Source organism: Dryas octopetala, chromosome 2 (genome assembly GCF_963921425.1).
Source record: "Dryas octopetala chromosome 2, drDryOcto1.1, whole genome shotgun sequence".
Classification (NCBI taxonomy): domain Eukaryota; kingdom Viridiplantae; phylum Streptophyta; class Magnoliopsida; order Rosales; family Rosaceae; genus Dryas; species Dryas octopetala.
Window position 1 is genome coordinate 27,094,119 of NC_141367.1, and position 68,420 is coordinate 27,162,538.

The 68,420-nt window shown below is 37.4% G+C and overlaps 10 protein-coding genes and 1 pseudogene across 17 annotated transcripts in view; 4 read left to right on the forward strand and 7 right to left on the reverse strand.

Annotated features, from left to right (window-relative positions):
• Nucleotides 1-488: 488 nt before the first annotated feature.
• Nucleotides 489-3,097, reverse strand: LOC147294967 (putative nucleoredoxin 1). The gene is made up of 4 exons (XM_086231521.1): nt 2,882-3,097; nt 2,103-2,588; nt 1,540-2,004; nt 489-1,382 (listed from the first exon to the last, which is right to left on the reverse strand). Exons 1-4 carry the CDS (start codon nt 2,975-2,977, stop codon nt 732-734), a joined length of 1,698 nt encoding a protein of 565 aa, XP_086087647.1. The 5' UTR covers nt 2,978-3,097; the 3' UTR covers nt 489-731.
• Nucleotides 3,098-7,367: 4,270 nt separating this feature from the next.
• On the reverse strand, nt 7,368-14,159 carry LOC147294968 (uncharacterized). Its single transcript, XM_086231227.1, has 7 exons — nt 13,370-14,159; nt 13,002-13,109; nt 12,353-12,817; nt 11,766-12,245; nt 11,063-11,641; nt 8,133-8,795; nt 7,368-7,798 (listed from the first exon to the last, which is right to left on the reverse strand). The coding sequence occupies exons 1-7, from the start codon at nt 14,036-14,038 to the stop codon at nt 7,646-7,648; spliced, it is 3,117 nt and encodes a 1,038-aa protein (XP_086087353.1). The 5' UTR covers nt 14,039-14,159; the 3' UTR covers nt 7,368-7,645.
• An 8,480-nt stretch (nt 14,160-22,639) lies between these two features.
• Nucleotides 22,640-25,683, reverse strand: LOC147294969 (DC1 domain-containing protein). Its single transcript, XM_086233925.1, has 4 exons — nt 25,433-25,683; nt 24,376-24,855; nt 23,795-24,274; nt 22,640-23,607 (listed from the first exon to the last, which is right to left on the reverse strand). Exons 1-4 carry the CDS (start codon nt 25,523-25,525, stop codon nt 22,945-22,947), a joined length of 1,716 nt encoding a protein of 571 aa, XP_086090051.1. The 5' UTR covers nt 25,526-25,683; the 3' UTR covers nt 22,640-22,944.
• A 3,836-nt stretch (nt 25,684-29,519) lies between these two features.
• LOC147294970 (glucan endo-1,3-beta-glucosidase-like) lies at nt 29,520-30,669 on the reverse strand (annotated as a pseudogene).
• A 1,204-nt stretch (nt 30,670-31,873) lies between these two features.
• On the forward strand, nt 31,874-32,643 carry LOC147294971 (uncharacterized). The gene has a single exon (XM_086234181.1). The coding sequence runs from the start codon at nt 32,012-32,014 to the stop codon at nt 32,525-32,527; it is 516 nt and encodes a 171-aa protein (XP_086090307.1). The 5' UTR covers nt 31,874-32,011; the 3' UTR covers nt 32,528-32,643.
• Nucleotides 32,644-37,283: 4,640 nt separating this feature from the next.
• On the forward strand, nt 37,284-39,851 carry LOC147294972 (basic helix-loop-helix (bHLH) DNA-binding superfamily protein). The gene is given in 9 exon segments (XM_086234264.1): nt 37,284-37,390; nt 37,496-37,678; nt 37,784-37,868; nt 38,241-38,309; nt 38,407-38,964; nt 39,065-39,292; nt 39,458-39,634; nt 39,758-39,820; nt 39,822-39,851. Coding segments are annotated over 9 exon segments (1,500 nt in total).
• Nucleotides 39,852-40,728: 877 nt separating this feature from the next.
• Nucleotides 40,729-43,775, reverse strand: LOC147294973 (proline-rich receptor-like protein kinase PERK12). Its single transcript, XM_086231228.1, has 8 exons — nt 42,917-43,775; nt 42,338-42,823; nt 42,169-42,255; nt 41,981-42,051; nt 41,813-41,889; nt 41,559-41,706; nt 41,289-41,450; nt 40,729-41,028 (listed from the first exon to the last, which is right to left on the reverse strand). The coding sequence occupies exons 1-8, from the start codon at nt 43,773-43,775 to the stop codon at nt 40,729-40,731; spliced, it is 2,190 nt and encodes a 729-aa protein (XP_086087354.1).
• Nucleotides 43,776-46,945: 3,170 nt separating this feature from the next.
• LOC147294974 (putative inactive poly [ADP-ribose] polymerase SRO2) lies at nt 46,946-48,786 on the forward strand. Its single transcript, XM_086233544.1, has 4 exons — nt 46,946-47,655; nt 47,777-48,015; nt 48,117-48,253; nt 48,359-48,786. The coding sequence occupies exons 1-4, from the start codon at nt 47,174-47,176 to the stop codon at nt 48,479-48,481; spliced, it is 981 nt and encodes a 326-aa protein (XP_086089670.1). The 5' UTR covers nt 46,946-47,173; the 3' UTR covers nt 48,482-48,786.
• A 2,053-nt stretch (nt 48,787-50,839) lies between these two features.
• On the reverse strand, nt 50,840-57,551 carry LOC147294975 (serine/threonine-protein kinase BLUS1-like). Of its 5 annotated transcripts, XM_086232512.1 has the most exons (20): nt 57,339-57,551; nt 57,015-57,246; nt 56,651-56,905; nt 56,097-56,221; nt 55,914-55,958; nt 55,197-55,278; nt 54,666-54,734; nt 54,423-54,593; nt 54,259-54,324; nt 54,109-54,177; nt 53,893-53,987; nt 53,553-53,810; nt 52,801-52,850; nt 52,599-52,675; nt 52,136-52,255; nt 52,013-52,055; nt 51,852-51,901; nt 51,647-51,708; nt 51,495-51,546; nt 50,840-51,358 (listed from the first exon to the last, which is right to left on the reverse strand). In XM_086232512.1, exons 2-20 carry the CDS (start codon nt 57,183-57,185, stop codon nt 51,320-51,322), a joined length of 1,899 nt encoding a protein of 632 aa, XP_086088638.1. In that variant the 5' UTR covers nt 57,186-57,246; nt 57,339-57,551; the 3' UTR covers nt 50,840-51,319. The 5 variants fall into 5 exon arrangements, 4 of the variants coding, with proteins under 4 accessions (XP_086088638.1, XP_086088636.1, XP_086088637.1 ...); XM_086232510.1 differs by having other exon boundaries at nt 54,109-54,324; nt 57,015-57,243; XM_086232511.1 differs by having other exon boundaries at nt 52,599-52,672; nt 54,109-54,324.
• A 3,851-nt stretch (nt 57,552-61,402) lies between these two features.
• LOC147294976 (DNA ligase-like protein, putative (DUF1645)) lies at nt 61,403-62,654 on the forward strand. The gene has a single exon (XM_086232418.1). The coding sequence runs from the start codon at nt 61,507-61,509 to the stop codon at nt 62,437-62,439; it is 933 nt and encodes a 310-aa protein (XP_086088544.1). The 5' UTR covers nt 61,403-61,506; the 3' UTR covers nt 62,440-62,654.
• A 2,385-nt stretch (nt 62,655-65,039) lies between these two features.
• Nucleotides 65,040-68,420, reverse strand: part of AMSH2 (associated molecule with the SH3 domain of STAM 2) — a 4,372-nt gene continuing 991 nt past the window's right edge. For 2 of the 4 annotated variants that reach the window (XM_086232017.1, XM_086232016.1), the window contains 7 exons: nt 68,148-68,420; nt 67,924-68,013; nt 67,401-67,463; nt 67,214-67,288; nt 67,034-67,096; nt 66,316-66,368; nt 65,040-65,675 (listed from right to left, as the gene is read on the reverse strand). The exon at nt 68,148-68,420 is cut by the window's right edge and continues 25 nt beyond it. In XM_086232017.1, coding sequence (XP_086088143.1) covers nt 65,501-65,675; nt 66,316-66,368; nt 67,034-67,096; nt 67,214-67,288; nt 67,401-67,463; nt 67,924-68,013; nt 68,148-68,420 — 792 coding nt within the window. In that variant the 3' untranslated portion in view covers nt 65,040-65,500. The remainder of the gene's footprint in view (nt 65,676-66,315; nt 66,369-67,033; nt 67,097-67,213; nt 67,289-67,400; nt 67,464-67,923; nt 68,014-68,147) is intronic. The other 2 variants (XR_015120360.1, XM_086232018.1) reach the window with 2 other exon arrangements.

Consider the following 68,420-nt stretch of genomic DNA (forward strand, 5'->3'; position numbering starts at 1 on the left):
CATTGGGTGCATTCATGAGCCATGAAAAGCATGGCTTTGATACTTTTATGGTCCATCAGTTGGTGCAACAATCCCCAGTTGGTGCATCTCATGGAGGAGATAAGAAGATTCATGGTCAGCCCAACGGGGAATTGATTGAAGTGAAAGTATAGTCTGCCATTGTGCACTCTGTGCAAACTTATGCTGATCCAAGAATCTGCTTCTTCTTTTTTATTCACTTCTCATTTTCAGTTATATGGATCTTGGAGAAGAGAATGTCACTCACGTAAATCTAAAATGGTGTGCTGTAGGACCCCTAGCCACAAGGAGCATGTACCCAGGCCTTATAGTCTTCCTTTCGGCTATTCTAGGCCTTGCAGATTGACATGGGCCTTTCACAGTTGAGGAGATTATTTGATTTGTGGAACCAATTAGCCCATAAACTCCTTCATATTGTCTGAGCAGAAAATAAAAATAGAAAATTAAACAGATTTGTGTGATTTCACATATATTATAAAGTCTCTTGTCATAATTTATTTATGAAAAATCTTGGGGTAGGCCACATATTCTCATGCATCATCACAATATCTACCCTCAGTATTCAATAACACCATCTTGGATCACAATTTTATATCCCATAAGCTTAAGCCTCTTCCATTTTGTAGTTAGCATATCTCACACAACACCTTTGTATAAAGAGTAAACAGCAAGGTTACAAAAACCAGATGCATAGTGTAATTCAGGTGCTTTCTTCAAGCTTTACAGCACACATCACCATCACAAACATATCCTTCTTTAGCCTTAGGACGATCCTTTGTCCCTTCATTGTTAATCAAAGCACATTTGGGGTGAAGATCAAAGTTACACAACTTACAGTTAAAAGACCAACCACTTCCTGTCTCCCTACACCCATCACAAACATATTCAAAGTGACGAATACGTATGAGTTCATGTTCAACATGGAGTTCACTCTTCACTTTCTCAGGCCACCCCTTTGCTTCTTCCTCTACCTGTTCTTCCAAATGCTTCAAATGCTCTTCAGTGAATGGAAAAGCATCAGCTCCATGAGCTTGTATGAGCTGCCGGGCTTTTGTGCTGAGTGTCTTGCCACTGGGGCTAATGGCTACTGCTGCAGGAATGCCTTGGATTTTGAATCTGCGGTGCAGGAATGTCTTCCTTGGATCACCAAACGGAAGGGCTAACCAAGGCATGCCTGAAAAGAATTCATCAAAGGAGGACTGATCACGATCACTTGAGATGAAGATGACTTCAAATGCATTGTCCTTTGCCTTAATATCATGATAAACTTTTATAAACTTAGGCATGAATGAACGACATGGCGGGCACCAATGAGCTGAGAAATAGAGCAGAATGTGTTTCCCAACAAGCTCAGACACGGGTACCTAATCAAAGATATAACAGAGATGCAATTATCAAGAAACTCAATGTATACAACTAGAGAACCTCTAATTAATGACCATAAAGAAATATGTGAATTTCAATGGATAGAATGGAAGATTATAGAGATCAGAAAATTTGAACCAACGAGAAAATTTGTACCTTGGAACCACTCTTTTCAATCACAAAGTCTGCGTCCTCATCAACCAAAAGTGACTCCAGAGTCTGTGCTTCGAGTTTTTCCTTCTCAATCTCAGCAAGCTCAGCAATCTTCTCTGCTGTAAATGGGTAGGCTTCAATGCCATACTCTTCAATGAGTTCAGTCGCATAGGGGCACATGATGGTCTTCCCATCTTGCCCAATTATAACTAGTCTGGGTATAGTGCCAAGCTCAAAGTAGCGAGTAAGTTTCTCGCATCTCCTGTCCTTAACTGGCAATGCCAACCCTGCTTTGAAGTGTTCTTCTTCATGGCCTAGAGATACTAACACAAGCTCAAAGTTCTCTCCGTTCTCCTTGAGTTTCTTATAGAACTTCAAAAGCGTCTGACTAAATTCTTTGCATGCCCTGTTACCATGAAGTGAGAAATACAGACCAACCATCTTTCCTTCAAGCTCAGATACAGAAACCTGTCGATACTAATGATCATCAGTTATCTCATTCATGTAAAAGAAAAGAATAACTCAAGATTAGATAAGAACAAGCAATGTAGAAGCATAGGCTGTACCTTATTCCCATCACTCGAAATCAAATAATCCCGAGAACTAGAAACCAAGAGAGAACTCAAGGACTGATTCTTCTCCTTAGTTGCTGCTTCTTCTTGTTCTTTCAAGAAATTGATCCTTTCCGCGGTGAATGGATAACCATCCACACCGTATTCCCTCAAAATTCTAGTCCCTTGATCAGTGGAAACCTTCCCATTGGCATCCAGAATGACAAGATTAGGAATCCCCTCAACTTTGAACAACTCTTTTAGGCGTCTTCGGGTCTCGAAATCATAAAATGGAACAGCAAGCCATGGCATTTCAGAGAAGTACCCCTTGAATGAATCGTCATTTCTATCAGAAGAGACAAACACAACTTCAAAGTCCCCTTTGGTCGACAGTTCCTGGTAGACCTCCAATAAAGAAGGAGTGAAATGGCGGCATGGACCGCACCATGAGGCAGAAAAATACAACCCCACAATCTTCCCTGTCAAAGTACTGATCTTAACCTATATTCATCAAAAATCACCAAGACCCAGAAAAAAAAATTAAAAAAAATCTCAATCTGGCTTTTCATATAACTAATGTCAAAATCAATTTTGGGATGAACCAGGTTTAACAAGGCAATTGCAAAGCATATGATCAACTGGGTTTTTTCTCTAATACAGTTAGATGAACGATTAAACGTGTTGTGTTATTCTCAGAAAGAATGCAAAAACTTTGGTTTGGTTTGGTTTTCTTCTCCATGAACATAAAGTAGAGAACTTGATCAGAGACAATTGTCAGGTCGTGAGTGATATACCTGGTGGCCGTTGTTGCGGACGAGGAAGTCCCTGTTATCGGAGGAGAGTAGCGAAAACATGTCGTGAGTGACGCCGTCAGCGTCGCCGTTAGCCATGGTTTTACTCAATATTCGGTCTCGGTGTGCTGTATTTGGTATAAGCTTTGCGGCTAAGCTTTCCGACTTTTTGAGGTTCGTGGAGACCTCTTAAGGGTGAATATTATATTAATAAACACACGCACATAGTTTGAGTCTGAGGCTTTTCTTTTCTTTGAAACTATTATTTTCAATCTCCATAAGATTTTGGGTTTTTCGTAGAAGAATGTGGTTGATGTAAGAAAAAAATAGTAATAAAATTTCATATTATAATTCGTGAGAGATACGATGATTATTAAAAATCAATTTTTTATTTAAGGATTTGAACTTAGAACTTACAATCTCTTATGATATCACCAATAATTATAATAGAAATTAAGGGGGTGTATTCAATTAGGATTTTAAATGATTTTGGTGGAATTAAAAAGTCTGGTGATATTCAATCAAAATTTTTAAAAAGTTTATAAAAGTCTGGTGACATTTAATTAAGACTTTTAAAAAGTCTATAGTATTCAATTAATACTTTTAGAGAGTTTACAAAAGTGACATGGTATTCAAAAAGTCATTAACTTTATTAAATGATAGGCTTTCATAGACTTTGTAGTGTAAATTATGTTATATCAAAGTCAATAATTTTCCAGCATTTCCCCTGCAAATTTAAAAGGATTTCAAATATTAAAAAACTATTAAAAAAGTTGTATTTTTTAAAAAAAGAGTGATGCTAAATCCCCTAATCTTATTTATTCACCCACCTCTTAATTTAATTTTTTTCTAATTACTATATCCCCTTATATTAAGGCCCCGTTTGGAATTGTGGTGGAGGACCCAAAAGCTGCTGTGGATGACAATTTTCAATCTCTTACAGCAGTTTTGGTGTTTGGTAAAAAAATAAAAAACTATTTTTTCTCACAATTCTCAACTCCCCACAACAAAAAAAGAAAGCAGGTTTCTAGGTACTGTTGAAAACTGCAGTGACTTACAACAACAATGAATATTTTATTTTACCCATAATACCCTCATTGATTTTCTATGATTTTTATTTGTTTATTTTAAATTAAAAAATATGTCCACTGTTAGTTATATTTTATATTGTGATAATTAATTATGATATTTTATTTATAGGATTAAAATTATAATATACCTAAAAAAATAATATAAAATTAGGATTAAATACTAAATTCCAATATTTTTTGGTATAGCATGAAGACCATATAATATTTCAATTGAACTACTAAATTTAAATGTAGTTTTTTAGATTAGGTCATAAATTTGTTGGCCCCTTTGATTTAAGCCTTTTTTATTTGACATTTTTATCCTTTGACCCACATATGATGAGTGTTAGTTAAAATTTATAAGATTTTAACAAAATTGCCCTTAAGGCTATATTATCTTAAAAATTTGTTAATGTAATATTAACTTCATATTTAGTTGTGACTGTACGACACTCACAACTTCAAATTTAATTGTGACTAAATGACAGTCACATCTAAGTTGTGACTTAATTAAATTTTTTTTAGAGAAATTATACTACAATATAGTATAAATAGAGGTCAAAACAATACTTTTACTCAAAATAATATATAATATAGTGGTGTGAGTTATCTCTTTCAATTTACCAAGACAGTCACAGTTAAGTTGTGACTTGATTGATTTATTTTTTTTTATTATACAATATAGTATAAATTAATATAATATTTGTGATGTAATATTTTTTTAATTTTTTTTATTGTAGTGGCATGTGATGTAATATTTGTAAATTCTAATACTTTTTACTTTATTAATTTGTTTGACTTTTCAACTAGTACCTAATCTAAAATGTTATTTAATTTTGGTACCTAAATTAAAAAGTTATTAAAATTTAGTAGTTAAAATCAATGGACCTAAAAAATAATAGGCATACTTATTTAATAATGTTGTTCTTAGAAAAATTAATGAGAATAAAAATTTGTAGTCAAAAATTTCAAAAACAAATTTCAAAAACATATTATTTTTACCAAACAAATAAGTGAAATGCACTTTCAGCATCATGTCCATTTTAGTAATTATACACAGTCACAACATTTTTATATTAACATTTACCAAACACTTTGATACTGTTTTTTGCACTCACAACACTTTTGAAAACATAGTTTATCAAACACTCAACTGCTTTAGCTGACTTTACTTCACAACTGTTTTACTTCACAGCTATTTTTTCTCACAGCAATACCAAACTGGCCCTAATTTTCTTTTTCTCTTATATTAATTGACTATTCATCCTGAGTTGGAACCAATAGTGTTGCCACAATGCAATGTAACAACAAGATATTTAAACCAATCACTTCACAATCTTTAAGTACGTACTCAACAAAATCACAAAATTATATATATTCATAATTTGAGAAATAATGTTACCACCACATCATATAATGTTCTCAACATGTCAATCAAATTAAACAAATTTTAACAACTCGTTAAAACACAATATTTGACAGTCTAACAACATAAAAACATAAAATTCATAACACTTATAATAAATTATGGAACAAATAATTTTAGTCCTTACAATTTTAGTCTCAACTTTTTATATTGTTTGTAATGTTAGGACAATTTATAACACATGCATCTCGGTCTTGAAGCTCATCCCCATTCCACTCACTTACAGAGGACAAAAAATTAAAAAACATATTGGAGAAATCATAAAAAAAAAATATATATATATATATCAAAGTTATTAGAAGTCTATAAAAATCCTTCAAAATCTACGAGAAAAGTCAGGGAAACTCTAAATAGAATTATGTCAAAGTGTATGTGGAGTTTATGAAAGTCATTAAAAATTCATCAACTCTACCAAAGTCAATGACTTTTAAAAACTCTACAAAAGTCCATTAAAATCCTAATTGAATACATCCCCATAAATTGCAAATTTGTGAACAAGACATCTATATGTATAGGAAATTTTCATAAAAAATCTCTTGATTAAGATTATGTAAAAAAATTTGTATGGTGCCCACTTCATTATAGTTTAATAGTTGGAGCCATCTATTATTTAAGGATAATTTTTTAAAAAAAAAATATTAGACAAATTGAAAATTATTAATCATCTAACTATAATAAAATTAAGATTTAAGAACAATATTTGTCAATAAACTCTTGTTTATCTAAATTTTGTAAAATTAATTTTTTAATAGAAACTTGAAAAATAAACCGTTTCACGGAGTAAATCTTACATGTAATTCCTTAGATTATATATTAATTAAGCCTTGCAATAATCAATTAATCATAGCATTTTTGTTATTATTAAATTACAAGGAAAGGGAGACGAAGACTTTGTGAGTTGTGAGTCGTGACTGTCGAGTATGAAACCACATTCTTTGAACCTCGGGAAAGGTCAAAGGTAGGTAGTAGTTGGAAGATTGAAGCTTCAGGGTTGGCCACTGAGCAGCGCAGGCCATGCCCAACTTATTATAACTTTATAAGCACATGTTGGCAGAGTGCAATTAATTATTAATTAAGATAATGTTTGGTTGTTAGACATTGACGTGGAATGAATGAAAATAAGGTATGAAAATTAGAAAAAGTGTTAAATGGTGAGGTAGACATAATTGATATTCAGTATGGAATCTAATGTTATCCATTCCTTCATTCTATTTATTAATTTTTTTCTGTAAAAGGAATCATCCATGAATCCTTCTGCAAGTGGTGAAAAAATGATAAAATTTACATTCAAATAACCCCACAAATCCAAAGTCTCATTCCACTCAAGGTTGATCCAATGTATCAAAAATGAGCCTAGATGATTAGAATCATAACTTAAATAATACAAACTAGTCCACTTTTAAATTCTTATGTTTAGCATTCAAACCCACAGTTTGTATTTATAACCACATATGCTTGTAAATTTGTAATATAGATAAATTAAATGATCACTTGCTTATCATAAAGCAGAGAGTTATCCGCTCACCAAATCACTTAGTAACAAATTCAATGATCGAAACAATTCATATTTTAGGATATCATTTAAAGATCATCATTGCATGCAAAAAATAGGTCAAATCGAAAATTGTTTAACTAGTGTATTACTATAAACATTATTTCAACTTTGTAGTGAGTGAGTGGTTAGATGAGCAAGTGATATATCATTACTGTATAAACTAAAATTGATCTAATTATAGCAAGTAAGTTTGTTTATTATTTATAAATATATATATATGGGTGTTTAGATCATTTATTTATTTTATTTGGAATGATGAATTCGAATTTTTTTGTTGTTGTTAAAAATGATAGAATTCGAACTTAAAATCTCATTATAGAAGAAATACCACTACATATATAAGTAGTTGGTATAAATTAATGTTTGAATCATCCATAAAGAAAGCAATTTGCCTATGGTCTTTGCAAAAGCCCAATTTCGAAGATTAAAGAAGTTGGGTAGACTCCGCCACCCACTTTTATTTTGTAATTAATAATATAATATTTTACATTCAACAACCATACACTGGGACAGAACAACGTAGCAACCCACTATATATATTAAAGCACCCATATGTAGTAGCCAAAAAAAAAAAAAAAGCACCCATATGTAATCATCTACATCACCTCAAGCGTATATATTTCTAAGCTTCTTAAGTAAAAGATTTACTCCGGCCCATCATAAGCAGTAAAGCAGACCCACTAGGAAAGATAACGAAAGCAAATTAATGAAGATCTTCACAAGACCCCAGTCTTATGCTTTAGATCACACAGAGTCTTGTTAACCTTTTGCGCAAGCATTTCCGTCACATACTTAACCATCTCTGGGCCTTTGGAGTCTTGTTCCTGCTTGGCATCATTTTTGGCTGCTTTTTCTTTGGGGTCTTGTTCCTGCTTGACAAACACACACAACTGCTGAATATATAATATATTGAGTTCGATCATCCAAAATATAAATTCTGGCCTATCCAAATCTAAAGCCTAAGCAAAGAGAGCAACTGAAGAAATTAATTAACGAGCTTTTGTTTTGCCTGAAGCTCAACTCTTTTTATTGTACGTTATCTTTCAATTGGAATAGCTCTACCAGTGTGACCATGCAGAGACCCAATGGTTAACTATACTTTTCCTTTCTAGTCTATATATAGTTCAAAAACCAATCCCGAGAAGAAATAGACAAGAACACCCGGCCAACCCAATCAGATAATTAAAGAGCAAAAAAGGTTACCTGATCAGCGTTGTGGAGGATAAGAGAGTCCGTCTTTAAAGAAAGGTCGCTAATATTGATCAGCTGCATAACGTTATCTTTACCACTTGACATGGGCGACCCGTTTTCCGACCCGTTAAGCTCGTCGGAGAAGGAGCTGGAAACACTAGACTGCTGGGACAACAAAGAGTCGGTCGGAACAAGCTCCGTAGACAGAGCCTCCACCTCCACCACTCCCACCAACCACAAAACCCAATCCTGTGTGGATGACCGAAACGGTTCGTCGTGGGTGACGGAGTTCCTCCACGGTGGCAGCCAACTGTTAGCCCGCAAGTGCATTCCGGACCACGTCCTCAGCTTCATCTGACACCCGTCGACTCGGATGGGTTCCCACTCGATCTTCGAGTCGGAGATGTTGTCGGCGGCGCCGTCGGTTTGGAGCACCTTTTGCCCGGTCATGCCCAAGAGAAAGGGCAGGTCGGTGGCGGTGAGGTAGAGCCCGTGACAACTCTTGAGGCGTACCACGTGGGGTTTATTCTCGACCAGCTCGACCCTCCATCGGGCTTTTCTGGAATTCCCGTTGTGGCTCTGGCGCACGGTCTGCTGGTCGGCGTCGGCGACCAGGTACTTGTCATGGTGGCTTCGGAGTGTCACCACCTTGGCTTTGTTGAACAAGTCCATGAGCTAGACTCAGTTTGCTTAATGTTATGGTGTTTGTTAATTTGTTTATGTGAAGAAGATATGTGATATCCCTTTCTTCCAGGTCGCCCATATTTATTGTGTCCAAGAAATGGCCATGGGGGATCGCCTGATTGGCTCTGTCTCTCACTGTACCAATTGACTGACTGAAGAATTCCTGTGTACCACTCACAGCAGCTCATAGTGCTACACCGGTCCTACTCCAGTCCCACGTAGTCGCTGCATGCTTTGCATGCATCAGCATGCAAGTCAATCACAAGTCGCGCATTTTTGTTCTCCCCGACAAATAAATCACAACCGTTCCAATTTGGATCGACGGACTGAAAAGAGTTTATAAAATGGTAAACCAAGCATGGACATGTGTCCAGTCTTTTAAAGAAAAAGCCTCCTTCCTTTCACTCTCCTCTTCTCTCCCTCCTCTCGGCTCTCGCATCACCAGAAGGTCCAAAACCCATTTTAGTCCGGCCCCTCTCTCTTTCTTCACGCTCTTTTTAAGAATCCTATAAGCTTTTTTCTTCTTTGATAGATATCAAACTTCGTTCAGTCATTTTCTTAATCCACTTTGTGGTGACTGCTCAAAGTGCTCATTATAAAGTTAACAATAATTAAAAATAGTAGTGGTAATTAGTGTCTCCATTCATTCATTGAAATTCATCATCTAAAAAGAATATCAAAATAACAATGAATCGTTTTTTTTTTAAACATCTAAATTGAATGGAGAAGATTATCATATAGTCCTTTGCCATTACACAAAAATGATACATATATTTATAAAATAGACCGTTCAAGGAAAAAGGGAAAATGCTAAGGGTTCATTTGGTACTCTATTTAAAAACCATTTTATGTATTTAAAAATACAAAATTGTTTTTAAATTTTAAAAATGTGTTTGGTAGACTATTTTTGAAAATGAGTATTTGAAAAAATTTCAAAAACAACTCCTTTTCCAAAAATGATTAAACATTGTTTTTCAAAGTTTTTTTTTTTTTTTCTTTCACACGTCTTCTTTGACTCACCACCTATACTCTGCTTTATCTCCCTCTATGTGCAGAGCACAAACCCACACCATAGATAAAGAGAGAGAAATGGAGAGAGAGAGAGAGGAATTAAGTTTCAGATTTCATAAGAGTTTCAAATCCAGAGGCAATTAAGCAAAACCAATTTCTGTTTGGTTGTTGAGAAAGCCATAGAAAACTTGCCAGTTGCCACCCATGGTCGTTCTGCTTTGTTTTGTTTAGGATTAATGAGATTTTTTCATCAGCTTTGTGCTTGATTAAGTGGATAACATAAATCATCAATTTACTTGTTATTTTATACCAAACAGATATTTAAATTATAAAAATTGTTCCTCAAAATTCATATTTTCAAAATAAATCATAGTTTTTAAAAATATCTTTTGAATTAGATACCAAACGGGGCCTAAGAGTCCCAAATTTTTTTTTCTAACTTTTATTTTTCACTTTATGTGTCATTACCTTACTAGACATGACATTTCCCTTTATTTTTTATTTTTTAGTGTTCAATATATAAATACCATGTAAGTTGGAAAATAGAGCTGAAATCTCTAGCAGTACTTAATAAAAAACATCATTGAGTGCTTTCCTACTTCTAACAACCTCTTTGTTCAGTCTCTTTAATTTTTCTCTTTTTAAATGCAATAATTTCTCCACCGTGGGGGATGCTCAATATAAAGTTAACAATAATGAAAAATAATGGTACTGGGAAGTCCTCCAGTCCTTGCAATTCATTTTTTACGAGTCTACAAGTGTGAACATTGGAATAACGTACAATGACTTTTGAAGTTCACAAGTCCTTTTATTAACCAACTAATTAACATGTGAATAGTATTTCTCTCTATAATTTTGGAGAGATTTTAAATTCAAATCCCCTCAACTAATATTATAAATATATTAATCCTTAACTGATTATAGAAGAAATACCACTAAATATATAAGTAGTTGGTATGAATGTTTGAATCATTAAGCCCATAAGAAAGCAATTTGCCTGTGGTCTTTGCTAAAGCCCAATTTCGAAGATTAAAGAAGTTAGGCACGACTTACTCCACTTTTATTTTGTAATAATATAATATTACATTCAACAACCAGAACAACACAGCAACGCACTATATTAAAGCACCATATGTAATCATCTACATCACCTCAAGGCTGAAGCATATTTCTAAGCTTCTTAAGCAGTAAAGCAGACCCACAAGGAAAAATTAATAACGAAAGCAAATGAAGATTAGAAATTAGAATAACCCGGTCTTTTGCTTTAAATCACACAGAGACTTGTTAAGCTTTTTCCCAAACACTCCCGTCAGAGCCGTCACATGCTTCTTGGCATCGTTAATTGTGATTGCTTTTTCTTGGGAATCTTGTTCCTGCTTGGCATCACTTTTGGTTTTGGCTGGGTTTTCTTTGGGGTCTTGTTCCTCCTCAAATTTAGCTTGTATCTCTTTCAGTCGCTCTTGAGTGAAAGGATAAGCATGAGCCCCATGTTTGGTGACGAGATCTCTTGCCTCTTTTGTGACTGTTTGACCACTAGGACCAATGGCTACAAGCATGGGGATGTCTTTCACCTTTAATGTGTGGCTCAAGGATGCCTTTCTTGAGTCACCAAAGGGCAGAGCAAGCCATGGCATTCCAGATAAAAACTCATCAAAAGAGGCTTGGTCCCTGTCACTAGAGATGAAAATAACTTCAAATGCATCATCTTTTGCCTTAATCTTGTGGTAGGTTTCGATAAGTATTGGTAGAAAGGCATGGCTTGAAGGGACCCAATGAGCTGAGAAATAAAGGAGGATGTTCTTCCCCACTAGACCAGACACAGGAATCTGAAAATTCACAAATAATTAATATGGCAAATGTCATTGACTAATTTCACATGCATATTACCACACGTACATGCAGACACAAAAACAGTCAGACGCTGAGAAATCAAAATGAAGTATATATTACCTTGGTTCCACCTTTGCCAATGAGAAAATTTCGATCCCCGGAGATCAAAATTGACTCCAGGGTTTGATTTTTCTCTCTCTCTTCTTCTATCTGAATGAGCTCTGCAAATTTCTCTGGGGTGAAGGGGTAAGCCAGAGTCCCATGGTCTTCAATGGCTTCCGCAACGTTGGTATGAAGAGTATTACCATCTGCCCCAATAATAACCAAAGAGGGAAAAATTTTGACATCAAAATTCTTAGCCGACTTCTGACAGCTTTCGTCGTCGAGGGGCAATGCAAACCAAGGCATCTTCGCAAAATCTTGCCTGAAAAATTCTTCATTATTACCAAGTGGCATCAGCACAATCTCAAAGCTTTCTCCCTTTGCTTTGAGCTTCTCATAAACCTCCACAAGTTTGGGAGTGAATTCTATGCATGGTCTGTGTGAAGACAATGAGAAATAGAGACCCACTATCTTAGCTTCAACTTGAGAGACAGGCACCTAATTAATTAGTTCATGCGCACATAATTAATTAGGATTACAAAATATGAGACTAGTAAGTTGGTAGCATAAACAATTAAGCAGTGGTAATATTGAAACTTAATTACCTTTTTCCCATCATATGAAATTACAAAATCACGTAAGGGGGAGACCAGGATGGTTTTCAACCGTTCCCTTCTGGCTTTTAGATCTTTTAGTTCTTTTAGTTCTTTTATCCTTTCTGGTGTAAAAGGGTAGGCATCAGCTCCATACTCCTGAATAATCTCAACTCCATTTGCACCCAGAACTTTCCCATCTTCATCATAGATCACAAGCAAGGGTACCTCATCTTTGGCAATCTCTTCCTTTTTGAGATCAGAAAACTGAACAGCAAGCCATGGCATCTTAGGGAAGTGCGCATTGAATGACTCCTCATCTTCATCAGCTGAGAAAAAGACGATCTCAAAATCTCCTTTCGGAGAGAGTTCATTGTAGACCTCCACTAAAACTCGCATGAAGTCTTCACATGGAGGGCTCTGTGATGCAGACGAATAAATCCCAAGCTTCTTCCCCTTCAAGCTTTCAACCTTAATCTGCACATCCACAATTTAACACATATATGATTTCTCACTCAAATTATCCTCATAATTCTTACGGGCTCTTAAAATATGATTACCAATTAATGTTATGATACATCCTAATTGATCCGGAAAAATTATTAGGTGTATCCATCCACATCCACCAACAATGAATTTCAATAATAAGAACAGTTGATACCTGATCACCATTAATGTTGCGGACAAGAAAGTTGGTCTTTAAAGAAGGGTCGCTATTGATCGGCTCCCTAACATTATTTTTGGCTACTTTTTCTTCGGGGTCTTGTTCCTGCTTGACAAACACACACAAATGTTGAATTGAGTTCATCAAAAATATAAATTCTGGCCTATCCAAATCTAAAGCCTCAGCAAAGAGAGCAATTGAAGAAATTAATTAGCTTTTCTTTTGCCTGAAGGTCAACCTCCTTGTATTGTTGTCTTTCGATTGGAATACCTCTACCAGTGTGACCAGAGACCCAATCCCGAGAAGAAATAAATCGACAAGAATAACACCCTCCAATCAGATAATTAAAGAGCCAAAAAAGTTACCTGATCAGCGTTGTTGAGGATAAGAGAGTCCGTCTTTAAAGAAAGGTCGCTAGCGCTATTGATCAGCTCCTTAACGTTATCTTTACCACTTGACATGGGCGACCCGTGTTCCGACCCGTTAAGCTCGTCGGAGAAGGAGCTGGAAACACTGGACTGCTGGGACAACAAAGAGTCGGTAGGAACAAGCTCCGTAGACGGAGCCTCCCCCTCCACCTCCACCACTCCAACCAACCACAAAATCCAATCCTGTGTGGATGACCTAAGCGGTTCGTCGTGGGTGACGGAGTTCCTCCACGGTGGCAGCCCAGTGTTAGCCCGCAAGTACATTCCGGACCACGTCCTCAGCTTCATCTGACACCCATCGACTCTGATGGGTTCCCACTCGATCTTCAAGTCGGAGATGTTGTCGGCGGCGCCGTCAGTTTGGAGCACCTTTTGCCCGGTCATGCCCAAGAGAAAGGGCAGGTCCATGGCGGTGAGGTAGAGCCCGTGACAGCTCTTGAGGCGTACCACGTGGGCTTTGTTCTCGACCAACTCGACCCTCCATCGGGCTTTTCTGGAGGTCCCGTCGTTGCTCTGGCGCACGGTCTTCTGGTCGGCGTCGGCGACCAGGTACTTGTCATGGTGGCTTCGGAGCGTCACCACCTTGGCTTTGTTGAACAAGTCCATGAGCTAGACTCAATTTGCTTAATGTTATGGTGTTTGTTAATTTGTTTATGTGAAGAAGATATGTGATATCGGTTTCTTCCAGGTCGCCCATATTTATTGTGTCCAAGAAATGGCCATGGGGGGATCGCCTGATTGGGCTCTGGCTCTCACTGTACCAATTGACTGACTGAAGAATTCCTGTGTACCACTCACAGCAGCTCTCATAGTGCTACACCGGTCCTACTCCAGGCCCACGTAGTCGCTGCTTTGCATGCATCAGCATGCATGCCTCAGCATGCAAGTCAATCACAAGTCGCGCATCTTTGTTCTCCTCGACAAATAAATCACAGCCGTTGGATTGGACGGACTGAAAAGGATTTAAAAAATGGTAAACCAACCATTGACACGTGTTCATTCTTTAAACAAAAAGCCTCATTCCTTTTCACTCTCCTTCTCTCCCTTCTCACCCATCACCAGAAGGTCCAAATTAAACCCATTTTCTTCCCCCCTCTCTTTCTTCACTCTCTTTTTAAGAATCCATTAAGCTTTTTTCTTCTTGATAGATATAAAAATTCGTTCTGTCATTTTCTTTGTGGTGACTGCTCAATACAAAGTTAACAATAATGAAAAATAGTAGTAATAGTTGGTGTCTACATTCCTTGAAATTCATTATCTAGAAGTCTATAGAAAATGAGTCATTTTGTTGGAAACATTCAGAGAAAATTATTATACCGGGCCTACCGGCCCTTTGCGAGCTTTGCACAAAAATGACACATATATAAAGAGTGCTGCTATTTGCACACTCATAAATTTCTTTTTGCACACCTTTTTCTCACTTTTTCTCACTTCACACCCCCACACTCCTCCCACAATTAACATTTCTCATATACACACCCCTCCCAATTACCAAAATATCCCAACTTATACACACCCCTCCCAAAACCCAGACAACACACACCCCACCCCGACACCTCCCTCAGCCACCCCCACCGTCGGCAAGGTCGCCGGCGGGGTTGCCGGCGGCTCAACCCTTCCCTTCTCTTCTCTCTCTCCCCATCTCCTTTCCTTTTTCTCCTTCCATTTCTCTTCTTCCCTCTGCCATCGCCCTCCCCTCCCCCTGCCACACCCCCACAGCCCACCCCCACAGACCACAAACTTCCATACACAACCCACCCCCTCCCTCGCTCCTCCCCCCACCCAACTTGCACACATGCATGCAGAGCCGCCAAGACCACGCCGACCACCTAACCTACCCAGCTCGCCGGAGAAGAAAAAACAAAATTGGAGCGGGTTCGGTGGACCAGTGCCGAACTCGGTGGTTTCGTTCGGTAGGTACCCACCGAACAATCCTATTCTATTCGGCGGGTACCTGTCGAACGAAACCACCGGGTTCGGCACTGGTCCGCCGAACCCGCTGCAAATTTTTTTTTTTTTTTGGTTGTCTGCTTGGGTGAGAGAGAGAGAGAGAGAGAGAGAGAGAGAGAGAGAGAGAGAGGGTGGAGGGTGGAGGGTGGAGGGTGGGGGGTGGGCTTCGACGGTGAAGAAGAAAAAAAAGGATGGAGATGGGAAGATGGGGTGTGTACGGGGGAGGGGGGGAGATGGGGATGGGGGTGTGTGGGTGAGGGGAGGGCCAAATGGTCTTTTTTTTTTAGTTTTTTTTTTTTTTTTTAGAAAGAGTGTGCAAAAAGAAATTTAAGGGTGTGCAAATAGCAGCCCTCTATATAAATCATAAAATAGTCCATTTAAGGAAAATAAAATCAATGAGTGCTTTTCCACTCACAATTTTTTTTTTAAATAACCTCTCTGGTCAATCTCTTTAATTTTTTACTCTTTTTAAATGCAATCATTTATCCTATAAATATAAAATTTTCCACTTTGTGGGGGCTGCTCAATATAAATTAGCTATAACAATAATGAAAAATAATGGTACTAGCAAGTCCTCCCGGCCAGTCCTTGCAATTCATTATTTATAAGTGTACTAGTGTGAACATTGATCTAATTCATTATTTATTAGTTAACAATAAATTAGCTGTCACAGAGAAGTTTCTCTCAACTAAAATTTATCTAATTATAGCAAGTAAGTTTGTTTATTATTTATAAATATATAATGGGGAGAGAAACTTCCCAGCAATAAGAATATGTCTGATTTATTCAATAACTTGATGATACCTATATTTTTATACTTCATTGCATAACATTCTTTTTAATTGCAAGACATAATATATTTCTTGGGATGCCAAATCAGATTCTATTCCTATTATAGGTAAGTTTTTATAATAATGGGTGTTTAGATCATTTATTTATTTTACTTGGAATGATGAATTCGAACTTTTTGTTGTTGTTATAAATGATAAAATTCGAACTTAAAATCTCATTATAGAAGAAATACCACTAAATGTATAAGTAGTTGGTATAAATTAATGTTTGAATCATTAAGCCCATAAAGAAAGCAATTTGCCTATGGTCTTTGCAAAAGCCCAATTTCGAAGATTAAAGAAGCTGGGTATGACTTCGCCACCCTCACTTTTAATTATTGTGTAATTAATTATGAGCAAATTATCCGTAAGTACCTCAATTATATACTGACTTTCAACTTAATATCTCAATTTTGAAAACTTGACAAAAAGTACCTAAATTTTCATTTTGTGTCAAAATAGTACCTCCGTTAGTTTTTTTGTCAAATAAACCGTTATCTGCTGACGTGACAGGGGTATTTTTGTCTTTTTTCCCACATTTAAAAGATAATAATATTCTTAAAAGAGCAAATTACAATTTAGTACCTTAACTATACATTGACTTTCAACTTAGTACTCCAATTTTGAAACCTGACAAAAAAGTACCTTAATTTTTATTTTGTGTCAAAATAGTATCTCCGTTAGTTTTTCTGTTAAATGAACCATTATCTATTGACGTGGCAGGGGTATTTTCATTTTTTTCCTCACATTTAAAAGATAATAATATTTTTAAAAAATTTTGAATAAAAAAAAAATCGTAAAAAATAAAAACTTTTAAAAATTTAAAAAAAATTTGGGGGATGGGTAGGGAGGGTCGGGGTTGGGTAAGGGGGGTGAGGGAGGGTTGGGTGGGGGCGGGAAGGGGAGAGGATGGGTGGGGGAGGGCTGGGGGAAGGGGGTGCAACATGGTTGGGGCTGGGGGGGAGGGGGTGCGATGAGACTGGGGTGGGGGGAGAGGGTGGGTCGGGCAGGGAAAGGGGCTGGGGTAAGGGCTAGCTGGGTGGGGGAGGGGAGGGGATGGGAGAGGGACGGGGCTGGAGCTGGGGCTGAGAAGTGATGCTGCATGGGGCAAGGCTGGGGAAAGGGGAATGGGAAGGTTTTTATTTTAAGAAATTTTTTTATTAAAAAGTTTTTTAAAATATTATTATCTTTTAAATGTGGGGAAAAAGACAAAAATACCTCTACCACGTCAGCAAATAACGGTTCATTTGACAGAAAAACTAACGGAGATACTATTTTGACACAAAATGAAAGTTGTGGTACTTTTTTGTCAGGTTTTCAAAGTTGGGGTACTAAGTTGAAAGTCAGTGTATAGTTAAAGTATTAAATTGTAATTTACTCTTTTAAAAAAATTATTATCTTTTAAATGTGAAAAAAAAGACGAAAATACCCCAGCCACATCAGCAGATAACGATTTATTTGACAAAAAAACTAATGGAGGTACTATTTTGACACAAATGGAAAATTGAGATACTTTTTGTCAAGTTTTCAAAATTGAGGTACTAAGTTAAAAGTCAGTGTATAATTGAGATACTTACGGATAATTTTCTCATTAATTATTAATATAATATATGTAAACTATTCAAAACCCCCTAATTAGAGTTTAGTTATTTCAAAACCTCCACCCTTATTAAAAATAATTCAAAACCCCCTATTAGTCATTTAGGCTTAATTATCGATTTACCACCCAAAATTGTAACTCATTCCCACTTTACCACCTGAAAGTTTTTTTGTCCCAGATTACCACCTATAACTTACATTCGTGTCCCATTTTACCTTGTTCCGTCAACAATTCCGTTAATGCTGACGTGGCGCGCTGGATGTGCGCCACGTGTCACAATTTTTTTGTATTTTTTGATTTTTTTGATTTTTCTATTTTTATAAACTTTGAAAATTAATTAAAAATAGCTCCGAACTTAGAAAAATACACGGAAAATTCCTACCGACTTGTCTTAACTAGTACTAATTTACTATGGGGTCAAAATGCCAATTTTCCCTCTAAAAATTTCCAAAAAATTTGGAAAGTCCAAATTTATTTCTAGAAAATTAAAATACTCTAGACTCTTTGAAAATTCATAGAATAATCTCCCGAACTCCAAAAAATATGAGGTCTGCACCGTTAGTCTTCTAAAAACTAACAATACCTTTCTCGTGAACACTTGCTACCCAAAAGACCTCTCGGTCTTAGAGAAAAATAAAATTCCCTATAAAATAAATTCTAGAAAAATTCTAAAATTTCTGTAAAGTCTCGAAATAATTCTCTAAAACAAGCTTTTGGTAATTTTTCAAAATATTTTTGAGAATTTGTCCAAGAGTTTACGAAAATTCTAGAATTTATTTAATAGAGGAAAATTTATTTTAATTTTTTAGAAATAAATTTGGACTTTCTAATTTTTTTGAAAATTTTTAGAGGGTAAATTGGTAATTTAACCTTATATTAAATTAGTGCTAGTCAAGATGAGTCCGTAGGAATTTTTCGTGTATTTTTCTGATTTCGGAGCTATTTTTAATTAATTTTCAAAGTTTATAAAAATAAAAAAATGTGAAGAAAAAAAAAAATGTGACACGTGGCGCACATCTAGCGCGCCACGTCAGCATTAACGGCCAGATCGTCAGCATTAACGGAATTGTTGACGGAACAAGGTAAAATGGGACACGGATGTAAGTTACAGGTGGTAATCTGGGACAAAAAAACTTTCAGGTGGTAAAGTGGGAATGAGTTACAGTTTTGGGTGGTAAATGAATAATTAAGCCTAGTCATTTAAACTCTCCCAAAACCCCCTGGTCAACTAACATCCACTTATGTTTGACCCACATTTTTTTAAATATTCCTATTATAACCATGTTATTCAAATCAGTTTTTTTTTTTTTTAATTTCTCTCATCCTCATCCTCACGCTCTCTCTCTCTCTCTCTTTCATTCCCGCACCTTCTCTGTTCTATCTCCTCCACGCGCGGCTGTCGTCGGCGCGTGTGGTGTCGTCCGGCAACGGTTGCCAGCAAGACCACCACCATCAGCTTCGTCTTTCTCCCTCTGTCATCACTCGCCCCGAATCAAGCCCAAACAGCCCAGATCGCCGCGACTACGATCGGTGGTGCTCGCCGGCGATCTGCCTTTTTCGACGGAGTTGGAATGCCGGACCACCCAAGTCTTCTTCCTCTCGACGTCCTGAGCACGATGGTATGCTCGGATTCTCCATCCGATCAGCCACGGCGGCAGATCGATGCCACAAAGGCCGCGGCTTCTCCGCCGGCGATCTGCCTTTTTCGGCGGAGTTGGAATGCCAAACCACCCAAGCCTTCTTCCTCTCGACGTCCTGAGTACGATGGTGTGCTCGGATTTTCCATCTGATCAACCACGGCGGCAGATCGAAGCCACAAAGGCCGCGGCTTCTCCGCCGGCGATCTGGCTTTTCCGACAGCCATTTCCGTCGAGTCAGGTACTAATATTCTTCTCCTCATTGTACTCTTCAATACTATGTGTTTGGATTAGACCAATTGCTGATGAATCAAAAAACCCCAAATCGAACCTCATTGTGTGTTGTTGTAACTGTGTATAGGGAACTTTAAGCCTACATTTATTGATTAAACAGTTTCAGTTCGTGAAACAGTTTCAGCTCGTGAAACAGTTTCAGCTCATGAAACAGTTTCAGCTCGTGAAACATGAGTTTTAAATGAATTTTGAATGCAATTATGGTTCTGAAATATGATGAATCAAATTTGCAGGTAGAAACAGATCGAGGCAGTGGCGACTGTCGTGTACTCGTCGCGCGTGAGATGATCGGACGACGTTGTATTGTTGGCTACTCCTCTCATCTCAATGGCTTATTGTATTTTTATTGTATTTTTTTTTATAAGGTTACTGTGTTCTTTTTAGTGAAACGGAATTCAGTAAAGGTGTAACTGTTTTAGTGAAGTGTAATTGTTTTAGTAAAGGTGTAATTGTTTTTTAATTAAGGTGTAATTGTATTTTAGTCGAGGTGTAATTGTTTCATCACTTAATTCAGTTTCAGTAAGTGAATTCATAACTGAATTCTTCAATTTAGTGTAACTGAATTCCTGAAATTCAGTTTCAGTATAATTGAATTCTTGAAATTCAGTTTCAGTGTAACTGAATTTTTGAAATTCAGTTTCAGTGTAACTGAATTTTTGAAATTCAGTTTTAGTGTAATGAAATTCAATTTCAGTGTTTGATTTTAGTTTTAATGAAATATTGAGTTTTAGCAAAAACTTCAATTCCAAAAAAAAAAAAAAAAAAAAAAAACAGTTTCACCAAAATACAGTTACAGTAACGTCAGCATGTGTCAGCATGCGTCAGCGCGCGTCAGCATGCGTCAGCGCGCGTCAGAAGGGTAATTTAGGATTATAAGTTTTAGGGAGTTTAGAAAGAGTTTCTAGATGGGTGGGGGTTTAGACAAATTTTTTTGGTGAGTAGGGTGTTTAAAATTAGGCACTAATATAATATTACATTCAACAACCATAGACTGGGACAGAGTCACAGTACAACATAGCAACCCACTATATTGAAGCACCCATATGTAGTGGCCAAAAAAAAAACAAAAACACCCATATGTAATCATCTACATCACCTCAAAGGCTCAAGTATATATATTTCTAAGCTTCTTAAGAAAAAGATATACTCCCATCATAAGCAGTAAAGCAGACCCACTAGGAAAAATAACGAAAGCAAATGAAGATCTTCACAAGACCCCAGTCTTATGCTTTAGATCACACAGAGTCTTGTTAACCTTTTTCGCAAGCATTTCCGTCACATACTTAACCATATCTCTGGGCCTTTGGAGTCTTGTTCCTCCTTGGCATCATTTATCCTATAAATATAAAATTTTCCACATTGTGGGGGCTGCTCAATATAAAGTTAACAATAATGAAAAATAATGGTACTAGCAAATCCTTCCAGTCCTTGCAATTCATTATTTATAAGTCTACGAGTGTGAACATTGGAATAACAATGACTTTATATCATAGTTCAAAATCTTTTTACTAATCAACCAGCTTGTGATTTAATGATATTTTTCTCTACAATTTTGGAGAAATTTTAAGTTTAAATCCTCTCAACTAATATTGAAAATATATTAATCCTCTCATCCCACTCATAACTTTTTTGTTGGTGTGTACACTCACCAACCTCATTATTCAAAATTTCTTTAAATTTTTCATTTATCTCTTCAGCAACTGTTTTTTGGTTGGTAATTACATTGGAGTTGACTGGATGACAATAGTGTCACTCTAAGTCTCTAACATGACTTGTTTGGGAAGATAAAAACGAAAGAGAAGGAATATACATGTCGGCCCCCATAAAGATATATGAGTTTTTTTTTTTAGAAGTCCATTATAGAAAATATGTGTTTTTAAGATCCATTATCAAAAAGCAAGTCACAATGCAATCAATTTTAATGAAAACACCTGCAAAAATGTGTTGGACCCCTAGCCTTTTTTTTTTTTTTTTTTCTTCACTTCAGGAGAATTTGTCATTGTCCTACGGTGGCAATTCTCACTACACAACAACACCCAAAGACAACACAACTTAATTATATAAAGTTTCTGTCTTTTGTATACTTAAACATGTCAAAACAAAACCATAAAACGAACACAAAACACAAAAATTCAAGTTTTTGGAATAAAAAATCTGAATTTTAACAGTGACAATAATTGTGACTGTCAAAATAGTAACTATTTGAGAATACTCAAGACAATAATAATCGATTGCCCAACACTTCCAAATTGCTCCTAACACTTCCAGATTGCGCCAGTACTTCCAAATCTGAGGTCGCCGACTTCCTTCAAGGAGAGAGAGAGAGAGAGAGAGTAGCAAACGATGAGATGAGAGAGAGAGCACAGAGAGAGAACAGAGTGAGATCGGACAGTAGATTGGCAGAAGAAAGGTAGGAGAAGACGGGGTGTGACTATTCAAATTAAAAGGTGGATCGGTCCTGTAGCAAATGAGCTTTTTCAAATATGGACTTTAAGATAATTATTTGAAGATATATATGGTAATTGGCAAAACTCTAAAGCTAGGTCCACTCTCGGATAATTGACTTTATGGGACAATGGCATTAGCCTCTTCTAGTGCATAGCCCAACCTAAGCCCACCAGTAGGTTGGGCCAACCTGACGCTCCTATTAAGAGGGCTAGCTTGGGCATACAATGTTTGGCACAACCTAACCCTAAAGGTCAGCCCATTTAGCCCATCCAAGACAAATCATTCACCAACCCCAAAGGCACAAGACACATGCCTACCCCAACAAACGACCCAAATGCACAAACCCACCAGTACCACCTCCCTAGTTCTGTCTTGGTTGAAAGTCACAAGGTCGCAAAGTCAAATAGAAAACAATTTACCAATGGTCTTTGCTAAGTCCAATCTCAAAGATTAAAAAGTGACTCCACTCCACCACTTTAATTTTTGTAACAATATAAATATGGTAGCATCCATAACAACCATACATCGACACACAACAAAAATTATTCAACATTTAACTAATCATTATATTAAGAAACCCATATATAATCATCTACATAACCCAATCGTATTTCTAAGCTTCTCTAGAAAAAGATACATTCAAAGCTTTAGACTCCCATCATAAGCAGATAGACACACTGGGGAAATTGATGACAGCGAATGAAGATCAGAAGACCTCGTTTTTATTTTTTAAGCCTTTAAATCACAGACTTCTTAAGCTTTTTTACAAACATCACCATCACACACCCATCCTTCTTTGGGGTCTTCTTCCTGCTTGACATCATTTTGTGTTCCTTTCTCTTCCTCCAAAGCACACTTTGGATGGAGATCAAAGTCACACTCCTTGCAATAGAATGACCACACCTCTCCCGGTTCATTGCACCCGTCACACACATAACTTCTGCGGCGAGCGCGCACAAGTTCGTGCTCCTCATGGAGTGCATGAGTCAACTTCTCAGGCCAACCCTTTGCCATCTCCTCAAATTTTGCTTCTATCTCTTTCAGTCGCTCTTCAGTGAAAGGATAAGCATCTGCCCCATGAATCGCGACGAGATCTCTTGCCTCTTTTGTGACTGTTTGACCACTAGGACCAATGGCTACAAGCATGGGGATCCCTTGGACCTTGAATAAGCGACTCAGGGATGCCTTTCTTGAGTCACCAAAGGGAAGAGCAAGCCATGGCATTCCAGAGAAAAACTCATCAAAAGAGGCTTGGTCCCTGTCACTAGAGATGAAAATAACTTCAAATGCATCATCCTTTGCCTTAATCTTGTGGTAGGCTTCAATAAGCTTTGGTAGAAAGGCACGGCATGGAGGGCACCAATGAGCTGAGAAATAAAGGAGGATGTTCTTCCCCACTAGATCTGACACAGGAATCTGAATTCACAAATAATACTTGTTATTAACTAATTTAACTCATCACCACACATGACATACAGACATTCAGACACTGAGGTTACATTACATGAAAGAACCGACTTTCCCACATCGCAGATAAGAATATCACATTTCAAACCAATAAAAAATAAGACAAAGACTACATAAAAGTTAACTATTATCTTACCTCATTTCCACCTTTTCCAATGACAAAGTTTCGATCCCCAGAAATCAAGAATGACTCCAAGGTTTGATTTTTCTCTTTCTCTTTTTCTATCTGAATGAGCTCTGCAAATTTCTCTGGGGTGAAGGGGTACGCCAGAATCCCATGCTCTTCAATGGCTTCAGAAACGTTGGTATGAAGAGTTTTACCATCTGCCCCAATAATAACCAAAGTGGGTAAGGTTGAGAGATCAAAATACCGAGCCAACTTCTCACAGCTTTTGTCCTTGAGAGGCAATGCAAACCAAGGCATGTTCTTAAAATCTTGCTTGAATGATTCTTCATCGTCATCAAGTGGTATCAACACAATCTCAAAGCTCTCTCCCTTTGCTTTTAGCTTCTCATAAACCTCAAGAAGTTTTGGAGTAAATTCTTTGGATGGACGGTATGTAGACAATGAGAAATAGAGACCCACTATCTTCCCTTCAAGTTCAGAGATCGGCACCTAAATTAATGCACACATTAAGAACAACATTAGATGGTAAATTTATAATATACGAGACTAGTAATTTAGTAGCATAAACAAGCAGTGGTATTGACTCTTACCTTCTTTCCATCATATGAAATTACAAAGTCACGTGAGCGGGAGACCAAGATCGTTTTCAAGGATTGTTCCCTTCTGGCTGCTTCTTCTTGGTCTTTTAGTTCTTTTATCTTTTCTAGTGTAAAAGGGTAGCCATCAGCTCCATACTCTTGAACAACCGCAACTCCATTGGTAGTCAAAACTTTCCCATCTTCACCAAGGATCACAAGGTGGGGTATCCCTCTCACCTTGAACAGTCCATCCACACGATCACGTGCCTCTGAATCAGAAAATGGAATTGCAAGCCATGGCATCTTGGAGAAGTACCCATTGAATGACTCATCATCTTCATCAGCTGAGATAAAGACGATCTCAAAATCACCATTTGGAGAGAGTTCATTGTAGGTCTCCACTAAAGCTGGGGTGAATCGTTGACACGGACCACACCATGATGCAGAAAAATACAACCCAAGTTTCTTCCCCTTCAAGCTTTCAACCTTAATCTGCAAATCCAGAATTTAACAAATGATTTCACTCTCAAATTAACCCCATAACTTTCACAGGCAATGTTATGACTTATGCGTTATGATAGATCCTAACCCCTCTACATCGTAATAATAAATCTGCTTTTCCCAAGTTCAGTGAACTTTACTAAGTAGTCTTTTTAAATAAGACACTATTCAAATTAAACATATATGCGAACAAAATACCATTCAAATTAATATAAGCGTGCCATATATAAAACCATTGAAGACATATACATACACAAATGCTGAATTTAGTTCATCCGAAATATAAATTTTGGCCTATCCAAATATAAAACCTTAGCAAACAGAGCAATTGAAGAAAGTAACGAGCTTTTCCTTTGCCTCTGAAGCCTAACATCTTTTTATTTTCTTGTTTCGAATACCTCTGCCACTATAATCATAGACCCAATTGCCAAACTAGTTCAAAAACAAATTCAACGACGCAAACTGACAATATTTCACTAATCTCACGAACTTTGCCAACACCCATATTTTCCCGATAAGAAATAGACAAGAACACCCGATCCAATCAGATAAAGAGCTGAAAATTTACCTGATCACCATTGTTGCGGACAAGAAAGTCCCTCTGGGAAGAAGAAAGAAGCGACTGAAAGTCGTGGGCTTCGTTATCTACACCACCCGACATTTTTTTTCTGTTGGTTTCTTTGTTCAACAAAATTGGTTGACTAGTTTAGAAGTTGTAGAGCTTGTGATTTGTGAAAGTGAGGAGTTTGGGTGAGAAGTGAGAACCCAGAGGGGGTATTTAAGGACTGGGAAGGAGTGAAATTTTGCTTGCACTGTTTTGTTTTCACGGGTTCGATTCGAGTCTAGAATTTTCTTAGTGAATAAGCAAATGATTTGAAAAGAGCATCTTTTTTGGTCAGTTCCGCGTAGTTGCTGCGTTGGATGCATCAGCATAGATGCGTCAGCAAGTCAATACTATAAAGTTTATTAATTGCAAGTATTTACGCAATATACTTGTAACGTTTGGTTGTATGCAACTTGTATCTCTTTTGAAACTGACAATTATCATAGTTATAACCTGTCAAAAAAAAAAAAAAAAAAGTCATTTTTATGGGGCTTTTTCATATTATTTGTCAAATATAAATACACAATTATAAAAAAGGTATAAGCTAAAGTTCAAATTTTAAAAATACTATTGAAAATTTGTAAGTGCTGATAAATTACAACCACGTACGCGTGTAATTATTCAACAGTTCTAATGGAGTGTAAAAAAAAAAAAAAAAATCAATGGGCATTCAAACATCTAGTAAAGAGCATCGGAACACGTTCTTGGAACAATAGTCAATTTTATTTTATACGTGGATCCAGTTGTTTTGATTATAAAAAATAAATTTATTTGTCATTAAAAAGTGTGTAATAAGTTTTTTTTATGATTAAATATAAAAATGATTTATGAATTTTATAGTAAATTTTAATTTGATCTATTAATTATAAAAAATATCAATTTGGTCTACAAAGTTTTCAAGTTGTACGGTTGTACTAAATCAGTACAAACGTTAATTTTCATCGAAAAATTTAACAAAAACTAATCATGTATATAGCAAGTGACTACATTTTCAGGGGCATTTCAATTTGTTAATCACATTTTTATGTGATCAATTCCGTTAATTTTCGAATTGAAGTTAACATTTGTACTGCTTTAATACAACTTAAAAAATTCGTAAACCAAATTGACGTTTTTTAACATTGGTGGACCAAAGTGACAAATTGGTACCATTTTTGTATTTAACCTTTTTTTTTAACATTATCTCTTTTCTTAATCTACTTTATAGCATTCTTGCTTTGGTTGATCAATATAAAAAAATAATATTAGTAGCAAGTTCCTTCCTAGTTATATAAAATGGATCGAATTCGGATCGGACCAACCTAAATTCAAATATAGATCTATTCATAATCAGATTAACATATTCGAATCATATTTGGATTAACGGATTCAACATGTCTTGATTAGTATCAGATTCAAATCGGATGTTATTCGAATTTATTTAGAGATCTAAATATGATTAAAACTTTATTAGTATTAAGTTGAATATCGGTCTTTTTTTGTCTATGTATGTATTCTTTTCTTTGAGAGAGAATTTCTTTGCCTGTTTCTTTTCATCCTTTTTTTTGTTCTTTTGTGCAGGGGCGTTGGGCTTTTCCTGTCCAGCAACTTGTATCGCCATTGATTCTTTATTTTTTGTTTTAGAAGACTCGCCTTTTATGATCTACGACCACCCTTCTCTTTTTCATGATCTTTGAGGGTAGCCGCTGTTTCCACAATGGCTAAGAGCTCCCCCAGTGTTTTAAGCATCAAGCCCACCAGCTTCGGGCGCAGCTTAAAGTTAAAGCCCGTCAAGTGCTTTTTTGTGAGTTAGCCAGGTGAAAGGCTTGCTTGACTATAAATAGATTAGTAATAAGGTCTTCTTAAGGAACTACTAAAACCGCTGTTCCAATTTTAATAGTTCCTTAAGACCTTACTACAGTTTTAGTAGTTCCTTAAGAAACTACTACTAAAACCGCTATTGCAGTTTGTTTTTGGGCTATAGCTTCCAGCGAACTACGTGCACAAGCTTTTTTACTACAAAAACGATTCCTTCCCAAAGAAAAAGTGGTCAAATAAGTACAATTACTTTAGTGTATTTTTAATGTGTTAAAAATCTAAAATTACTTTTACAAATAATTTTTATTCAAAATAAAAAAATATATATCACATATAATATTAAGTCGGATCAGATTAGTATCGAGATTAACTTGAATCGATATTTGATTTGTTAAGTTTATGAATTATCAAATTCAAATCTTAATCAAATTATCAAATTTATATCACAAATTGATATCCCGTTAATTATATCGGATTTATCCATATTAGGTCTATTCCTAGTTCCTTCCTTGCAAAGTTATAATTAATAATTTAATATTTTAGGGCCTCGTTTGTTTCACCGTGTTAGTTAGGATTGTGTTAAATAACATAGTAAACCCATGTTTGGTAAGGCTCGATAGTATTTTAAATGAGACTATTTAGCACCGCTCCTCCTAAAACACCGGATTGTGGGTTGGTAAATAGCGAAGGATGAAAACACCTCGCTATCTAAGAACCGGATTAACGCTAAAGGAACCTCGCTATCTAAGAACTTGTTCCTGCAACTCAGAAAGACCAAAACAGAGGCAATTGATTTGTTGATTAACTGGTTCCTGCAAATCAGAATACCAAAATTGGTTCCTGCAATTTGGGGCTTTTTGATTCGAGCACAATTGACCACGTGCATCTACACCAATGGAAAGAGCAGAAAGAGAGGAGAAAAGCCCATTGAAGATCGTCACCATCCGCCGTCGGAGTCGCCGGAGATCGGCAGAGGGAGGTCGTGGCTTTGGAGCTTCGATTGGGCAATTGTGGTGGTCCGATGAATGATCAAAAGCCACCTTTGGGTCCAGCTCGATGAGAGGAAGAAGCTGGTACCAACAGGGACTCACGACGTCGCTGGAAAAGAATGGTCGACAGCGGAGGTCCTCGATTTCTCTGATTTTGAAACGCCATCATCAGTAGACATAGGAGGAGAAGATGGCGCGGAGAGAAAGAGAGATTGAGAGAGAGAGAGAGACAGAAAGAAGAAAGAGATGATGGTTTTGGTTTTTCGTTTGAGTGAGATAAGGAGATGAAGGATGGCGTTGGGGAGAGACTAGAGATAAATAGAGATAAATGAGGGAGGGAGTGAAAGTGACGGCCTGGGAGGTTGGGAGTGAGTTTTTCTATTTGCTCTGCCTTCTTATTTGTTATCAATTACAATTTTTTATTTGAAATGGTAGTGTATTGGGAGTGAGACTTTTGTTATAAAAGCATATTTTTTTAATAAAATACATAGATTAATTTATATTTTTAGGCATAAAATTTATTTTGATAATTAATATATTTTATTTATTTATAAATTAATATAATTATAACTCAGTCCGACCATACACCAAACACAGGAGAGTGTTATTTAGCTTATCCAGCTTCATAGTCCGATACAACACCAAACACAGGATAACATTAGTCCAGCTTACTCCAGTCCAACACTATCCAGTATAATCCATAAAAATTGTCCAAACCAAACAGTCCAGTGTGTCAAACATAGCCTAGAAGTCTACAAGTGTGAATGTAGGAATAGTAATGAGTGCTTTCCGGCCCACTCGCAAGACCTCTATGTTCGTATGAACACTCACAAAGTTATCCAATACACATCATTTTTCAAAATGTTCACTCATCCATTCATAATGTTTGGAATATTCCATTTTTGTACGTTTTGGTAATTTTTTGTTGGTAATTTAGATTGGGATTTGGGAATGACAATGGTGGGTCACTCTAAATAAGACTTGTCTGGCATGACATAAAATAGAGAAGGAATAAGCAATCTATGGCCCCCCATAAAGATAAGGCAAAGTACTCCAAACTCCGAAGCAAGACCCACCCCTAAAACATTGACTTTATGCCACCAAAGGTCATCAAACCATACAACTCATGACCTTGATGGGTTTTAGCCTGATGTAGTGAACAATTGCCCAACTTAAGCCCATCAAAGGGTTGGGCTTAGCTTGACCCAAATAAGTGGGCTAACATGGGCCATAAATATTTGCTCCAGGATGGACCAACCCATCTCTCAGTTGAAAGTAAGGTCATAAGCCTTAAGCCCATCAGGCCTAAAAATCCCAAAATGCCTCTCGTTCTCCTCTCCAGTTTTCTCATTCTCATCAAAAAGGGCAAACAAGTAAACCTCCACTCCCACCCCTGGCCTCTTGGGCGTCCCAACTCTGTCCAACGCCCGTGTCACCACGTTCTGGTTATACACCAGGGCGTTGGCTGCACTCGCCGCTTCGCCGCCGCTTGTGGGCCACCCGGTCTCGGAAACCACCACCGGCACTCCGCCGAAGCCCTCTCTCTCCATCGCATTCACAAAAGCGTCGACACTGGCATCGAAGAGATTGGCATACACCAACCCGCCGTCTTGAACCGGGTTCGGAGCTCCGAAGAGAGCGTAGTCCAGAGAAATGTAGGGTTTGTTGTTCAAGAAGCTGAAGTAGGGATAGGAGTTGACCATGAACGGAGATTGGGTGTCCCGGAGGAACTGGAGGAGAGGAAGAAGAAGGAATTTGGCGGAGGGGTCGAAGGAGGCGGAGGAAGGAGGGTAGGAGGTGGAGAGCACGGAGGCGGCTTGCGGCGAGGAGAGCTTGATGGAGTTGGCGAGGCCGAGGGCTTGGAGGGCTTGGTGGAGGTTCAGAATGGCGGGAACCACGAAGGGTGTGTACGTAGAAGGGATCTTTGAGAAACACCTCGTTGCCTACGGCGATGTATCGGACTTGGTACGCCGGGACGTGGAAGAAGATGTTGGATTGGAGCCAGTTCAGGGCGGCGGGGCCGGCGGCGAGAGTGGGGAGGACTTCGTTGGGTACGCCGATCATGAGGCTGATTCCGGTGCCGGAGAAGGACCGGAGGGTGGTGGGGTCCGTGTTGAAGAGCCGCACACTCGATATGTTGTTGCTTTCGAGGATTTGGACGGCCGTGGAGGGTGGCGGGAGGTTGTTGGCTACGCGGCCGTAGCAGATTCCAACTGTGGCTGCAGCTGCACCAACAACTCGCACAATTATAATAACTTTAGTTGGTTATTTGATGCCATGCATGCATGCAACCTTTGTGTCAAAATTAAATGAAAAGTTTACCAAAATAACACCTTTTGAGTGTGAGAGGAGATGGAGCAGGAAGAGTGAGAATTTGGAGAGGATGAAGAGCTTATGATCAAATTGCTTTGGCATGTTTGCAGTTTGAATAATTGAGAACAATTAAGTTGATGCTGAGTACTTATTTGATGGATTGATTGAGTTTAAATTGGGATGATTGTACCGAAGAGCTAGTAGTTTTAGTTGTGTTTGGTCTGTTTTGGTGTGAACTGCATGACCCAAAAAAAAAAAAAAACCAATTTGGTGTGAAGTAGTTTGTGCATGCTTTAGTTTTGGGCTTTCCCTTTGAAGACCGTGTTTGGATAAATATAGCTTTTGACCAGCCAATGCCCACAGGATTGACCAGAGTCGCGCGAATTAAGTTCACACATTTGAGATGAATCTTTGACATTCAAACCATATTAAGGAGCTGTTAGAAGATAGAAGTGTTAGAAGTAAAGGGCATTCCTTTCCCACCATGCCTGCACTTGCTCATCCTATATACTACAGAATGTATATATGTTGGCACAAATTAACCAGTAAAAAAAATAATAAATTTTTTTGTAGTACATGCATAATGTACATACACTTTTGCATATGATTGCTCCATCTGATCATTAAAAAAAGTCCTAAAATCAAGCTCAGCCCACCTAGCAGAATCGTTCTTTAAAAAAGAAAAAGGAATAAAGATTGCAATCAAGGAGAGAGTGACCCCATATCCCCTGATATCCCCATTTTCCTAGTAATCGATACTTCTTTCTCTAATGTGTCCCATGTTTATAGAATTAATTGGATGTACATATTAAATCAATTTAAGTCATCCAATAACAGTTTTCAAAGATTTATATATATTCTCCCAGATCAAAACGTACCCACCAATAAACTGCAGATGAATATCTGCTCAATTAGTCAATTATAGTGTGTCTGTACCATATGTAGTGTACTTGATTGCAATGATGGGTCATCACGATCATTAATCCAATCATGCACTTATGATAGGGCCTAGCAAACAAATGCTGCTTTTTCAAGGGCCCCTTTTGAGAATTAATGTGCTGTCCAAACTCCAAAGGCTCCAAAATCTTGCTTTCTCTCCATACAAAGCAATCTCTAATACCTCCTTCCTTGTTCCGCAGTAAAGAGAACAAAGGAATATCTTTATCTGCCTCTTTATTAAAGAAAGTTCCTAGCTAGCTAGCTTCTTTGTTGAATTCATAAACCCAAGAAATATTTGAATCCCAATCTTATACATAACCCCATCACACAGACATTGTCCTTGCTTGATTCATGAGTAAACCAAAGTCTCCCTCCCTTTGTCTGCACTCAAAGAACAAGAGCTAGCTAGCTGCAGACTCTTATACTAATTAAACCCCAATCCCTTAATTTGTGATCTTATCTATCCCACTAAAATCCCAATCCTCAAGATCAGTCAATTAAGAAGATGACCTCTTTGCAACCACAACAACAGCAGCAACAGCCTGTTCTTGTTTACCCAAACAATGTCAACAAACAGCCACCATCCCACCATTCAAATGGGTCGTTCGGGACAGTTTTCATTGTTCTGGCCGTGATAATTGTGATATCAGCCATTGCTTGCTTTCTCGGAAGGCTTTGTAACAGGCGCTTCCACAAGGAGCACAACCACAACTCACCAAAACCCAACAAGCACTCGTCCAAGCACAACAGCTTTCGCCCCAAAGAAGCTGCAGCCTCAGGGGACGTGGAGTTTGGGAACCCCAACTTCCGCCCCAAAGATGGAGATGTCGAATTCGGGTTCGATAAGAGAATCCCAAGTGGCATTAATGGCAATCTTGGCAATGGCATCAGATCAGAGAGCAGAGGATACCATCACAAACCGTATGATCATCATGTAAATGGTGGTCACGTGATGAAAGGGGAAGTGAAGCCTGGTCATCATGATCATGCTGGAACTGGTGAATTCAGAGCCCGTGGATGAATGATGATCAGGAATTCAGGAGCTTAATTTCTCCTTCAGTAATTAACTTGTAGCAGCTGGCTGTACCAAAATCCTCTTGTTTTCATTGTTATCCTCTTGTCTTTTTAATTTCCAACTGCAACATCAAGCATTACATAATATTACAAGGTATTGTGGCATGTATCAACTTATTATGGCATTGCATATATGATATTCAAATCCCCTAAGAAAAACGAAACCCCTCGTCATAAATTTAACCTTTAACATATATTCGCGGATTCGGATTCAACATTTGCCTATAAATTAATTTGGCAAGTATACTTACGAAAGAAAACGAAGAGATCTTCCTAAATAATGCTAAATGTGCAACATTTTTTATACCATATTGGTACTACCTCTCTATAAGGTATGATGTAGTGTAAAACATGTAATATGAATAATTATATCCCTAGTCGAATTCAGATTGTAAAAACAGAGAATGCAAGCCTTCATCAGTAAGGTTTTTTTTTTTTTTTTCCTTAAAGTATCAGCTATGCAGCTGGGTATTGGTAGGCTATCATCAGCCGTCCGATTGAAATAATGATTGTCCCAAAATGCAGTGGGTTGTTTGGTCCGTCGTCATTTATTTGGCGTGTTTGTGTAGCTGGGTTGGGCCTCAGGCCCATGACGTCCCCAATATCTATACACAACTGCCTTTCAACAGATGTACTGTTTTTTGACCCAAAAAAAAAAAAAAACAGATGTTTGGGAATGATCAGAGAACTGTAACTGCTGGAGGAAGCCATACGGATTAACCGTAATATTCCTTGCCCCCCACACCACAGTTTTATCCACCAGCTACAGGAGATAATAACGCACAAGTAGCAAAGTTTATAATGCACAACTTAAGAACATTATGAAATATTAAGAATATTATGCATATTGTTGATGCAAATTTCCGTAAGAGAGATGTAACAATTTAGAAGGGATGATCTGGCTGATCTGAAGCTTTGCTGGATGATGAAGTGGAGGTTGAACCGAGATCTTCCTGCACGAACATAAGATCAAAAGAGATGGACCGGTGTAGTACCAGCCAAATACGCTCCGATGATGAGGTCAGTGATGTGTATTTGGAGGTGTTTGTGTAAGAACAAGGAAGAACATGTGATGAACTTGGGAGAATGAGGAAGAACAAGGTAAGATCTCCTGGGTTTATTCTCAGCAAGTAGGAGATATTCTGATAGGCTTTTTGGTGAGTGAAGTTGTGTATTAGATCCCCCTTTTTGTGCACATAAGGCAGCTTATATAGGCAAAGAAAATGGTGAGGGGTAAGTTACCTGCATGAGGGTGAATGGTTGAGAAGAGGCCACGCGTTCGGTCATGAATAGTGGCATGCACAGCTACTCACCATCTTTACATTCAATGCTGCATTAAATGCAAGGATGGAAGATAAACTGGGATGCCCCAATAGTCATGACTGTGAGCTAGGAAGTCTCATATGTCAGAGAGTCCTGTCAGGTGTACTTAAGTATAGCGGTTCGTCCCAACGTGATCTTCTTTAGAATGGCGGTGGGAAGCCGAGCCGAGCCGATCCGAACACATGTTCTCATGTGTAGACAAGAAACCCATGTGTGATCGGATCGGACATGGACAAGCCGGTCGAGCCAATCCGGTAGGTAGTGATCTCTTCAAGTCGTAGTTGGCTGTGACTAGAATTTGAGAGGATGATCACCAAAGGCCGAGTCGAGCCGGGTGTCCACTTCATGATGGATTTCTCCAAGTGTAGAGCAAGTGTTGATATGTTCGGATCGACAGGAGGCAGTTCCTAGGCCGAGCCGAACCAAATGGTCGAAATGATTCGGTGATCACAAGATTGTCAAAGCAAGTCTGATCATGACCGGTCATTGGGCTGGTCCGGGCCGAGCCGAACCAATGGTCGAGATGATCCAGTGGTGACAAGATTGTCAAAGCGAGTCCAATCATGACTGGTCATTGAGCCGGACCGGGCCGAGCCGAACCAATGGTCGAGATGATCCAGTGGTGACAAGATTGTCAAAGTGAGTCCAATCATGACTGGTCATTGAGCCGGACCGGGCCGAGCCGAACCAATGGTCGAGATGATCCAGTGGTGACAAGATTGTGAAAGCGAGTCCAATCATGACTGGTCATTGAGCCGGACCGGGCCGAGCCGAACCAATGGTCGAGATGATTCGGTGATGACAAGATTGTCAAAGCAAGTCTGATCATGACCGGTCATTGGGCCGGTCCGGGCCGAGCCGAACCAATGGTCGAGATGATCCGAGCTGAAGATTTTGGAAGTGATGTTCCAGGTTCTAATAGAATGTTTAATGGTTGAGATGTGACTGGAGAAAGATGATCTCCAAATCCGAGCCGAACTGATGGTATCCGAAAAAGATGATCTCTCGAATTTCTGGTGGATCCCAATGTTAGTTCGGATCGGACACGGGTGACTCGGAGGTAAGAGCCGATCTCATATGTACATGTCATTGGCATTGCTAAGCTGTGATGATGACATAGATGGCTGGGTCTGATCAAGTTGACCATTGAAAAGTCAGAGAAAAAATGGGACCTGGTGTGCCACGTGTTGGTTTGTGATTGGCCATTGAATCCATGTGGATTTATCCACAAACACATATTAAGAATATTATGCAAAGTTAAAGTACATACATTCTAATGGCCAAAAAAAAAAAGTACATACATGCTAAAATATATATATATATATATATATAACATTATGATTCGCTATTGCCATTGCATTTATCTTTGGTAACATCTATTGCATTGAAATTGAAAACCATTGTTGGCCAAAAAAGAAGAAAAAGAAAAAAAGAAATTGAAAACCATTACCCTGTAATCTAAGATTAAACACTTCACCACTTTGACTATATACATGAGGGTGACTAAAATCTATAAATCATGTAGGACTTGGATTTTGATCCAAAAGAAGAAGTAACACTAAGAGAGGGCGAAGAATTTTTGTATCTAGTAGTTATATCTCACAACTCACAAGTCACAACATGCAAATAAATTTTGTTTTTTTTTTTTTCAAATATTTTATTATATAAAAATAAACTTTATATACCATGCGGTCACATACACTGATACACTAATATTTTTTTCTAAGTAACATTAAAAATCTTTTTTTTTGACCAATTAACATTAAAAATCTTTGGCAAGCCTACTATGCTTAATGTCACGGGCTCACTTTTTACGCAGCGGAATTTGCCCATACAGCGCCAAGATCCTCTGAATCAAGGCCAACCATTCCTTCTCGTATGCTTCTTTCAAGATTTAGACTCATTTGTTGCCTTCTTAAGGTTTACCAACAATAATTACTCATCTCAAGTCTCGTTCGTAGCGACTATACGATTGCTTCCTTGTGTCAAGGTTCTTAGCCAAGACACTCGCCCGATCGATAGGTTCTTATGACGTCGACATTCTATTCTCTCATGTTCGGTCTTGCTTTGTTTCCACATCTCAACCGTCATGGCACTAAGGGCTAGCTCGCGCCCATAGTCTTTTCCTCAAGTTGAACATGCAGGCAAGCATGCCACCTGAGCGAGCAACTCTTCTCCAATACCCCACATTAGTTTTCTCTCATTGGCACGAGGTTGCCTCATCCCGTGCTTGCTAGCATCATATATTGTGCATGGCTGAACCCAAGCCGATGCCCTCGTTGAGTACTACATGGCCAATGTGCACCATGGAGTCTCCGAAAGTTTACAAGTAGTTGCGTGTTGTACATACGGCGCAGTATAAAGGAATTCCTCTTGTAGCCTTGTGTGCACATGCCCAGCGCAATACAAGCACTTCCGCTCACTTGTACTGTCCATGGGACCTCTTGTCCTGCGAAGACACATTACCACCCTCCGAAAGTCATGTGACTGCCCCTAGGTCCCCAAAGATTCTTAGAGTAGCTCGCTTAACGCTCCATAGGTGTGGGCGTCAGGGGTGGTGAAGAGCCTAACACCATGCCCCCCTAAAGAGCATTTCATGCCTTTTTTCACAAAGCAGGATAAAATATCAACTTGCACGATGAGTCATAATTGGCAATAATTAATTCATCCAAACTTCGAATGACGAACCGTCAGTTGCGTTGGACTTGTTTCGACCTCCTGAATTTACCGATATTTTTAGATTTTTCAAATTCCAACCAGAAGACCCCAAAATAGCCAAATTACAATATTACCTTTTTACGCACGCAATCCGATCACTCTTCGCCAAACAAATATTATTCTCTTGACATTTGACCCTCCATACTTCATGTTAATGTCACGAAAGCACAACTCTAAGTGCGACACTTGGGTCTTGAGTCTCTTGACCAACACTGAGAAGGAGAGTGGTGAACCGGCGCGCATTCTTTTGCCCCAAGAAATGTATGTGGGTGAATCGTATTCAGTTATGGGTAGCTTTCAATTTCATTGTAGGTTTTGAACCATTCGATGCTCGTTTGTACTCTGATTTTGGTAGTCAGTCAAAACTGACTCTGCCACGGCCCACCTTCTCTCTCTCTCTCTCTCTCTCCCTATCTGTGCTGGTATCAGACAGATTCCCACTGCAACAGATTTGCCACTGCTTGGAACGATACACTCCCAGAGACCCAATTCAAAAGGAGAAAGAATTGGTTGGCCTTGTCGTGTACCATGTGCTTTAATTATTAGACTCTGTTATATAAACCACCATTGTAACCCAGTACTGTCAGACTCATACTAATTAATTAGTACTCACTGCTCAAAGCAAAGTGTCACAGAAGGAGGAGACAGAGTCACAAATCACAATGGGAGGTTTGGAAATGGAGGGAGTAGTGGAGTGGCTTAGACCCCTTGTTAAGGCCAAGCAATGGGACTACTGCGTTGTGTGGAAACTTGGTGATGACCCCTCCAGGTACTAACTCTATATGACCAAACTATTAAAACCCACATCAAAATTTTCCGTCTCTTTGCAAATTTGAGCCTATTCAACTTGTATGCGTTTGATAAATTTGTATAGGTATATTGAATGGATGGGTTGCTGTTGTGGCGGTGGTTATGACTGTGTTAATGTCAAAGAGGAAAAAGGAGAAGAGCACCACTGGGTTCCACTTTGCAGAGATGGCTTCCTTGAGCATCCTATTAGGACAAAGGCTTGTGAGGCTCTTGCCCAGCTTCCTTCTTCCATGCCCCTCTACTCTGGGTACACCATCTCTCTCACTCTCTCTCTCTCTCTCTCTCTCCCTCCTCATATTTTGTGTGTTTGGGTTGTGGCATATTTATCAAACCAAGAAACTTTTTGCTTCAGGATTCATACGGAGGTGGTCATTTCATCGCAACCCAGGTGGCTCAGCCATGTCAATGCCTCGGATTCAAATCCTTCACAGTCCCATGTGGGTAACTCGCACTCACTTTCTCACTATGTTCTTTTCTGATGACTTTTTCTCAGTAACCAAACAAACAGTAGTCTTTTAATATGGGCTTGAAGTTGGTCACAGTCAAGTAGTCAACAAATCATTGTAGTGATTCAAAAAGAACAGTGGTGGTGGTATACCTTTAAAATGAGACCACCCAAATAGTTACATTGTTTTCACTGCTTGAGCTTTATTATGAAAGTTAGAATCACATACGGAGAAGAACCAAATCTCCTGGCTATATAACGCCCAATTCTTTCTCAAGGTTCCTCTACAAATTTTTTATTATATATGGGTCATATAGAACACCTAGGAGTAGACATTCTACTTAGAACAATGTTATTTTGGCAGGACTCAACTGGAACCCGAGTATTGATCCCGGTGCTAGGTGGTCTGATTGAGCTCTTTGCCACAAAAAATGTAAGGTTTTTATGCATCATTTTAATTTCTACAGTATCAGCAGACAGCAGTATACATTTTCTTATCCCACTCAAATAACAAACAATTCACTTTTCAGATTCCTGAAAATCAAAAGATGTTACAGTTGTTTATGGATCCATTTAATGTCACTTTAAAACAAGAAGCCAATGTGAGCCTCAATGCCAGTGCAAGCCTTAATGAACTCCATATTGATCCATTGCCAAAAGAGTACACACAGAACTGGCTACCTTCTATGAATTTGGCAAACTTCATTCCTAAGCCGCCACAGGTTTTCCACTCAGTAACCCAATCTACCTCCTGTCCTAGCCTTGAAAGATCATCCAGTGGTTCAAATCCTTCAAGTGAACATCAATCATTTGATTTAAATTCTGATTTGCCTCAACATGTGTCTTTGAACTGTTTTGAGAAAACTTCTTGCGCTAAAAAGCCAAAGTGCAGCGACAACTTGTTCAAGCAACAGGCAGGCTTGGTTTCTGGCAGTGACAGTGTAGTAGAGAAAGATAATGCAAAGGTTATCAGGAGGACAGAAAGGCAACATTTCCAATCCAAGAATCTCGTCACTGAGAGGAACAGGAGGAATAGGATTAAAGATGGGCTCCTTGCTCTACGTGCTCTAGTCCCAAAGATAACCAAGGTTAAGACCAAGTTGTCTATCAAACACCCCAGGGGAAAATTTATTTTTTCTTTGTTCTTGTTTATTTTAATCTTACCATGTCTTTATTGAATTCTTGTAGATGGATAGAGCTGCCATCCTAGGAGATGCTATTGACTATATACAAGAGTTGCAGGAGAAGGTGAAAGAACTTCAAGACGAGCTCAAGGAAGGTGAAGAGGACTTCACTAAGAACAAAGTAGATGTAAAGATTTTGGCCTCAGACAGGAGAAAAGAAGGTAGCATTTGCTTGATTTCTACAGAGCACAAACAGGGTTCCTCTCGTTTTGTCCAAAAAAGTCCAACAGAGGTATGAGTAGTTATCAATTTATTAATACATCTACTTGAGCAGTCAATCTTGTTCCAACTTACACATTCAGTGTGCTGATTACGAAGTGAAAATTGCCATGACCTTAGTGCCTTACTATACATAATACTATATGTAATTGTTCGGTTCATGTATGTGCTACCTCAGGTGCATGTGGAAGTGAACCAGATTGGCAAAAGAGATTGTTTGATTAAGTTGTTCTGTGAGCAGAACCGAGGTGGGTTTGCAAGGTTGATGGAGAATATGGATTCTTTAGGACTTCAAGTAGTTGATGCCAATGTTACCACCTTTAACAGAAATGTCCTGAACATCCTCAAGGTTGAGGTAGGATTCTGAGAAAGAAATTTCTTCTTATATTTGGACCTTCCATAGGAAATCATGTCAATAGGCAAGTAAGAACAATTTCTTTGATCAGTTTTCTAACATATACTTTCACTTTGTCCACAGGCAAACACTGCTATCCAGGCCAAGAAATTGAGAGACGTGTTAATCCAACTAACGGGGGAAACAAAATCAGACATTTCATAAAGGAATAAGCTGATTGATTATCATTGATTCAAGAAACTGAAGGTTTCAACTGAGGAAATCTAGGTACTCCTTTAGCCAAGTCCTTTGCATGATCTGCTCAACCAGCTGAAAAATTAATGATGTAAAAAGTATGGAAGTTCTGAAAGACATAGTTGATATATATTGTTGTTTTACTACTCTTCTCGTATACAAGGAAACTACTGTTTTATATTCTAAGAATAGTTTGATTCTTTCATCCAGAAAACTACCACCATATCCAAGCTCATGTTTCTCTACTAAAATAGATTAATGGGTGTTAGATGAAGTAGAAGTCTTATAAGTTTTAAATTTGTCTTTTACATTCATTACATCAAATATTCTGCTATGACTTGGTCAAAATACAATTGTATGGCAAATCATTCCTTGTTATATGCCTGAGCTGCCAGTTTGCGATGACATTACATCCATGCTAAATCCATATAACTGATATATGGCCAAACCACAAACAGTTAATTCAAAAATAAACATGCAAACAAAACTGAAATCTTCTTATTGCTCTACTATCAATAGGAATTGTTTATTTTAATGACTAAAAAATACCTCTAGTTAACTTTACAAGCTTTCCCACTGCTATTGCTTTGAGGGAACTATAAAATAGTCACTTTCATCACGAAAAATGAAAAAGAAAAAAGAATCAGCAACTTAATTTACACACTATTAGATTAGATCAAGTCAAACAAAGGAAATCCATGCAACTATAATCTTTTTTTTTTTTCTTGTCTTTTCATTACTAGTGCAGTCTCCTCTCTCTCTCTCTCTCTCTCTCTCTCTCTCTGGTGCACCATGGGTTAATTAACAATGTGAAGATGAGTATGTGGACATTTAGAAATTAGTTCACCATTCTTTAGAAATCAGAACCGTCTGTTTTGGCTACCGTTAAATCTCTGCTCACCACCACGTGTGTTAAAGGCTCGAGTTTCTGATTCTCCGCTTGAACCATCTAGGCGAGTCCATGTACTTTGGGGTCCAGATACGTCTCTGGAACTGGATTCTGAACTGGACATGTCATGCTCCGAGCTGCTTCCGCTGCTTAATGCCATCCTCTTGAATCTCATAATGTCTTCATTGTACTGGCCAGAGTCATAGGCAGTGCTTTGCCCAACTTTCACCCCATTGGAGAGATCAGATTCACAGTCCAATGCTCTTACCACCTGAAATATAAATCATTAAATAAAATAAGTCTGTGATCTTTCAGAGGAAAAATGGTTCAAGCTAGTTTACAGGCAATTTAAAGTTTAGTTTAGTTTTAAAGTAAAGGGTCATAAATGTATGCAGAGAAAAGCCTCTTGTTTTGTTTCTGTTTGGTTTTCTCCGTTTCAAGTAAGAAACTCAAAGTTATTCTGGTTAAAGCAGTAGTAAAGCCTGAAACAAAGGCAAATGAACTTGTACTGGTGCTGTTTATTAGCATCACCTGCGCCATTCGTGGTCGTTTTGCTGCAGAATGACGTACACATGCAGCAGCTGCCTCAACCATTCTGAACATTTCACCCTCCACATAATGCTTCTCAAGCCGAGGATCTACTAATTGACTCAAGTCACCTGTTTCAAGGGCTTGAATGAGGAGCGGACGAGCCTGCCACATTTTAGACAACACATTATTGATAGTGAACAAAGTGGATCGTTAAAGAGCACTGACAGGCTGCATTCTAACTGATGTTTGCAAAGGAAAAGATGACCCTACCCATTCAACCAAACTCTCATCCCCCAAAGGCTGAGTTGGGTCAACAGGTTTACGCCCAGTTACAAGCTCTAGAAGCACAACTCCAAAGGAGAATACATCTGATCTATCCGTCAATTTTCCACTGTTTGCATACTCAGGTGCCATGTACCTGAACCCAAATGTTCCATATAGGACTTACTTTCCTTATAATCAAACCTTATGCGTGGTTTTAATGAGTACAACATTTCTCAAGAAGTTCACAAGCTCTTCCTTACCCAAATGTTCCCATGACTCGAGTGGATACGTGAGTATTATTATCGTTTGTAAGCTTGGCAAGTCCAAAGTCTGCAACCTGTGCTTGAACAAATTCTAGAATCAGAAACTACATCTTTGAGTAGCATCCGAAGAAATAAGCTAAACAAAAGAAGTGGTGATAGACATGCCTGTGCCTCAAAGGCATCATCCAACAGAATGTTTGCTGATTTAATATCTCTGTGAATGATTTTTGGATGGCCTAGAAACACAGATCATACAACAAGAATAGAAAGAATGAGATTATAATTATGCAATTCTAATTAACAGTAGCATAACTGCAGTAATGATGAGAATATTGCAGCAGAGAGGTACATACAGTCTTCATGTAGATATGCCAAACCCTTTGCAGACCCTAATGCAATCTTAAGTCTTTTGGTCCATTCCAACACCGGCATTGCAGCACCTGAAAGCAGCTAGCACATACGAATATTTTGAAGTAGCATATATAACATGAGAACATATAAATCAATCAATCAATCACTTACCATGCAAATGGTGCTCAAGAGTTTTATTTGGAACAAATTCATAGATGAGCAATCTTTGTTGCACAGAGATGCAATAGCCCACCAAAGAGACCAAATGGCGATGATGTACGCGACTAATAATTTCAACTTCGGCCCTGAACTCCCTCTCTCCCTGCCCACTACCAGCCTTAAGCTGCTTGACTGCCACGGCTTTGCCTTCTGGTAGCCAACCCTCGTAGACACATCCAAAACCACCCTCCCCAAGAACATTTTGGCGAGAGAATCCATTGGTTATCTCCATCAACTCTTCATAGCTGAAATGGACCTTGGTAGCAGCAATGAGACCCGAGTCTCCTCCTCCTGCCGAAGCGTATGCATTCCCTCTCTCTCTCTGACTCCCATAGCTGTTTTCAAAGCTAGAAATTGGTGGGGGGTGCCCATTTGTAAAGTAGCTTTCTGCTGGACCAGAAGTGCCGGAACTAGGTTGCTGCCCATGATAATATCCATCTACATCCACCATAACACAACATTTGTATTATTGTTGTTGTGGTCGAACAAGTGACATTTTTATAGAGTAGCCGAGTAGGGATGTTTGTTTACCTAATAAGTTCGCGCCGTGGGGCGGGGGCATGTAATTTGGGGGATAGACCGGTGAGTGCTTTTTTTTCTTCCTTATGAGGAGAAAAATGAAGGCTACCAAGGCGATGATGAAAACTCCAGCTACCGTCAACCCAACAATAGTCCCGGTTTGCGTTCCCGGCACACTTGATTTTGAGGGAGGAGGGGCCACGCTATTGGAGGAAGACCGAGGAGGAGCGCGAGAAGCACCACTACTTGAACCCGTTGGAGGGCTAAGCACGTTTGCAGGATCAGTCTCAGTCGGGTTCGGGTTCGTTTTGGCCACCGGTGTGCCAGGAGTGGCTGGTGGAGTCGTTGATGGTGAAACAGGGGATGGTGGGGATTGAAAGGCAGAGCCTCCTGAGGATCCTGAAGAATTCTTATGACTAGAAGAAGGTGGCGGTGAGTGAGGAGGAGAAGGAGGAGAAAAAGACGAAGAAGGTGGTGGCGAATGAGGAGGAGAAGCAGGTGGTGATGACTTTGATGCTGATGATGGCGGCGGTGACGATGGCAGTGGCGACGGCGGCGGTGATGGTGGTGGTGGTGAAGCTTTGGGAGCGGGTGAGGATTTAGGAGGCGGCGACTGTTTAGGAGGTGGTGAGGATGATGGCGGAGGAGACTCGGATTTTGGAGCCGGCGCAGAACCACCACCACTCGGCGGCGGCGACGAAGGTGGTGAAGGCGGGGAAGAGTTTGAATTAGACTCTGATGGTGGTGATTGTGATTGACTTGTGTTCTGATCAAAATTAGGGGATGAAGAACCAGAACCACCACCATGGTCACTCGGCGGCGGCGAGTTTGAGTTTGAGTCAGGAGGAGGAGAGTCGCTTGATTCTGACATTCTCCTTCCCTTTATTCTTAGTTTTACCTCCTTCAATCTCTCAATCTTTCCTTCTTTTTATTTATTCAATACAATACTGAAAATTATACAAGAAGAAGAAGAAGAAGAAGAAGAAGAAGAAGAAGAAGAAGAAGAAGAAGAAGAAGAAGAAGAAGAAGAAGAAGAAGAAGAAGAAGAAGAAGAAGAAGAAGAAGAAGAAGAAGAGGAAAAATCAAAGTACGTATGAAACCTTAACAAAAAAGCTTCATACTATACCAAAAAATATATGAGAACATTGCCAATTAAGAACCTTTACATGAATTTGGCAAAAATAAAAAAGAACCTTTACATGCAATGCAATGCAATATTGCAATATGCTAGCTAGCTAATTAAGTTGGATAGATTTGCATGAACAATGAGGGGTTATTGGGTGTGCCTCTGTCTATGAGACACTCCACGAACTTGCAAAAGAAATTCAAGCTTTAGAGGAAGAGAGACGGAGGAGGAGAAGAAAGGGTGGTTGTGTGAGAACTGAAAACCATTCAAGACCAACACACCACCGCCAGGACACCCAACAACAAAATTAAAAATTAAAAAATAACTAAATCGGAAAATTAAACAATCTCCGACAAATTCTCCCTTTGTTTTTCTTTTCTCATACTTTTTTTTTGGTCAATAAAATTGTTTTCTTACTGTGTCAATTGTCGTTTGATCTCTCTAATTTGGCTGTATGCAACGATTTTTTTCGGTTAGTTAAAATCCCAACTCTTATTCAAGGTACTGCTCCTCCTTCAATTTCGGGTTACCGCGCAAACGAAACCGGATGGCAAGCGATGATTGTGTTACCCATCGGGTCGAGAAAGATCCGAATCGGCGTCATTGCTTCAGTAATCACTAATCAATCACTAATTAATCACCATTCTAGCACACGCTAATCTCGCCACGCCTTCCAGGACCCACCGTCCAGGTGGGCCCAAAATGATGTGCTGGCAGTAGCTTTTAATTCTTTATGACTTAGATTTTTACATACCCATTTCCTAAATTTCTATATTTGTACAATTGTACATACAACTATACAAGCAGAAATCTATAATTCAATTCATGGAAAAACAATGAACTAAGGGGTGTATTCAATCAAGACTTTTAAAGACTTTTGTTAAATTAAAAAATCAGGAGGTATTCAATCAAAATTTTTATATATTTTTAAAAAGTCTATGAAAGTCATGGAGTACTCAATTAAAACTTTTTAAAAGTCTATGAAAGTCATACGGTACTCAAAATGTTAATGACTTTCACAGATTTCTCAAATCCATAGACTTTGAAAGACTTTTGGCATTAAAGTGTACATACCAAATATTCTTATTTCTTTTCCATTCCCCCTCAAGATTTTGAAAGACTTTTGAGAAAATGCTTTCCCTTTTCTCTCTCTGCCTCCTTTAGCATTGCATGTGCGTGTATATCCCTTCCAACATTGATACACATATTTCTTATATTGTCCCATCACTATGCCATTACATATAAATAGACAACATTCAATTCATCACTAATTTTTGCTTGCGACCAAAGCAAAACTATCAGCCCGTGAAAAAAATGAGAAAAGCTACACAACTTTTTCTTGTCAACTACCGCAAGATAAAGGTGCAATTTGGGATGAGCCGACTCGAACATATTCAAACTCAACTCGAATAATATTGTATCAAAATATTTTTTGGTAAATAAAAAGCAACCAAACTATTTGTTTGAACTCGGACCTAAAGTCCACTCGATCAATTTTTGTTTTGGACTAGATTGAAGCCTTATCCATCCGAAACTATTTTCTACCTAGAATTCTTATATCTGACATTTAAAAAAAAAAAAAAAACTTGAATTCTTATATAAATTATATTATCATATATAATTTATATAGTCTTATCTCCATTGGATGTCTAGTTTCCAATTAGAGAATGGACGGCAATTTTTTTTCGTCATCTTTTTGACTTTTTTTTTTTTATCTTATTTTCGAAATGGGTAAATACTTTAGGATATATATGATCAATTAAGACCAATTTCTCGCTTAAATTGTAAGTTTTAATTCTAAAATTATGAATTTTTGGTTCTCATCTATATTTTAGGTGTTAACTTTGAGTTGATTTCAACTCGAGAGTTAAAACCCAAAATATGAACTTTTGAATTGTGAAAATGACAACTCGTCTTTTTTTTTTTTTTTTTCCACCAACATGACTCACGTGACTAAAATTAACGAAATTGACATAATAAACTTAAGTGATACACATGTAAAAGTTTGTGAACTATAGAATATAAAAAACAAGTTTATGAACCAAAATGATACTCGAGGTAAAGTTCAAGGACCGTTGCTATAATTCTCTCATATTAATAAATAAATATATATATGCGAGTCATGATATGGATCTATAACAAACTGTTACATGTATTTAAGGAAAAATTATTGAGTATAATTAATATACCGTTACTTTGTATAACTAATGTAATGTGTAAAAGTATTGTTGGACGACATATTTATATTTGTAGAGTATAATATTAATAACATTCACTCATATTATAACGCATAAACTGATTATAGCACGTACCAACACTAAACCCAGTTATACAGAAGAGTTTCTCGTATTTGAGATCCCTAACAATACTATAAATAATTAATAACACCATGTAGCATATTATAGTGACAGGTACCCTAAAAATCTCCTCCATAAATTAGGTTGATTTTCATTTATTTTCAAAGATACTAAATTGCTCTCCTACCATAACAAGGTGAACCTCTTTGGTGCACGTGCATTAAAAGAAAAACCTTCCTAAAGCTTTAGCCACGTGTCCTAATGGATCCGAACCTACCAGATCAACGGCTAAGGTCCATTCCAACTAGGGATCGGAAAACCAAACCGAGTCCGAATTGGATAAACTTGCTTTTTTTTTTTTGGGATAAACTTGCTTTGGAAGTAAGCAATCGTAACACCCCACGTACGCATGACCAGTAACGTGTTCCCATTTACTAAACCACCCCTCCCATATTTGTCGGAATCCCTAAAATACCCATCTTCAAGATACATACAACGGTCATTTATTGGGTTAGATTCGTAATTCAAAGAGGGGCAGTTTAGGCATTTAGAAACTTTCAATTCCTAATCCCTTCGGGCCACGAAAAGTTTCACCGCCTGAGACCACTTTTTATAAACGGCGGCACGACAACTCTGGCCCATCAAACCGCCAAAGGAAACTTGAAATCCCCAAGCATCGCATATATATAGCTCTGCAACATTCTTATTCGTTTTCTCTGAAGGTTTCTGGATTTTGAACCCTTTTGTTTTTTTTTTCGAAGATCTTGGATCTTGGTCTTGTAAATTATTGTGTGTGAAAAGTCTGTATTTCGATCACTGCAATTTTCATCCAGCAACTCATCGAAGATGTTGAAGGGAATTAAAATCGAACGCCAGATCTCAATGACTGTTGATTATGATGAAAATTTGGATACTGGGTACGAAAGCGTGGAGTCCAATTCCTCTGTTCCGGATCGGTTTCCGGATTTCAGTGCAAACGGGTTGATGAGAATAGGAGAAGAGAGTCCGGAGCACGAGATTATTAAGAAGAGCTTTGTTTCGGGTATGGGTTTCGCTGGGAGAGACACGAGTGTTTTGGCCGTACACAAGAATTTGGGCCCTGGGTTGACGAGGAAAGCGAGGTCGGAGGCGTTTCGGATTTTTTCGGAGGCGGTGGCTCAAAAGAACGGCGGAAATGCCAATGTCAAGTATGCTTGGTATGGCGGCTCCAAGGATGAGATTTGCGAGATTGTGGTTCATGGGTTTAGTCATTGCAGAAAACCCGCAGCCGATGATCAAACTTGTGGTGTTGGGATTCATCTGGTCCCTGCCAATTTTTCTTTTGATGGGTAAGTTTGATATGGTCAGGCACCCAATACTAATCTATTGCTTTATTTTGGGGCCAGGCACTGAAATTTTTTTGAAGTTGGAGCTCTAATTTTGATTGAAACCAACCTATTGTTTTTGTAGTGCATTGTCCGCAGCTGCTGATGGAAGTGGATTAAGGCACATATTGCTGTGCCGAGTCATATTAGGGAAGTCAGAATTGGTTCAACCTGGTTCGAAGCAATTTCATCCTGGTTCCAAGGAATTCGATTCTGGCTTGGACAATCTCTTGAATCCTAGAAAATATATTGTTTGGACTGCTTTCATGAATTCTCACATTTTTCCTGCCTACGTTGTCAGCTTCAGGGCTCCTTGCTTAAAGGGTTCGTAATTTGGTTTGCATTTGTTGCTTTTTCATATGGAACTTTTGGGTTTGGGTTTTGTATAATGAGCTTAACTTGGTTTGTATGTTCAATTGTTTCAGCTATTCAAACAAAGCAGGAGATTGCTTTGAAACCCACATCGCCATGGATGAGTTTTCCTACTCTCATGTCCATACTGGCAAGGTTCTTGCACCCTTCTAAAATGGCTATTCTTGTGAAATGCCACAATGAATTCCGAGTAAGTATATGATATTTTACTATTTTGTTATGTTCAATCTTCGTGACAATTTGTTCGTTTAATCTGAGACTAATAATTGTTGCACATGTATACGTTTAATTGCAGGCCAAAAAGATTAGACGACCGCAGCTGATACAGAAAGTGAGGCACATAGCTGGTGACAAGTTGCTAATTGCAGTGATCAAGTCTTACAGAACCAAAGCGCTGCTTGCCAAGTCAGTTGTATGATGTTAATTGTAATTTATTGATGTAGAATCGTCTGTTCCGCCCCTAAAAATAGAGGCGGAGCGGACTGATTAATTATACAGTCGTTGGATTCTTGTAATCCAACGGCTGCTTTAGGATTAGATTATTTTTCTTTTGGAAGTTTGAAATTGTTTACCCAAAGGTTTTCTTTCCATGTTCACAAATTCAAATTGGCTATACAATCCTTTGTTAAAGTGCATCAGTTTGCGTTGATTGCTCTGTAATCAAATACACAATAGCTCATGATGTATATGGTGATTTATGGTTTTCTATATATGTAAATGTCGGTTATGAGTCTCATGACTGATTTTGAATTGGCAAATACGATTATACGAGCAGTGTACATCCTGCTATACTATTCATTCACTACAGTGTGAATGTTTATTTCAAAAGTCACCGCTTTGTTGGGTTTGACTTTTATGTCGTCTTTGGCAGTTTGGCTGGCCGAAATTAATAAACTCAATTGCTTCGTTAGCAAGGATGTTAATCAAGGAGAAATGCTTTGCCCATAAGGATTCACTCCTCCTAAACCGCAAATTGCAAAAGGATATGATAGGTTATTTTCTACTTTTACTTTTGGTTGTGTTCCAACTTTGTATCAAATTCTCGTGGATTTCTAAAGTTGACGGATTTTCCTCCAATTTCCAAGGCTCACTCGGATGGTGCCACAATCTTGAATAAAAAAATTGGCTGAAAAAATCATAACTATATTTAACAATAAAACACTACGAAAGAACCCGAATCTTGCTCCCATAGTGGAGGGTTCTCAAGAGTGAGCGTGGGGACGAGACCACCAAGGGAGCTACAAGAATATATATATCTCCATTCTTTTTCTACTCAAAGCTCAAGCTTGGTAATGGAAGGTTTGAGAGAGAGTGGTTTACCAGTTTTGTAAGGCCATCACAGGAGTGTTCCCGAGTTCTTCTAAATTCTTCCTGAGTTTCTAGTGTTTGCTAACTTCAACTATTATCCAAAATTTACCGCACCAATTTTAAACAAACGCTAATTTTCGTTCATTGGTTTGATTGTTTGCAATATCAAATTTTTTTTTTTTCTACCTATGATTTTCAACTTGCATCTATAGAGGAAAGCATGGAATAGACCTGTTGTATTTATTTAATGGTTGGTGACCGGTCTGATTCATTGTTTGTATTAGGGGTGGGCACGGTGTGGTTCGGCTCACTTCACCCCGAGAACCATGCACCGCGCCATAAATGTTTTCTCGGTGTGGTTCGGTGTTGTAAACCGAATAAATTAGAGAAAAACCAAACCAAACCAAACCATTGTAAAAACGGTTTGGTTCGGTGCATGCACGGTTTTAAAATAAATATAACCTGCTTATTTTGTTGGTTGGGTAGTAGGGGTTTCATTTGGAGTTTTGGCAAATTGAGGTTATAACTTATAAGTTATATCTAATATAAGATTATAATCTGTAACTATATATATTATATAATTTATTTGTTGGTCTATTTGTTTGGTTTTTTTAATTTATTTTATTTGGGGCTTCGTTTGAGGTTTGGGGAGATTGAGATTTCGTTTGGGGTTTGGGCAAATTTGGGTTATAAGTTATAACTATATATAAGATTATATATAAGTATATAACTACTATAGAGTAATGAGTATAGTATATATATAATTATATACTACTATAGTATATACTAGTATACTACTATAATTATATATTACTTATATAGTTATATATAATTATTGTAGTATATATACAACTATATACTAAGTTACTAACTATATAGTTATATATAACTAACTATACTAAGTTACTAACTATATAGTTATATACTAAGTTTATATATAACTCTATATGCATAAAACATTATTATATAGACTATAGACTATAGAGTATATAGAAATAGAATACACTAATTTTATTATATAAGATATAACTAACATTATATACTAAAACATTATTATATATATAATATTAAACTCATAGGGTTATATAAAATATATTTTAGGGTTTAAAATAAAAATGTATAAAATGTGAACAAAAATGTATAAAATGTGCATAAAAATATATAATTATATTTTAAAAAAATTACTCGGTTTGGTTCGGTTTGGTTCGGGTTAAATGAGCATAAAACCGAAACCGGAACCGTCCATATACGGTTTGGTTCGGTTTTCTCTTATGGTGTTGACTTTTCGGTCAATTCGGTTTTTTTTCGGTTTTTTTACGGTGGGTTTGGTTCGGTTTTTCGGTGCATCGGTTATTATGCCCACCCCTAGTTTGTATACCACCCCCAGCTAATGGATAAACTCACTTTATAATTGAATATATTTTGTTCTTTTCAGAGAAAGGGTAAAGTGTGAATGAGAAGTACAAGCTTAAACACAATCAAAAATAAAAGTAATAATACACGTCACTTTGCTATTTTGACAGTGAAAATCCCCTCAAAACCCACTTGCTTAATGAGTAAAAAGCTTCAAGGTAAACCCAGATATTAGTTTTACAAATGGGTTTTTATACATATTGAAGTTTACATAATTACAATGACATAATGACCTCAGAAATTTGGCATGGCCCACCTCCCTATGACGAATTATGCATATAAGTGAAATATTAGATTGCCAATATACAGAGATTAGTTATTTTCGCCACCCATTTTCCCTACCATACTTTGTACAAGGCTAAAATCTTTGCCATTAAAGAGAGAGTAGCGAGAGAGAGAAAGAGGAGTTCAATGGCTAAGATTTTAACCCTGTACAAAGCATAGTAGGAAAATAGGTAGGGGATCCTTGTCCTTTCGCCAAACGAGAGCAAGATAAAAAATTCTCTTGTAGATGAAAAGAAGGCTTTGACAACTCCTACTCCTTATCAACCAAAGCACTTAATTGCCCCTCCAGCTGTGTAACAGAAACAGAACTATAATCAATAAACTATGATTGGGTTTGAGGACCTCTTTGCACACTGGTTATTAGTGAAATTTTCTCACAACTTATAATCTTACAACCTTATGCAAAGTCCAGTAAAGGTACAAACCTTGGCATTTTTCATCTTCTGTATCTGCAGCTCTTCAACAAGTTTCTCAATGCTGAGAAGTGACAACAGTGTCAAACAAGGTAAATTATTAAGAATAACCAATACTTATTTTTCATCTCAATGCTTGTTGGAAATACATAAAGTTCACGTACCTTTGTTCAATACAAATCACCTGAGATTCTAGGAATTTCTCCCTTGCAGAAGCTAGAGATATCTGCAACAGTTTGACAGCATAACCAATATAAGGTTGTCTGGAGTATACTAATGTATTGTTGATTCCAACCTAAATTTGAAACCCATAATACCCCTATTGTAAAAAGCTAGCAATAGTGCAAGGTTCAGAAGCCAAGGTTATACCTGCATGTGCTTATCATTGGTTACTGCCTCTGCAAACTCCGTATGATTGCCTTTTATTGAGTAAATTAAGGCAAATACAACAATGTTAACATATAGGATACAAGAAAGTCAATTTATAAAAAAATGCTCAAAATATTACTAACAAATAACAAAAGCATTACCAGTGACTTGATCTACAACTTCAATCAATCTCATTGTTTCTTCCTGTCAGAATTGTATGTAATAAGAAGGTCACCAAAGAAAAATTTATCAAGTAGATGAAAGAAAAGTTATTCAATGCACACCATTTGCATGGAATTTTGCTGCAAAATAGAATTTAGCAAAGGAAGAATGCAGGTGGCTGCACCAATTACAGAATTTACTGATTCTCCAAAATGTGGGATGGTAAAGCCATTTGGAGTGTCCTGAATGGAAAACATCATTAAGAATGAACACAAAAATACCACTATTACATAAAGATACCAAAACTGAACAATTATTTAATCAAATATAAAATTTAAAGGAAGAGAAGAAAGATGACATAAGGTTATACTAGACCAATGTTTTGACCTCATGGATACAATTAAAGCACCACTTGTAAACACATGAAGTCATGGTTAACGTAATTTCCAACAATAATTTTCATGACCTCCTTTACTGTTTCTAGATCGCACATAATAAACCACAAATGGAAAACAAAATGTTCTAGATAGTTAAAACCTATGTTACATGATAACTGATGGCACTGATGGTTACATACCAACATACCTTAGGACTGGAATCAGGCATTGCGACTTTGAATCGCCCCTTAAATTGGGACCTGAGTCCATCTGATGCAGTTTCTGCTATTTAAAAAAAATTATAGATAGATTACAGCAGAGAAAAATTCAAGTTATATAAGAAGGGATGTGAACTAATGAAAAGTTGACCTAAAAAAGAGCTAGCGATATAGATAGCACAATATACATACCATGTAAAAAACTACTATTATCTCCCTTCTGAGGTTTTGCCAAGTGATTACTGCACAAGATGGATAAGGAGATTTGAGAAATTCCACAGTTATCAAAATCCGAATATTCCACTAGTTATTGGTATATTAATCAGTTTTCTCCCACATACTAAGACTGTAATAAAGGGGGTAATCAAACTAAAAATGAATTAAACTTATAGACAGGCATCAAAAACATAAATCTTGGTCATGGGGAAAAAAGAAGTTATGATATGTGATATTTCCAGCCTACATGAATTTGAAACACGTTACATTCACTTGAGATTGCATGAACACATCAAGTAAACATGAAGAATTTATCGAGTAAACATGAACTTAACAAATAAAGAAGTATGTAGACAGCAGTGATCTTTCCGATTCACAAAATGAGGGAAACCAATTGAGAAATTACTGACGCTACAAAAATAACATTTCTTTTTGTTCGTTTTACCCAACATACGTGCACTTCAAATCTATTAGGTTATGGCCACTACCCAGTGGATAGGTAGCTCCTTGGGAAAGTTATGCCTGATTCAGTTACACCATAATCATCCACATATATTAGTTGCTGCAAGACAGGGCAAAGCCTTAATATACACAATCAATTGAAAAATTGGTAGTTTAGACTTGCAAAAAAATCAGTGGAAATATCGATATCAGTAAGAATTACGGAAATGAAGAAAAATTGCTTTAAAACATGGAAATTTTATAAGTAGCCAGAGTTCTGGACTTGCCTGCCCTCATCACCGCTGACAAAAGTGGAATGATCAATTTTTGATGGATGTAAACTGCTTAAGAACTTTGGACTTTCAGAATTAACGTTTCTTGGTATAGAGCAACTTTTCTCCAAATAATCAACTCCAAAATAACTACTATTGTTTTCTTGTACTGATGATGATGAATAAACAGGTTCTTCAATTTTTTTGGGGACGGCATCATTCCATGTTGATCTACTACGATTGACTCTATCTACATGTACATTAATGGGATCTCTGCATATGAATTAGTACAGTATTAATACCTCAGATAGCGTAGATTGGTAGAATTAAGCAATTTATTCTTTCCACTGATCACCTCTCTGTAAGATCAGCTGAGTTATCAAGTTCACCCCTCTGTTTGCTGTTCCACTCTTGGTTTTCTGCAATGGCAATGCCATCATCATCTTGAATCTAAACATAAAGAAGAGTTTGAGTATGAACATCATTAAGTTCTTACAATAAAAATTACCAAAGATCGCTCCACAAAGGAAAAAGAAAAACATGTACATATCTTGCACAATGACCTACTCACAAGAGCAGCTTGTCTTTTCAAATCCTCTAGATTAAAATTCCATGCACTGATCCCTCGTATATACTCTTGCTGCAAGAAATAAAAATTATATATTATATATACCATCTTGAATTTAGAATAGGTATTGCAAAAGATAAAATTAGTCATTACTTGTGATAAATGATCTTTGTCACCATACATAGCCTCATTTTGTGCAAAGAATTCAGCCTCTTGTTGCTGAAAAAAGAAGGCATATCAAAACATGCAAGACATAAAGAATACAGAATATTAGAATTTTTATGAAAACCATACAAATGCGAAATGAAGATGTCAACCTGCAACATTCTAAAGCGATCACCAAGGGGAGAAAGGCCATCAAGAATTGTCCGAGCTATAAATTCCTTTGAATGTGCATGTTTAAAAAAACGGTGCTTCAAAAGCTTCTCTGCAGTAGGACGCTTCTTTGGATCCTTTACTAAGCAAGCAGCTATTATCTCTTTAAAGGACTACAAGTGAAAGTCATTTTAGAGTAACATGTAAAAACATTAACCTCATAGAGCTTATCACTGGAGTCGCACCTTTGAAAACCTTTTGTCCCTTTCATAGTCAAGGCCAGGGGGTGCATTTTGTAAGGTCATCAGCAAAACCTACAATGGAAATAAGATAGACATACCACATATCAGAGGGCAATGAAAATAATGATCTCAACCAAGAAAAAAAAGGCACTATTTTGAACTAAGCAGCATGAACAAATCTCAAGGGAAACCCTGTCCATGTGAATTAACATAGGACATGGCAGACATGTGCTTGCTATATTTAACAACAATACAAACAGACAGCCACATACATGGTAATTAGAAAAGTTTTAGATGGGACCAATACAGAACCTACTGATTATAAATTAATTCCAGTGGTTGGGTACATGAAGCAAAGGGATCCTACAAGACAAGAATATGTATCCTTGAAAAAAGTTTTCCATACAAAGGGGAAAATAAGGACAAGAAGAAGATGTTTGTTTAAAATTTCTTAAACCTCACTGTGTCAGCATGTTCAAGACGCAATAGCTCCATATCCCATGCAGTCTAACTTCAAAGGGTCATGAGATTTACCTTCATTGGAGGATACTTGGAAAATGGAGCATGACCATGAGCAAGTTCTAGTGCTGTTATCCCAAATGACCAGATGTCTGCTCTGTTTGGATATAAAAGTTATTTTAGAAAGATGATATGCATAACAGACCCCCACCAGGATTTGAATATGACTAGTCAAACTTAGAGATAGCCCAATAATAATCAAACTCAAGGTAATTTAACAATTAACATAATTCAGTATTCTGACAGCTAATATAGCTCACCTTCTAAAATAGGCTTAAACTTTGGCACACTTTCATTTTACTTGTTCTTGATTATTTATACATATATGCAAAGGCACACACATAAACCATATAAATATATACATAACTACATTCTTATGCTTATGCATCCACGAAATTTTATGCAATAATACAGGAAGTACACTGGAAGTGTTATTAGACTATTAAACAGTAGAGAATTCAGCTATAGATTGTCATAATATGTGAAATTGATTTATTGGTCTATACTACAGGCATTGATTACAAGGGAGGCAACTGTAAAGGGCAGTGCTTGGGTACTCAGAAATGAGTACAAGCTTGTCCTCACAACCAATCACATGAGCCCATAATGACGTCCATCATGAGAGAAAAGGTGGTGGGCCCCATCATGGGCTAATGTGATTGGTTATAAGGACAAACTTGGTACTCATTTCTGAGTACCCAAGTATTTTCCTTAGAGGAATCACCCACTCACTTGAAGTCGTATCCATGTAATTGCTGCATAACTTCCGGAGCCATCCTGTGAAAAAGAGGGTGAGACTTTAATAAATATGAAATGCAAGGAGTTTCAAGGCAGACTCAAACATGATATGATTTTGAAAGAATTCCCAAAAGTCAAATAGACAAATATCAAGGTAAGGAAGGTCTGGGACAGCACCAGCATGGAGTTCCAACAAAAGTTTTTCTTGAATATTGTCTATTGCCAGTATCAAACAAGCTTGCTGAAACTCCAAAGTCTGCTAACTGAACTGCTCCTTTTGAACTAACCAGTATATTGCCAGCCTATACGCAATAAAGTTAAAAAAAAAAAAAAAAAAAAAAACTGATCATATCACTCGAAGCAAATATGAAAAGGTAGCCGAAACCACCTTTTCACAAAAAATTAATTAGATAAATTTGGTAAACACAGCTTTGTAGAGACATTAGACTTAGGTGTACGCATACATACGTGTAAAAAAGTTTTGATCATATCACTCAAAGCAAATACGAAAATGTAGCAGAAACCACCTTTTCACAAAAAATTAATGCGATAAATTTGGTAAACACAGCTTTGTAGAGAAATTAGGTATACGTGTACACATACATACAACTTGTAAGCAACTTTCGGCACAGAAATGCAAATAGTTGTAAGCTAAAGCTAATATGGTAATCTTATAAATGTGCCCAAATGAGGAAACCAGTAAACGATAACATAGTATCAGGATGGCATACCTTAACATCTCTATGAATGTGGCCATGGGCATGTAGATATTCAAGGGCTTTAAGAACCCCATGCAACATTGTGGCGATAATGGGTTGTTCAAAACCATCAGGATGAGCAGATTTCATTATGTGAAGGCATGATCCAGCGGCCATGTAAGGCATGACAATCCAGAGGCTCCTGGAAGCAGTGAAAGAGCATTGTGCCCTCAGTAGATTTGGGTGATCAAGCAAGATCATAGTTTGTACTTCTCGACGAATAAGATCCTGTGTGTAGTAAATGACACAAACCCAGTAAGGAAAGTGTACAACATTACAAAAGACAACTATGAGAAAGAAGGTTGATGAATGGGTTATGGTTAGAAAATGCAATTACCAAGTCATTGTTGCACTTCTCCAAGTCTAGAACTTTGATGGCGACAATTTCATTAAGTGGGATGCAGAGAGCTCTGTACACAGTGGCACTCACACCCTGACCAACTTCTTCGTACAATGTGTAGTCTTTGGAATTCAAAGGAAAGTTCTTTTTGGCTGATGAGAATTCCATGGTCTTTTCATCTATACTGCATCATCCACATTCAACATTCAACACCCACCTCCCCTTCCTTCTACAAATTAAGTACACAAATTAAATATAACTGAAGACAAATTGAGAATATGGGTATTAGGTTTAGGAAAAAAGGGAGTAATTGAAGCTTACTGGAACCAAGATGAGAAGAACAATAAGCCCTAGAAGGCTAAGCTAGAAGAAAATTGGGTTATAACACATATATTGATGAATCCAATGACGTGTTTCGACGAATCCGTCAACCCGCCAATAAAGCTCTACTGTCTAGTTTTCTGTCTCTTCTGCTTCATCAAGGGCAATAGAGGTAACTGGTAAGACCTTGCTCTCTCCTTCTCTCTCACTCTCTCTCTCACTTCCACCGCTTGGGTGAAACAAGATATTTGCAACATTATTTTCAATCAGAGTCAAATATATAACGAAGGTTTTTGGAATTTACGTTATTGGCCATGCCTCTTTCTTGCCTTTTTTTTTTTTCCTTTTTTTAATCGGTAAATCTAGAGATTCCGGACAAAATTGAAAAGTTCGAGAATTTTAGGGCTGACTGCTGGGTGGGTACTGAAATATTTTTTGAAGATGCCCTTTTGTTTAATTTATTTACCTTTCTTCCCCTACCTGTACCTTGATCACTGGGCCGAAAACCTTGAAGTTGGATTAAAGCCTTCTTAATTGTACTTATTCCAATATGTCAGCTCGGCCCAAGATCTGAACCCAACAAGTCGTTGACCCAGCCCAAGCTTACCAACAATTATAGATTTTCTATCAAGTGCAAGAAATTATTTTACGTGATAGTAACACCATAATAACCATATGGTATGCTAATATGGTTGCTGACGTGGTTGATGAGTATCAGCTACCTACAACAATATTTGATTGCAAATATATGAGATAAAACCTCTCTCATGTCCTAAGTTCCTAACCTCTTCTTTTTTTACCAGTACCACCGTGGCAAAAAAAAAAAAAACATATATCTTCTTTTAAGAAGATTAAATAAAAGAGAAACCAATCGTCTATATATCCTTTGTCAAATATAAAAGCAGTATTGTACGTCTATATATATAATAATTAACAAACTTAAACCAGGAGATATATAGACGATTAAAGTCAACTGGCAGTTGGTAACATGGTGCTGATCACTTCATTTTTTTGTTTACCCGAAACTTGAAGAAAAAAAATAAAGTGATCCGAGAACATGCAAAAGTCTCTTATATATAAGTATAAAAAAAAAAAAAAAAAATGAGTATACATATATAATAAGCAAGAGAGTGGTGAGTTATTGAATTGTAACATATCTAAAAAGAGGTTTCAACCTAAAAATGTCTACCTTCACCCAACTCATGCTATGACACTTGAGCTAAGACGCTTATATATAGCCTACTAATAGTCTCACGAACTTTTCTTTGTTTAAAAAGATAAAGAGACTTATAATTTGTTGAATAAAGATAAACATTTTTCTTCGGGCGGGTGGGGTCAAAAGATACATATATATATAGATGCCTGGGAAACGAGTGATGGTGACTCCATATGGATAATTGGATAATTGGAAGCTTCATATATCATCCATAATTTTGACCGTGAGATTCTGCTTTCCTGCGCCAAACTTTTTTTGTTTTTTGGTAAGAAGGGGGACCTTAACGGCCCAAAACAAAAACAAAAGAAACACTAACTACAATGAGTTTAACGACTTGTACTAAGTCCTATATATATATATGGAATCATTAATGAGCAGCTGTTCACAAGAATGGGGAGGCCGGAGACTCAAACACAGGAAGATTAAGCTTCAACTTGAGCCCAAGATGTGCACCAAACTTCACTGCGCCAAACTTAATAAGACCAAAGACGATAGATACAACATTGACTAGCAAAGTTTCTAGTAGCAGACAAAGTGCTTTTGTTAATTTAATCACGTTGTATTTTTTTTTTTTTTTTGTCAAATCACTTGTTGTATGAGAATGATTACAACTCATGACCACGAGTCTATAATGTCGGATTTGACGAGAGATCGAGTTGCCTGGGTCACAAGAAAGAACCTACCATTGAAAGTCTCACGCATCAGGATTAAGGAAGTGACCCAGTCGGCCAGTCTGTCCAATTAATTTTATTATATGTAATTAAATATTTTGATTAATATGTTAAGTGCTAATTAAGTGAGTTGTTCAATGTTCACGCAAACTAAGCTAAGCTGGTTAAGACAGTAATATAGAAGGAAATTTGACTTCGATCCCTTGGCCGAATAACTTAAGGTACTCATTGCAAACGTTAACTTAATGCAGGACTAGGGGGGAGTTGATTAATTAGCAAATAGCAATTAATACCCATATAGAATAATAAGTATTTCAAACATGCAATTAAAATTAGGGATTTTTTTAAAAGTCCAAACGAAAAAGCCCATGATCGGCTGGCTTACTTGTAAAAACATGATGATAGACCAATTCACTTTAATAAGCCAAGCGCTCGGTAATAGTTACTATTATTGTCATTATGCGACAATAACTATTTAAATTGCATAAAACTTTCATGTTATATTGTTACTAATTGTTACTGTTTGACAATGATAATTTGTTCAGTTAAAAAAACAAAAAACACGCAAACACGTAAAAAAATATAACGTGGGCTTTATTTGTACAAAATAGATTTATTTATCATTGCAACGTACCTTTTAGATAGACTTCGTTATCCTTAAGAGTTCAAAAGTATACTTTAAAATCATTATATGTTAAAATTACATTGTATATATTGCAAGTAGCCACGAAGAACTTCTAATTAATATCACGTGCGGCCGTGCGGGCCAACTCTAAAGATAGTATTCATTCACCATTTTTATGATTTATTAAGACCGAAAATAGGAAAATTAATTCTAGAACAATCTCATTACGTAGCATGCAAGCACAAATATGTAAGAACCCTTCGTCTAATCCAAATATATTCATATGAAAGTGATATTCAATCTATTTAATTTTCTAACTCTGGCTAGGCAGGACCCATGCATTTAAGAACCACTTCTGATGAGAGAAATATTATAATTAAATAATATATAATTAAATACTATCTATCATCTTTCATAATCCACCGTTCATTTCACAATCAACCAATGTCAAATGTAACTATCATTGGCTCATTGCAATGAGAAAACAAAACCAAAAGTGCGATTACAACAAAACCAAAAGTGCGATTACAGACTTCCTCCATTTAATTTTTCACAAATTAGTTAATTATATTTACAGGTTTTTTATATGCACAACAACAGACAAATTGACTATGACCGCCTATCTTAATAAACCATAAATTAATGTTGGTGATATATATATTGAGCACAACACCAAGAATATTCCCATATATATCGATGCTTAAAACACTAAAAAAAACTAATTAACGACTGTACTTTCGAATACATGATCACTTTTTAATGAACGACTCAAAACCAAGCTTAATGATAATTACTGGTTGATGATCGAAGGTGTTAATTAGGGACTGTGTTGATGATGAAACAAACAGAGTTTGGCCAAATTGCACATGATATATTGATATTCGTTCTCCTCCTTCTAGTTCTGGTCCTTTTTCAATGAAGCCCACAATTAGACTTTTCTTTCTAGTTTAAGTTTTCTTTCTCAGAAACCTTTCTCCCCAAGTTCCTCAATCCTGACCATGAATTTCTTTTTTTTGGTCGAATCCTGACCATGAATATTGAATTCCTTCAAATCCAAAACCCCAATTTAAAAATAATTATTATTATTATTTTGCTGCTTACTTGCTTTGAAGTGTTGTCCATGCACGTCACAACCGCAATCACACAAGCATTAATTACTTCACCCATGACGTGTCCCTCCCTTGCCTCCCTCATTAAAAATTTAAAATCCGGTTCGCTACCACCTCTCCAAGATACACCCCCTGCTGACTTTTTAGGCTCTCATACCAAAAGTCAACCCAATCCGCTAAGCAAAGTTCCACACTACCACCCCTTTCCCTTTTGGGCCTCGCTTTGGGCCTTTTTGGCCCATTCCGCTTCTACTTTCAACACAAGTGGCTGCTGGAGCAGCATCCGCGTGGTAAGAACACGTGGACCGTGTGAACCAAGCCTCCCAAAGTCCTAACAACGACCCTCCAAACATATCCGCCATATTTGGTGGGTCCCACGCGCCCTACCCGCCAATACTGCACAGCCTCTTATATATGAGGCACCTTCAATGTCCTCCACCACCAACTAACAACCAAAACCTTCTTCATAATATTTCATGCTAATCTTGTCTTCCTCTTCAACCCCAAACCGAAAAACTCCGATTCTCGACTCAACAAAAAAAATAAAATGCAAGCGGTTTCGGTTCTGTCTCTGTCTCCGAGCTTTGGTTCTTTCGATTCCAAGAACGAGTTCGAATATGCCCAAGTGTCTGCCAATTTTACCTCAAAACTCAAAGTCGGTGATGGCGAATTTGAATTAATTGAGGACCCGAAACGCACTGTTTCAGGTGAGCAAGAGAAACCAGAGAAGCAATTAGAGAGTGAAGCTCAAAACCTGGATGATGTTGATGATCCCGAAGACGAGGACGAAAATGAAGATGAAGATTTCTCTTTCGTTTGCACAAATCCCGATAACTCGCCGACCTCCGCCGACGATTTGTTCCAAAACGGCCAGATCCGCCCGGTATTCCCGATTTTCAACCGAGATCTCCTGTTCGCCGACGCCGACGACGGCGGCGCTTCAACGCGCAAAGAGGCTTCTTCGTCTCTGAGGTCGCCGCTGAAGAAGTTGTTTTTCCAAGAGCGCGACACGGCGTCGTCGTCGGCCTCCGAGTCGGACGAGCTGGAAAGCGTCCCCGAAGGAACGTACTGCGAGTGGTCCAGAAAGGACAGCGCAGCGAAGGCGGCGCGGGAGCTTCGCAACAAGAGCAACTCGACGGGGTCGTCGAAGCTCTGGAGGGTGAGGGACTTGGTGCTCCGGAGCAACAGCGACGGCAAGGACGCGTTCGTGTTCCTGAACCCTAATTCCAATTCGGCGAGCCCAAAGCCAAACCAGACATCGGTGGCCGTTAAGAGCGTTAATAATAAGATAACGGAAAAGGTTAAGGGTTCGCAGAAAGCGAAGAAAGCCGAAACGGTGTCGTCGGCGCACGAGAAGCACTACGTGAGGAACAGAGCGAAGAATGAGGTGGATAAACGGAGGTCGTACCTGCCGTACAGGCCGGTGGTTGGATTCTTCACCAATGTGAACGTTTTGAGCAAAAATGTCCATCCTTTCTGACTCAGGGACTGACCAGTCATTAACCATTTGTTTATTTATTTATTTATTTATTTTTGTTTAGTTGGGTCTAATTAATTCCATGTAAATTTTTGGAGTCGGAGAATATGAATATATTTTTGTTTTAGGAATGGAGTTTAATTTCCATTGTTTTTAGGCTTGATGATGCTAATTAGGAACACTAAATTAATATCAGACGCGGCGGTGATTCTACTTGATTTCAAATGTTTCATTTTTCTTGATTTTACAAGACAAATGATAAAATCAGTACTTTTTTCCTTATATTAAAAAATAAATAATCACTTGGGAATGAGAATTTCTTATTTACAACAAAGTATACATTGGTTTCATAGCAAATCTTCACATAGCCAATTAGTTTTTAGTGTAATAGTAAAAATGTTATTGTATAAAAACGGCATAGTGGGAATGGAGGAATGAGAGGAAACATGATAGAAGAAATGGGAAGAGAAGAGTTATTGTATAAATTTTTCCCCCAACTAAAGTTTGATGTAATCATTGGCCAAAAAAAAAAAGTTTGATGTAATCCCTTACGCGGAATTGAGTACAACAAAAGATCAGGCTCTTGTCAAGCTAGCAAAATGCTAAATGTAGAATGACCATTCAATACAACAAAAGTTGGTTCTTATTCCTACCACTTGATCATTTCACTTTCATATCAATAATTAAACATGACCCGGTAGGTAAGGAGCTAAATGAATCATACCAAATTACCAATAGGGTTTATTTCATATTTAGTACCTAAACTTTGACATTTGTCTTAATGTGGTACCTAAACTTTTATTTGTCTCAATTGAGTACCTAAACTTTTATTTTGTGTCTAATAAGTACCAAAATGAATTTCTGTTAAAATTATCAACAAAAGTTAGGGGCAATATAGTCAAAATATATTTTAATTATTTTCTTTATATGTTTAAAATTATTAAAAAAAATTATAATTAAAATATAAATTTTATGAAGTGACTATATTGCCCCTAACTTTTGTTGACAATTTTAACAGAAATTCATTTTGTTACCTATTAGACACAAAATAAAAATTTAGGTACTCAATTGGGACAAATAAAAGTTTAAGTATCACATTAAGACAATGGTCAAAGTTTAGGTACTAAATATGAAAAAAACTCTTACCAATATTTGATTAAAGAGTTGTTAAGGGGAAATAAGGCCAAGTGGCATCAACTTGGTTACTATATCCTCCCCAATTCCCTGCACTCACCTTATTTCACAGTAAAAAGCATGATAGTTCCTTTTATTTAATTTTTGATTAAAGGGATCTTAAAGGGAAATAAAGCCAAAGTGCTCTCAACTTTTTGTTTTTGGCCAAGCAAGTGCTCTCAACTTGGTTACCATATCCTCCCCAATTCCCTACACTCACCTTATTTCATTGTAAAAAGGGTGATAAGCCTTATTAAAATAAGGCTACAAAGTCTAACTAGTGTAGATATTATACTTATTTGCGTGTATCTCTCTCATGATATGCATATCAAAAAGACAGTGCCGGCCCTGAAGGGGGGCACCGAGTGTGACCGCCTAGGGCCCACCTTCAAGGGGGGCCCACAAATTTTTACATTATGTATATATTAGTATATATATATTAAAAAAAATAATTATTGGGTCTATTTATAATGTCTTCGTTGTAATTACACTCTTCTACTTATTGTGTAGTTATCTAGTTTATTTCTTTAGCCTTAAGCCCCTTTGTACAAAAAAAAAAAAACTAGGTTCTTCTAAGATATAAAATTTGAATTCTGCAACTTATTTTTCCTTGATTATTAGTTGAAAACCACCTATTTATTTCCTTAATTTGTGTTTGCCAACTTGCTTCATTTTTCTTTGGCTTCTCACATGAATCACAAGAGAAGCAAGCCAACATCCTCATCTGCATGGCAGTGGATCCTTTTTGCCCTTGGGTTTACACTTTTTTTTTTTTTTTTTCATGAAAAATACATGTCTTCTTTCTGGAAAGTTGGATTCAAAGAGCATGTTTGCTTTGAATTGGCAAAAACGGATCTCTACCTCTCCATATAGTCCTGTGGAAAACCTTTTTTTTTTTTTTGGTTCTCCACAGGCTCTTTCAATCTGAAAGAAATTAGAGAGGTCTTATTAAGGTAAGAAGGTAATTAATGTTTGAATGTGTTTTTCCCTTTAAATTTTTCTCTTATATTCTTATAAATTATTTTTTTTTATAATTATTTTCTTGACGTTCAACCAAAAATTTCCTAATTGATTTCTTGATGTGATCGACAATTTCCTAATTGATTTCTTGTTAATTGTGAATTATTTTGCAAAAAATTTTATTAAAGGCCCAATTTAAATTTCGTTCATGAGCTTTCCAAAAGTCAGGGCCGGCCCTGCAGAAAGATAGACACATAAAATGTGTTCATCTATAATAGGGTAATTTTGACAATTTGCAAGCCAAATCCAGATACAAAGGGTGGTACTAGTACAATAGTAATAACTAATACAAGACTGGAGAAACCATAATCATGGACGGCTCTATGATACAGGGTGGACCAGTATGACAGCATTATGCAATTCATGCTGATCCCTGAGTAAAAATTCAACAGCGCATTCAGTAGAGGTGGTTGAAACTTGAGAATGCTATTTATTGAGACATCAAAAGTCGGAAATCATCTTTAACTAGTGAACTGTACGTTTTCTAAAAGTAAATTTCAGTTCACTGATTAACAACAAGCATGCAACTGCTGTATTGATTTCAGTCAAAACCAATGAAAGCAGGTACAACAATAATTACCAGTTCTGTGAAAGGGAGACACAAATTGACCCACCATTTGTCCCCTATGTATTGCTGCATCTTCTTCCTTATTCTTATCTTCAAAACGTTATTTACACTGATTAATTATGCAGATACATTTGAAAAAGAGAACACTTATCACTGTCACACTAGCTTTTATCTGCACTATTACATACCAAGACCTCATCCAAGCTTTGTTTCCAGATGCAACTGAGACCATGGCCCTGTCTGTTGGCTTGCACATGCTAATCTGTCATCAGTGGGGAATTCGTGTATTTGTAAATAGACATGTCAACGCAAGTCAAAGATTTCAAACCTCAGATTTGAATTTTTGTAGACGTTAGAGCAGTGCTCATAAATGGGACTCCCATCTGTGGTTTCTTTGTGAGGATGAAATCCTTTCTCTTGGCACTCTTTTAGGATACTCATCCCACCAGGGTCAGATAGCCGAAATATTCCATAACTCCTGGAAAAATCCCATACTAAGTTTCTGAATGTAGCTATGTAAAAAGATGTTAAAAATTCAAGCTGTTGAAACGCATCATGTTTGCATGCATTATGTTACCCTTTATATTAGTACTCCTAAAAGCATACTCAACTTTTCTCATAGTTATATGTATTCATGGGCACTGCTACTTACACTTTGGAAATCTGTATAAATCCGAACCATGAGATACTCATGGAGTTAAAGTTTAACTGGCTTACTGAGGAGTTTTATACTATTTATTTGCTGCAAAAGAAGCTTAACTTACTGGTCAATTTTTCAAAGGAAAAATGAGGAGCAGAGGAGAATAAGTTCACAAATTACTTCACTCCTTCATCCTTTTTAAACAAGATGATATGGCTGTGCATAACAAAGACTAAAGACCTCATTCAGGGGGTGTTACCATTCTTGTTGAAGGCACTACAAGAACAAGGGCAAGGCCAAGAAGATTATTCACTGCTGTAGTGGGAGAAAGCACAATTGACCCGCTCAAGACTTGCCAACCGAAATAGAGATGAAAAAAAATGGAGCATCTAAGGTTCCTGACCCTAATGCTAGGATAATAGCAGAGTCAATCTTTATCCATAAAGTATTACAACTGAACTTCATAAGAGTTGCATACCTTGAGGTATCAGTTGGAGCCATGACAATAGCAAAAGCCTCAGGTATCATAACCTGAAGATAAAAGATGGAAAAGTACATGTTAGAGACTACACTCAAGTATACAGGGGAACCAGATTACCATAATTACATGCAACATTTGCAGTCTTTGCAAATAACCTGATTGATAAGCTAGTTGGAGTGGAGAAAAAAACACACCCAGGAAGGCAATTCAGTATTTCAAAACAAGCCAAAACAGGAAAAAGCTAAGGGTCCATTCAGAATGGTAGGTTTCAAATACAGGGATTAGCATGTTGTATAGTTTAAATGACTTGAATGGAATGTTAACAACATAGTAAATATTTGGATTTGTACGAGAAGAAAAGAAAAAAGAAAAGAAGCGTTTTCTCCCACAAATACACTTGATACAATGTATTTAATCATGTCAAATTCAAAATGATAATTGTATCGAATCATTTCAAATACATCGTGTCATTTAATAGTTATTCTATCCACTGTACACTTAATGTTGAAATCCAAAAGAATCCTAAAACTAAATGGAATCTGTCAATATCAAATGAAAGTTAACAGAAGTATTAAGTGTTCTCAAAGGAAGTAACTTTCACAATGCTCCTATAATACTTCTGATGTGGGCATATTAGATATGACGAGAAAATAATCATATACATTATAAACATTCTTGATAATGACAATGGCAACCACACTAATTGAGTCATTACCTGACATGAATAATGAGTATGCAAATCCACTGATGACATGAAACAACTTTGAGAAGGATGTGTCTGAAAGTAAATAGTTGACAAAGTGAAGAGGAAATGCTAAATTCTACATCTCTTTGAGAGCAGAGTTCCTGAAAAAGGAAGCTTATTATTTCAAATTTAAAAATCAAAATTGCTTACATGGATCCATCCTACAGGAAAAAGTGATTGTTCGTTTTGTATGGCAAAAATTTCCTCCTCATTTGTCGCCTGACACTGTCATATTTTGTAGTCAGCAGCAAACAGTAGTGAGATTACATCCTGTGAATGAAAAACAGGCATCGTTTCATATCCAAATAAGATGAGTAAAAGGCCCTAAGAGACTTACAGAGTTGGAAGAGGATTCCTGTTTGGGTATGATCAAAGTTGTCACATAGAATATTCCATTTTTCTATGTTCACACAGAAAACAAATATATATTACCTTCAAGGAAATAATCATACTCTAAATCAATTCCCACTTCCCTTTTATAACATGTGAATGTGTACATACTAATAAAAGGGCAAGAGTAACTTGTAGAGTAAAGATCTAGGAACAATTTTAAATTTGAAAGTGGTGAGAAAGTGAGAGATTTGGGTTGAGAATGAGATTGGGAGGCAGAAGAAATTGTATGAAGATAGTATTGGAGACCTATGAAAGTGAGAAATGTGGAATAAGTAAAGAAGATATGCCACAAAAAAAAAAAAAAAAAGAGTCCATGCCTAGTATCCGAAACAAACATGTGTTTTCAAAAAGAAATACTCCCTTCATGGTTGGGCCAATTCTTGGGCATCATTATAGACCTAACATATTACCATATCTTATGCAACAAATGTATTGGTTTTAGAATCTACGGAGAGCATGAATCTTACAAGAAAGGCACCAAGAATCCCACAGGTTTCTAGATCCTTCTCTGTGTTGTCTTTGGCAAGCTCAAGGAAGTCTTCCATTAACCGAGCTGACTGAAAAGGATTATAACAATTAATTATCACTATCTATGCTCAATGTAGAAATATATAACCATAACATAGTCCTGAGTTTGCAAGAAACACATGGAACTGCAGAACCCAAAAACCAACAATTTGCGATTTCTTACAATATGTACATCTCGCAAGGCGCTAGATGATGTTGATTGATTACTGGACTGTGATTGTCCATGGTCTGTATTCACGACTGTAATTTGTGAAACATTAGCACCTTGAGGCACACTTTCTACGCAAGAGATTACAGGAGAAGGAGAGGACTGAGAAACAGTATGAACTGTGATATTCTGACATTCGCTAATTGTCTTAAAAAGGTTTGGACCACAAAATTTACATGCGCAGCAACTACTGCCAAATTCCACCAAACACAAGGAAGACAACCTAGC

What these genes read in the sequence shown, in the direction of transcription:
- LOC147294967 (XM_086231521.1), bottom strand. Translation starts at nt 2,977, where the DNA reads ATGGCTAACGGCGACGCTGACGGCGTCACTCACGACATGTTTTCGCTA. An exon ending in TCCGCAACAACGGCCACCAG is followed by an intron (nt 2,589 to 2,881) that starts GTATATCACTCA and finishes TGATGAATATAG; the next exon opens with GTTAAGATCAGTACTTTGAC. An exon ending in TTTCGAGTGATGGGAATAAG is followed by an intron (nt 2,005 to 2,102) that starts GTACAGCCTATG and finishes TAGTATCGACAG; the next exon opens with GTTTCTGTATCTGAGCTTGA.
- LOC147294968 (XM_086231227.1), bottom strand. Translation starts at nt 14,038, where the DNA reads ATGGACTTGTTCAACAAAGCCAAGGTGGTGACGCTCCGAAGCCACCAT. An exon ending in GCAACATTAATGGTGATCAG is followed by an intron (nt 12,818 to 13,001) that starts GTATCAACTGTT and finishes GTGGATGTGCAG; the next exon opens with ATTAAGGTTGAAAGCTTGAA. An exon ending in TTTCATATGATGGGAAAAAG is followed by an intron (nt 12,246 to 12,352) that starts GTAATTAAGTTT and finishes CTAATTAATTAG; the next exon opens with GTGCCTGTCTCTCAAGTTGA.
- LOC147294969 (XM_086233925.1), bottom strand. Translation starts at nt 25,525, where the DNA reads ATGTCGGGTGGTGTAGATAACGAAGCCCACGACTTTCAGTCGCTTCTT. An exon ending in TTTCATATGATGGAAAGAAG is followed by an intron (nt 24,275 to 24,375) that starts GTAAGAGTCAAT and finishes GCATTAATTTAG; the next exon opens with GTGCCGATCTCTGAACTTGA. An exon ending in TTGGAAAAGGTGGAAATGAG is followed by an intron (nt 23,608 to 23,794) that starts GTAAGATAATAG and finishes TTGTGAATTCAG; the next exon opens with ATTCCTGTGTCAGATCTAGT.
- LOC147294971 (XM_086234181.1), top strand. Translation starts at nt 32,012, where the DNA reads ATGACCTCTTTGCAACCACAACAACAGCAGCAACAGCCTGTTCTTGTT.
- LOC147294973 (XM_086231228.1), bottom strand. Translation starts at nt 43,775, where the DNA reads ATGTCAGAATCAAGCGACTCTCCTCCTCCTGACTCAAACTCAAACTCG. An exon ending in ATGATGCCTTTGAGGCACAG is followed by an intron (nt 41,890 to 41,980) that starts GCATGTCTATCA and finishes GTTCAAGCACAG; the next exon opens with GTTGCAGACTTTGGACTTGC. An exon ending in CGAGTCATGGGAACATTTGG is followed by an intron (nt 41,707 to 41,812) that starts GTAAGGAAGAGC and finishes ATTTGGGTTCAG; the next exon opens with GTACATGGCACCTGAGTATG.
- LOC147294974 (XM_086233544.1), top strand. Translation starts at nt 47,174, where the DNA reads ATGTTGAAGGGAATTAAAATCGAACGCCAGATCTCAATGACTGTTGAT. An exon ending in GCCAATTTTTCTTTTGATGG is followed by an intron (nt 47,656 to 47,776) that starts GTAAGTTTGATA and finishes TTGTTTTTGTAG; the next exon opens with TGCATTGTCCGCAGCTGCTG. An exon ending in CAGGGCTCCTTGCTTAAAGG is followed by an intron (nt 48,016 to 48,116) that starts GTTCGTAATTTG and finishes CAATTGTTTCAG; the next exon opens with CTATTCAAACAAAGCAGGAG.
- LOC147294975 (XM_086232510.1), bottom strand. Translation starts at nt 57,185, where the DNA reads ATGGAATTCTCATCAGCCAAAAAGAACTTTCCTTTGAATTCCAAAGAC. An exon ending in TTTGTTGGAACTCCATGCTG is followed by an intron (nt 55,959 to 56,096) that starts GTGCTGTCCCAG and finishes TCTTTTTCACAG; the next exon opens with GATGGCTCCGGAAGTTATGC. An exon ending in AGCAAAATTCCATGCAAATG is followed by an intron (nt 52,056 to 52,135) that starts GTGTGCATTGAA and finishes CAATTCTGACAG; the next exon opens with GAAGAAACAATGAGATTGAT.
- LOC147294976 (XM_086232418.1), top strand. Translation starts at nt 61,507, where the DNA reads ATGCAAGCGGTTTCGGTTCTGTCTCTGTCTCCGAGCTTTGGTTCTTTC.